Raw genomic sequence first — 72089 nt, 5'->3', positions numbered from 1 at the left:
GAACATACTCCCCCCGTTGAGGTCACTCAACATCAAACTAACGGATCATTCTCTAAGGGATGTATTCATTTTCATCGATAGGTAGTACTGATATTTTGTTCACGGCACGTCGATATGTAGCTCCTCCTGTCAACACGTCTCTAGCTCGAACCAATCCATCCTGGCCAGGGTAGACTGCGGTTACTCGACCCAACTTCCAATTCAGCGGTGGAAGATTTCGATCGTGTAGTAGAACCACCATGCCCTTCCGAATATTGGGCATAGCGCGTGTATTCTTCTTTCTAGGTTGCAGAGTATTAAGGTAATCTCGACTCTATGCACGCCAAAAATGCTCACGCATGAGCTGAAGATGTTGCCAACGAGACAAACGGGTGACTTTGACGTTTTCCAAAGAAGGCTCAGCCATAGCGGTTAAGGGTCGTCCAATCAAATAGTGGGCTGGGGTGATTACCATCGGGTCTGCAGCATCGTTCGATACCGTAAACAGTGGGCGGGAGTTCAACACGGCTTCTATTTCTATTAGCACTGTACTCAGCTCTTCGTAAGATAACTTGATGTTGCCGACATTGCGTTTCAGATGAGTTTTGGCAGATTTAACAGCAGCCTCCCAGAGGCCGCCGAACTCTGGAGCATCTGGCAGTATAATATACCACTCGATTTCTCTGGCACTACAAAATTGCTCGATGGCATCGACCGATTGCTGATTTTGAAACTGCTCAAAGAGCTTCTTGAGTTCGTGATTAGCTCCTCGAAAGTTTGTCGCATTATCGGAGTTGAGCTGGTGGACCATTCCACGTCGACCGATGAAACGCATAAGGGAGGCCAGAAACGCATCGGTGCTTAAGTCGGATACAGCCTCTAAATGTACAGCTTTAGTTGTCATGCATACGAACACGCATACATAAGTTTTGGTAACCACTGGACGCCGTGACCCTTGTTTTATAAGAATTGGAACGGCGTAGTCCAACCCTGTGATTGCAAAAGGAGGCGACGGTGTAACTCTGGAGGCTGGTAAATTTCCCATTAACTGGTTGTTGTTGGTTGGGTTTAGTCGGAAACATCTCACACATTTCCGTGTTACGGCTCGAATGGTAGAACGGGCGTGGGTAAGCCAATAACGTTGTCTCATAGCGTTTACCAAGTCAGTTTGCCCAATATGCAGATGCTCCTCATGCATCTGTTTTATCAGCAAACGCACAACAGGATCCTTGTTGGGTAAGATGATTGGATGGCGATTCTCGAATGGAAGTTGTGATTTATCTAAACGACCACCTACACGCAGTAGCCGATTAGAATAGATTGGACGAAGGTTTGCGAGATTCTTGTACAGTTCGTTGTGAATCATTCGCTGGATCTCATCCGCCAAATGAATGTGTTGGATTGCTCGGATGATCGCTTCGGTAGAACGACGCAATTCTCCAACAGATAAATGACGGCATTTTCTACGTTGGTTCAAGGGTGTACGGCAGTTTTCAATGAAGCGTAGTACGTATCCCATAATGAGCTGAATCTTCCTAAAACGACTAAACTTGTAAAAGAATGCAAGAGGCTCAGTACTTACAACCACAGTCGAGATTACATCCTTCAATTCAGGTAATTCGTCATCAGGGATTAGGTTTAGCCGCAATACTTCGAACTCTACTCAGTGCATACTCTCAGGACCATTCCACCATAGGCTGTTACCTTCCAGAGCCTCGGGCATTTGTCCTCGAAAGACGACATCTGCTGGGTTGAACTGGGAAAGAATGTATTTCCATCTGCAGTTACAGTACCTATACCTAAAGTCGCGTTTTCACGTTAGAACTTACTACAGTATATCGCACCAGGATTGAATACTTGAATTGATCCTTGACACTTGCCACTCTTGTGCAGTAGCTTCGTCGACGGGATCATCCCAATCTATCTTCAGTTTCCATAATCGTTGGGTAAGTAGCTTTGCCAAAACAATGACAGGGGATACCAGACCCAGTGGATCGAAGAATTTGGCTATCTCCGAATACATACCGCGTTTTGTAACGCGTTGAAGGTTCGTTGTTGAGGAAATCTCCGGACGGTAAGAGATGATCAGGGTGTCTGCGGTTGGATCCCAACATACTCCCAGCACTTTCATGGACTCCTCTTTCTTCCATTTTCACCAACCTTTCACGGTCCTCCTCTTGTATTTGCTCGAGGAATTCTGGTGAATTTGAGCACCATTTTCGAATAGGGAAGCCTCCTTGCCCTAGAAGTTGCTTTAGTTGACGTTGCGCGACAATCGCATCGTCCACTGAGTCCGCACCCGACAGTACATCGTTCATGTAGGTTTCTTCCTGGACGATTCTCGATGCAATTGGGAACGCGCCACCATCTTCTACTACTAATTGTACTAAACACCTTGTTGCTAAAAATGGTGCAGACGCCGTACCGTAGGTAACGGTACTCAGTTCTAAAACTCGTAACGGTTTCGATGGGTGATCTCTCCAAAAGATTCGCAGGAATCGCTGATCTTCTTTCGTGTGAAATATCTGGCGATACATCTTAGATACGTCTCCAGAAAAGGCTATCTTGTATTTACGGAAACGCAGCATAATGAAATGCAGGTCGTTTTGTACTACGGGATCTACCTGTAGCACGTCGTTCAGGGAAAACTCGGATGGATGTGTCTTTGCGCTAGCATCAAATACCACTCGACATTTAGTACTTGAGCTGGACGGTCGCAACACTGCGTGGTGTGGCAGGTAATAAACCAGTTGGTTTGGTGAATCTAGGGTTTCGTTGATTTCATTGCAATGTTCTAGTACTTCATACTCGTGAATGAATTCCTTATACTGTTCCTGCAGCTCTGGGTTTCGGGCAAAACGTCTCTCCAGCATAAGGAATCGCTTTAGCGCAACTGCTCGGCAATTGTTTAATTGTTCAACGGTGTCCTTAAATGGCAATTGGACAATGAATCTACCAGTCTCGTCACGTCTGTACGACGATAGGAAATGTTCTTCACAAGCCAACTCTTCTTTTGCTAGCTTAGGAACCTCGGGAACCTCCTCAATCTTCCAGAACTGTTGCATCATTCGTTCCAAAGTTTCGATTCGTGGTTAGATTGTAGCGAGGAATGGTTAGATACTTGCGGCTCGGTGATTATTCCAGAAACGATCCAACCAAAATGAGTATTACGCAGCACTGGACGGCTGTTAATCATTACGTTAATCATTCCAGACTTAAAAATGTTGAAAAATAGTTCAGCACCAATCAGCAAATCAATCTTGTCCGGCAGGTAAAAGTTGGGATCTTCTAAGATAATACCATGCGGAATCTTCCAGTGATCGATGTTTATCGGAGATGATGGAATTGTACCTGTGACCTTCGGCGTTTCCAGACACTCCAAGTTGACTTTGAAGCTAGAAACTCTCGATTTAATCCTCAATTGTACCTTCTCTCGAGCCAGAGTACGCAAGGCATTGATACCTGAGATCCGCACATTCGCTGGTGATTTTGTTACTCCAAGGCGGTTGGTGAATTCTTCAGACACAAAAGTCACCTGTGAACCACTGTCCAACAGAACTCGACACTGATGAGGACGATTCTTGAAGTCGAACAATTGTACAACAGCTGTTTGAAGCAGAACCGTTTTAGATGACCGAACAACATTTGAAGAGTATGTGGTGGAAACCGGGTTGGTAATATCACGGTTTATCGTCAGTCTTGACGTTGTCTCAGACGTCGAAGCTGGAGTGGGTGGTAATCTATGAGCGGCTTCTGCTGGTTGAGGCACTAAGGAACTGGAATTTGGGTAAAGTGCGTTTTCGTCGTGGATGATAGTATGGTGTCGTCGTTGGCACTTACGACAATTCACTGTTGATAGACATTCTCGAGCACGATGACCCTTTCGCAGACAATTAAAACAAACTCCAGCGGTTCGAATTCGTTCAATTTTCTGAAATGTTGTCAGATTATTGAGTTCAGTGCAATAGTGATTGCGATGCGAACCACTGCAAATTTCACATAACTGCGGAGTTGTAGTGGCCGCTGCATGGCTTTTCTGTGATAGCTTCCCTTGCGTGGTGTTCTGTGGCGCACGAGGGTTAGGCTGTGGCTTACCATTAGTTGTAACCGGAAATGCTGTTTCACAATACTCCAAGATTCCACACCGAGTTTTTAAGAACTCTATGTGTTACGGCCAACTGAAATTTGAACTGACATTAGACGTGACAGTTGTGTTTTGTTAGCTGGGTATTTGGGAACGGTCAATAGGAGAGTGTAGGAGAGTTCAGTGCGAAATAGACAGAGCAAGGAAGCGGCAGCTAGGCTCCAGGAACTGGACTAATTTTTGAATTTATCATAACATTTTTCCTCTTTTCTGTTATCACCTGTTTATACATATTAGTGGCAAAATAAATTACAAGAATTTCCTAATCCATGGTGCAACACTATGGTTTGTTTATACTTGGGTAATACGGTTTTCTTCTGTGAGGCTTCCCAAGCTTTACGGGTAGATTTGTCGAGTGCTGACACTAACAAACGCCCAATCATGAGGTCTGAAATTCCTAGAAGCTCTTGTCCTTGATATTTCAAACTCTCCACATGACGTGACGTTTCTTGGACTAAGTTGCGTAACTCGATGTGAGTTTCTGATGTCATCTTCTTCAGGGAGAATAAACCACGAATATGGTTTCCGATGATGATTCGTTTGTTCTCATATCTCCCGGTTAATATGTTCCATGCCTGCTCGTAGTTGCCCTCGTTAATCCCTTTTGCATCTAATATTCCAGTCGCTTCTGCGATGTGTGCCTCATCCAAATGATACAGCTTTACGGCCTCACTGTCTCCAGAATTGGCCATCAAATCTTGGAAAATCGCTTTGAACTTAGGCCATGCTGTATAAGTGCCGTCGAAGGTCGGGATCGGAACCTTCAACGGTTTTTGCTGGATTAATATCTGTGGTTGCATGGGTGGTTTCTCTTCCTTCGTGGCTATTGTTAATTTCAATTCGTCAATCTTCGTTAGTGTTGCGTTGTTTAGTTCTTCGAAATCAATGTATTACTTTTCTTGCTCTTCCATCGCATCGTCACTAGTTATTCCGATTATATTCATATGGAGACGATTGTAGTCATTTTCAATCGACGTTGCGGTTTTCTCAAACACGTTGAATTGGGACAGAGTAACATGCTGTGTCTCTGTAAGCGTTCTGTGCAAGCGCAAAAGTTTGCTTTTGACACGAATTGACCGATCGATGCGCACCGATTGATGACCGATTGATGAATTGTTGACGAATTGCCTTTGACAGCTCTTCTGGTTTGGTAGCCATTTTGTCCTTATTTGCGTTTTTCTGCGAACGCGTTTCTGGTCCCCTGCAAAAACGACACTTCTCAAATGCTCACAAACCAGGCACACCGCACTCACACGATGAAACTTGTAGCGCAAGATGCACACAGCTAACAGTTACTGGAACGTGTCCTTTTGCGAGATTTCTAGGAACAAGAATCGATCTGCGCACAAACACAAGTCACTCACACACGCACGGATTACGGGAACCTCAATCACACTTATACTCGATTGCAGTATGAGTCTGATGATTTCTGGGAACACTAACGTTCTTTGTACACACACTCTCAAACGATCGGCGGTAGTCGCGATCACACAAATCACGACCACATGCAGCAACACACAAACACACGAGTAGTAGATGGCAAATTGGTTCTTTTTCAAATGATTTGGGCACAACGCGCACAGACGCTGGTTCGCGGGAAATGTTCTTATAGTATACGTGTGCTCACACAACCCACGCGGACTATGGTTATCGGGATATTAAGTGGTCTGAGCGGTCACGTACACACACACGCACAGACACTCTTGTGTGCGAACCGTTCTTAGCATAAAACACGTGGTTTCATACAACGCACAGGGAACATTCGCAGGAAACTATCCTTTTTAGTGACACGAACGGTCACACAACGCACGCGGGTGGTGGTTGTTGGGAACTTCTTTTCACTTATGACCCGGGCGGTCATATAACACTAGTGAAAAGTCATACAACGCACTCGGTCGGTGATTGTGAGGGAACACTTTTCTTGCGGCGCTGGTGATCACACAACGCACGCGAGCGGTGGTTGTTGGATCACTTTTTAAGGACACGGACGGTCACACAACGCACATGGACTGATATTATGAGGAGACACTTCTAGTGACGCGGGCGGTCACACAACGCACACGGGCGGTGGTTGTTGCGGAAACTAATTTCTTCGATTGACGCTGGTGGTCACACACTGACAAACGCACGCGGGCGGTGTACTTTTCGAAGAACCATTTATTTTAACTTTAAATTTAACAATTTCAAGTTATGTCCGTTCCCTTTGGCGTTCACTCTACTTCTCCTCTCAATTCGTTCTCGCACCTCGCTCTCTCAACTCGCTCGCTCACATCCTTCTCTCACATCCTTCTAGCACACCGTATAGGGATGTGTAAATGACGAAATCTCATTTGGGTTCTTTTCGTTCCGGATGGCTACAATCTCCAAATGTAATTGTTCCTTTTTTATAACTTAATTCAGCTTTGTTTTCTGTCATAAACTGTGTTCCTATGAGTCCGTTAAAAAATTAGTGAAATATTATTTCGAAATATATTCGATAAAATTCGTAATTTCCATTAAATTACCATTAAATTTGTTTAAATTTATAATTTCCACATGTCGAATTTGTTTGGAATTCGTCAAAATACCTGGTTCGATAAGGTTTTTGTTCGCTACTTACATACGGAAGTTAATCGTATTTTTTCCTACGGTTTAAGGTTTTGTGTTTGTGTTCTTTACCTGTTAAAAATTTACTTCATTGGTTTCGGTTTCATGGTTGTTTTCATCCGGTTCTGATTCTGACTCGGATGATTCTATTTCGTTGCTGAAGGTGTTGAGCAGAGAAAAAGGTAAAAATATTCTCGAGCGTTGTAACACTTTTCTTATCACTACACTACATTCGTGATCGTGTAGGTGATCGGTCTCGAATCCTCGTGTTAATTCGATGCTAGAGTGCGGGGGATCCTCTACTCCTCGGCGGACGGTAATCCTTTTGTGCTCTGGATGCTTTTCGCGGGATGTCTTGGACGATATGTGTTAGTTTTCACCTCTCCACTTTTAGCAACTAAGCATTTCACTTAACTCACCGGATGGCAGCGCCAATTTTAAGTACGACGCCACGTTCGAGTATAAAAAAAACATGTCTTTATTGATCCGAAGCTACCTCTGAAATAAAACTCCTAATTGGTCTTGGCCGGCTGGCTGGCTGGCTTGCTGGCTTGTTGATTAGCTGCTGACGCTTCGTGCTCGTGCTGGTTAGCTGCTGACGCTGACGTGTACACGCGCCGAGTCGTATTGCTGTTGCCATGCGCATTGGCATATGAACGTGGCCATGTGGTGGTTTCTCATGGCACGTAACTATATACAAAAGCAAGTTCTGGCGTTACCCCGGCCATGGCTATCGCCATCATTATCTGAAAACTATTTGGACTTATATTCAATCCTAAAGACATTCTAGTAAACTGGAAGTGTCCAGAAGGGGTTGAGAATGCTGTAAACATGCGTGAGTTTTTGCGAGTGTATCTGATGAAAGCCTGACATTAAGTCTAAAGTACTAAAGTACTTGGCACTTCCTAATTGCCAAGCATAGTGCCAGTATAGTGTCAATCCGTGGAATTGGAAATTTGTCTGGTTGGATTTTCTTATTCAGTTGTCGAAAATCTACGACCTACGAAATCGAAATCGACGAAAATCTATGATCTAATCTCCATTTTTTATTATCGTCATCCGATTTCTTTGGTACCAAAAGGATCGGTGAGTTGTATGATGGTACAGAATATTCTATTATGTCATTTTGTAACAACTTTTGGACTTGATTGTTTATCTCTTCGGTTTGAGAATGAATCTGTTTGTAATTAGGTATATAGGATGGAATATTATCTTTTAGTGTTGTGTCCTGACTGTAAAAATTATTTCCAAAATTATTTGCTTTACCTGTTAATCTTGTTCGTAGAAATCTTACTAGCATCTGTTCTTGTTCGGTTGGTATAGAATCTTTCACTAGCTGTGCTGAATCATTAATATTATTTAATTTGTCAGCTTCTCCATTGTATACTTGTACCAGTGCCGTAGCTGTTTTCATATCCCAAGAAGTGGCTGATCTAACGGTGGGCGGAGTAGGCGGCCGCCTAGGGCCCCACCGTGCAAGGGGCCCCGGAAAAAAACTGTTCTGCAGAACAAACCGAAAATGTAACATCGGACTGTGAAAATAATTATGTTGCAGAAGGTAAGAACTTATATATTAGGAAAACAGATTATTTTCTACCTTTCTTCGCTGTGAATCTGAATTACACCCACAAATAATCATTTGTTTGAAACAGATGAAGTATGCAGAAGCGGTGGTGTTCCGATTAATGTGTAGCCAATGTATGTTTCAGGGTTTTGTAGGCTAGCATATAATTATTTGGTACGGATATAAGCACTGTGTAACATGGAATTAGTTTAACTTCAAATTCGCGGTATAATCACTGAACGCATCCGGGAGGGCAGTTCTTACTCGTGGGCAGTTGATCACAGACTGGCTGATGTGTGTGTGCAGAACTGCTTTGCACAGGAACGTGTGTGTGCTGTTTTACTGAATACAATCCCGTGCATTGTCTTCAGCGCAACTGCTTTCGCTGACGACTTGCAGGATGGGGAACTGAATTCAAGGAATTGCTGCTCGGATGGCTATTGATGCGCTGGTGAATTTCCTTCGAAGACGCTGTGTTGTTGCTGTTGACTCTGATGCCGTGTGTGGTAGTTGTTGTGGTAGTGTTTGTGGTCGGTTCGCCATAGTACTCTCCCCTATGTTTTTAAGAACCGGACTGGGATTCTCACGTGACGTCCTGATGATGTTGTGGTACGAGTTGTACGAGGTTCCGATGATGGATAAGGATGAATTTGTTGTTGTTCATTATGTACAAATGCTGCTTTTAGACGGTCGATAGAGATGGATGACTTTTTACCGTTGATGTCTATTATGAAGTATTTCTTTTTTCGCCTTATGACGCGGTAGGGTCCGTCGTAGGATGGAGTGGTTTAATTGCTCCAGTTCGAATAAAGACATGTGTGCAGGATTCCAATGTTTTCTGAACAAACGGTCGCTGTGTGGAATGATGACAGGTGGAAGTTGGTTTTAGCTTTGCCATTGTTTTTTTCAGGTTTTCAACGAAATCTGTTGTAGGCTTGGTGCTGGAGTTTTCGTTGGTGGCAAAGAATTCCCTTGGTAGTCTAAGCGATGTACCGTAGGTTAGTTCAGCTACCGATGCTCCTATGTCTTCTTTACATGAAGTGCGCATTCCGAGTAGCACGATCATAATGCTGATTTCCAACTGGAGGTGTTGTGGCATTTCAAAGCGGTTTTTAGCTGACGATGCATGCGTTCTACATGTCCATTGGCTTGAGGATGCTAAGGTGTAGTACGCAAATGGTTAATGCCGAGAAGATTAAGTAGCTCTCTGAAGAGTTCGGATTCGAACTGTCTGCCTAAGTCGGTTGTTACATTGCTTGGTACGCCAAATCTGGCGATCCAACCGTTGATAAATGCTTTCGCTACTGTTTCGGCAGTGATGTTTGGAATTGGCATAACCTCGGGCCATCGGGTGAATTTGTCTATTATGGTGAGACAATATTGATTCCCTTCAGATGGTGGCATAGGTCCAATAATAGGCCTGATTATCACATACAAATTGACAAGACAAGTAGTCAAAAATGGAAGATTCGAATTATGACAGCCGTTTGTGTTGTCTGTTGGAAAAACAAAATTTAACGAAACACAAACTCACAAACCCACTGTCAAGAATTTGTATTCTTTAACACAAACGGAGACTCGTATTTGTCAAACTGTTTTCCGTCACCTATTCGCAACGGAAAGGCGCCAAACTCACTCGGTCCTGTGCGTTTCCAGTTCGTTTTCTTGTGCAGTTCCAACCAAAATGTGAGTATTTTACTTCAGAATGGATCTGAAGGAAGTAATGAAGTGTTTTTATACAATATATATGTTTTTATATATATAAATATATAACTGTACTGGTTGCTAGTGCGAAACGGCAGTTGGTGTTTTAAAACTTAGCTGTGAATGTTGTGGCCGCATGGCCATGTACATCCAATCCTATTCCAACAGCAACAGCAGTCAACCAACATCAGCGGAATGCATCTTGCAATTGCTTTGCGAGATCGGAACAGTATAGTTCAATGAACCCTTATGTACATACAATTTTACAGGGACAACAAAGAAATACGTACATCCAGGATGCAATACCATAAAATGGTAGAACTTTTGGAGGGTGTTCCGGACATCGCTAGGGCCATGTTCAAGGGAGACCAAACTAAATTCTGGGAAGATATGGCCGAGCATCTTAATGCTCTTGGACCGCCGATTAGATCGGGCGCAACGTGGAAACGGGTAAGCTTAACAGTGCAAAAAAAAAATATTATATTTTGCTTTTAACATTCTTTTTCTGTTTTAAAGGTATGGTTCGACTATAAGTGCGCGGTAAAAAAGAAGCTGCGTGCAAATAAAGCGTCGTTGTTGGCGACAGGTGGCGGCAAATTCCAAGAGAAACCGCTAAACGACGTAGAAGAGAGAGTAGCCAACCTTACCAATCTCAATGCAACTGTAGAAGGCAACTCGGCCCGTTCATTTGGCATAATACCAGCCCCCAGCATCGACCAAGCCTTCGATAACAGTAGCGAGCAACAACAAACGAACACCGAGGAACAACCCGAGGAGCAGATCGCGACAGTGCCCCAAGCTAAAAAAAGACGCATCAAGCGTAAAAATACGGAAGAAGTGCTGCGTCAAAATCAGGAGCTACTTAACCTGATAAAAATCCAAATAGAGGTGCAGAAAGAATCAACGGTAGCATTGAAAGAAGCTACTATAGCTTCTAAGGCTCAAATTGAGGCACAACAACAATCAACGGCAGCATTAAAAGAAGCGACTAAAGCTTTTAACGCGGCGCTAGCAAACAGGGACTAACATATATGCACATGAATTAGTCCATAGATGTATTATACATTAGTGATTTAGAATTATGATTTCATGAATATCTTATTAATTGAACTGAAAAACTGAATTGAACTGAACTGTGAATTACGCAACTATTGTGATATCGATAATAAAATATCCAGATACTCTAAAGAATACTTATTGTTTTTGTTCAATTTACTCACTAGGTCCATCTAAGTTATGCGCAATGCACATGTTGTGTAAAGCACAACACACGTTTGTGATTTGAGCTGCTTTTATCGGTGTGTAGTGCAGCTGTCGAGCACCTAACAAGCATCGAAATCTGTTTTTCAGTAAGCCGATTATACGCTCCACTATTTCCCTGCCCATTGCATGATTTTTATTGAAGGCAGCCTCTGGTGTGTCTGGAGCCGGGTTACGTTTTGGTGTAACTAACCATGGCTTTGATGGGTAAGCAGCATCGACTATAAAGTAAATATACGATATAAACATTGTCAAATACGGTGGTATTGCTGTTGTATTTTACCTAATACTTTAAACCCATCTTCTCCACGGTGATGTTTTTCAGCGAAAAAGTCATCTATTCCGCACACACTCCAAACATGCGAGTCGTGATTGGCTCCGGCGTATTTGGCATTGACGTACCGAATTTTCATCAGATGGTCGCAAATCTTCAAATCAAAATGCACAAAAATGTCACTGAAGTATGAATAAGAAGGGTCAAAACGTTTGCTTTACTTACAATCGTCACGTTTAAGCTGTAAAAGCCCTTACGGTTGAAATGTTGATCCCTACTGTCCACTGGTGCAATAATTTTGATGTGTGTACCATCGACACACATCACAACACCAGGGATGCCACTTTTGGAGAAAAAGTATCGTCTTACATCTTGCTGCTCGTTTGGTTCCATTTGCAAAGAAATATATTTGGGAGCCAAAGTTTCTTCCAAAATTGTCAAACATTTAGCAAATGCAACGGAGAATGTTGGCTGAGCAATAGCTAAATTAAAATCTTTTCCAGTTCCATTTTGGTAGCTACCCTCTGCTAGAAACCGCAGCGTAGCAGCCAACATTTCCTTTGGGGTAAGCCCTTTTGCCCTTACCGGCGGAAACTTTGGCTCAATCTCATTGAGAATATCGAGGAAGATCTCCTTCGACACACGAAAATTCTTCTTAAATCTGAAAAGAATAACCACGAGAACATATCAAAAATGTTTTCCACTAAAACTTCACAGGCTAAACTCACGCTTGACTGGAAAGTTCCAAAGGGTCGAAAATACTACGAAGGAATCGGCGTTGTTTCGCCAGATCTTCCGTTCTTTCATCGTCACTACTATCATCGTCGCTTACATAGTACGAGAAAATCATATTGATTATCTTAAAATCAGCTACAAGACAAAACAACTCCACAACAATCACAGTTGTTTACACTTTTGGTTTTGTTTTTGTTGGTTTCATCACTTTGACAGATTGATTTTGAAGTTTTAACGAAAAAAATAACTCAACGAATCTTGCCTGTCACAAGAATGATTTCATAATGCAAATTTTTTTTCCGTTTGTGTTGATAAGCTTGTCTTGAGACTTTTCCGTTTGTAAGAGATAATCAAGCCTAATATCCATGTGGATGTGTGCGAATCTGTTGTCTGGCACGGTTATGTGTTCGATCGGTGTTCTGTTATGACGAATTATCTTCGATTTTTGGCATGGAATACAGTGCATTACAACATGTTTGCAATCACGCCGTATCGCTGGCCACACGTATGAGTCGGATACGAGTTTTGTTGTCGATCGAATGCCAGGATGAGATGTGCCATGGAACTTTGATATGATCTGCTTGCGAAACTCTTTTGGAATAAAAGGTCTGATCTTCTGGGTGGATATGTCGCAGAAGATTGGTGTCGATGTTAGATGTGTTTGAAATGTTTTCAAGCAAAGCGAGGTGTTCGGGTCTGACAAAAGATGTTGTAATTCCGGATCTGTTCGTTGTTTTACTGCTAGGTCTTCGAAATCTATTGGCTCACTTTCGATGGATTCTAAACGACTTAACATGTCTGCTACTTGATTCTTTGCTCCGGATATGTGTCTGATGTCCGTGGTGTATTCACTGATGAAGCTTAAGTGACGTTGCTGAGTTGGACTTGCACGTTCGGGGCGAGTACAGTTGCATTAGCTAAATCTTGCTTGCATTGGCGGAAAGCTTTCGTTGTGGCTTCGTCCCATGTCAATGGAGCGTTGTCATTGCGAACATTACCTAGCATCATGTTTTGGAGAATTTGTTGATTTTTCGCTGCGTGCGGTATGACACGACGATAAAAAGTTTACGGTTCCCAGAAATCGTTTTAACTGCTTGGCTGTTGTCGGTTGTGGGAAGTTTAATATGGCTTCTACCTTGCTTTTTGAGGGTTTGATTCCTTCCGCAGTAATCAGATGCCCGAGAAAAAATACTTTGTTGAGTCCGATTTGGCATTTGCCTGTGTTGATGGCTAGTTCATTTTCCCTTAACCGTTGAAAAACCTGACGAAGATGTTCCTTGTGTTGTTCAATGCTGCTAGATGCGATGCACAAATCGTCTACGTACGGGAAAACAAAGTCTAGATCGCCTAAAATGTCGTGAAGATGTCGCTGAAGTGTCTGGCCTGCATTTCGGAGTCCGAACGTCATGAATTTAAATTCGAACAATCCGAATGGTGTGGTGATGGCGGTTTTTGAAATATCCTCATGTGCGACTGGAATCTGGTGATAAGCGCGTTGCAAATCGATGCAGGAGAATATAGTCTTGTTGTGGAGAATGTTTGAAAAATCCTGAATAAGAGGAATTGGGTACCGGTCGGGTACTGTTATAGCGTTTAAATTCCTGTAATCACCGCAGGGACGAAATGTTCCATCAGCCTTCTTGACCAGGTGTAGAGGACTTCAAAATTCAAATTCAGCTTTCGCTGCTTCCAGCTTGTCAATGGGTAAGCGACGTGGACGACAGAAAACGGGTTAGCCAGTAGTGATAATTTGGTAAACTGTTTTTGCTTTTGTCTGTTTGCGATTTATGTTAAGCATGGTAATGTCTTTGTACTCACTTAATATTTCCGCAAATGGAAATGTTGAATCATACGATTTGATGACTGGCTCGGAAACGCTGCTGATGTTTGTTATTTCCAATCGTGTGGTGTTATCGATGATTTTGTTTCGTCGTATATCTACCAACAGGTCGTGATGACTTAAAAAATCTGCACCGACGATTGGTGATTTTACATCTGTTATGGTGAATAACCAGGTGAATGGACGACGCAAGCCTATGTTGAGTGTTAGACGTTTAGTGCCAAATGTAGCTATTTTAGTTCCGTTTGCTGCGAAAAGGTGTTCTGATGAAGGATTATCGCGTTCTTTTAGTGTTGGCGGAATAACGGAAACGTCAGCTCCTGTGTCGATCAAGAAGTTTTGATGTGAAACTTGTTCCAGAATATGAATACGGTTAATCTGTGTAAGTTTAGTGCAGGTAGACTGCGCACCACTTAGTACTTTTGAAACCGGAGTGAAATGACATACTTTGTTTGGACTATGTTGATTTTCACATTTTTGGGCAGAATTACTATAGCGTCGATGGTAATAGCAGATGGATGGACCACGCTGTTTGGACTGGTTGCGATTACGATGGTTGAGTCTCTCCGGATGACTATCACGATGATTGGATCGACGCCGATGCTGTTCGCGCAGGATATGGTCGAATTTCTTGTTTAATGCGGCGATTTGCGATTCCAACGATGTTTGTCGTTCAGTGGATGGGGTAGCTTGGAATTCCGGATAGATTATCTTTAACAACTGTAGCTGCGGGGAAGCACCTAGGCTTTTCGATTCACTTTCCGGATTCATTTTTACACTACGCGATTGTGTTTGTCGGGCGCGGGACGCGGTACGCGATACACGGGTTTGAGCTTGGCGCGCAGTACACGAAGTTTTTTACGTGAAACACTAATATGGTACTCAGGATCACCACTATTGAACTTTGGTTCACAAATATTGTTTGTTGGGGATCACAACAATTGTGCGTCAGTTATCATTGACACAGTTTGTCAGGGGTCACCAAAGTTGTGCGTTGGATCACGTCGGGGTCACCATTGTAGCCAATGTATGTTTCAGGGTTTTGTAGGCTAGCATATATTTATTTGGTACGGATATTAGCACTGTGTAACATGGAATTAAAGTAACTTTATATTCGCGGTATAATCACTGAACGCATCCGGGAGAGCAGTCCTTACTCGTGGGCAGTTGATCACAGACTGGCTGATGTGTGTGTGCAGAACTGCTTTGCACAGGAACGTGTGTGTGTGTGCTGTATTACTGAATACAATCCCGCGCATTGTCTTCAGCGCAACTGCTTTCGCTGACGCCTTGCAGGATAGGGAACTGAATTCAAGGAATTGCTGCTCGGATGGCTATTGATGCGCTGGTGAATTTCCTTCGAAGACGCTGTGTTGTTGCTGTTGACTCTGATGCCGTGTGTGGTAGTTGTTGTGGTAGTGTTTGTAGTCGGTTCGCCACAAATGAATCGTCGGAAGATTATTTCGACAGCCCGGACGAAGCATCGGCTCTTGACGAAGAAAACGAATGGCCAATTCAAGAAAAAGACAATTTCGAAGAGATAATTTCTTCAGGCGGTGTGTCTAAGTTTCAGAACATGACTTTAAAAGAAGCTTTACAATATTGGGCGCTCACAACATACCAACCCCGGTCAACAATAAACATGATCTTAGAAATTTTTCATGAGCTTACAATATACAAAAATGTATCGAAGGATACGCGAACAGTATTGCAGACGACAAGAACATCTATGAATATCATGAATATTGACGGCGGCCACTATTTCTACAATGGAGTAAAACATTGCCTGGTAAATTGTCTTGCGTAAGCTTTACTTACTTTGAAATGTTTACTTACTTAATGAAATACAAATTATATTAAACACACTTCAACCCTGATTCAAGGCATGTACAAGTTCCAGACAATATTAATATTAATGTTTTAATAGATGGATTGCCATTGTTTAAAGGATCGTCTTCTTCATTTTGGCCGATTTTAATTAACGTTCAAGAGCTTTCGGATCTACCCCCTATGATTGTGGCTATTTTCCATGGTATAACAAAACCTCCTCAGCTCGAGCAATATCTTCGACCATTGATTGAGGAGATGAATGATGTTATGGATATTGGTATCCAAATTAACAACAGAGTAGTTCATGTAAGATTCGGCACATTTATAAGTGATTCACCGGCAAGGGCTTACAATAAAGGTAAATTATTCTGTGTTTCTTATGAAGTATGAAGAAAAATCGATTTTCAAACGTTTTTCATTTTTTAGGCGTCATGAATTACAACGCAAAACATGGCTGTTTGAAATGTTGTACTGTCGGAGAATATATTATTCTGTGCAGTAACAATACTGTCATTGGTCATTTGCTGACCAATTATTGTACAAATTTGTTACTCAATTCAATTCAGTGTATGGAATGGATTATGTAGCCAGCAACATTCACAATTTGCTGCACGTTTATAACGATGTTCGTAAATTTGGCCCTTTGTATTCAATATCATCTTATCCCTTCGAAAATGAAATGCAACATACAAAAAAGTTGCAGAGAAGCGGATACAAAAGTTTAGAACAAGTGGCGAAGCAATTCTTTGAATTCGAAAACGCACACATTGTACAGCTTCGCGCTGAACGTAGTAGTGAGCCATATTTACAAGAAACACAAACTGGAGTAAGAGTTATACTTCCTGATTATATGTTCCGAAAAGGTATTCGTGGTGGATGGTTTCTCACCAAAAATTTGGAAGAAATGCAGTATATTATGGCATGCGGCTAGTGTTGGCTAAGTGCTGGTGTGCGCACAGCACAGCACAGTGCGTGAAGTGTGCGAACAGTGCTCGCCTCAATCACTGTACGGACAGTGTTCATCACCAGCACTGTGCGCATAGTGCTCGCCTCAAGCACTGTGAGCACAGTGCTCGTTTTAAGCACTGTGGAGCGCTGTTCGTAACATGACTATCAGGCCACTAGTTTTTTGAGAATAACTCAAAAAGTTTAAGAAAAAAAAAACACGTTGTTCTACAAAGTTGTTCGGAATAAAAAAACGCATACATACATTATTTGCTTAATTTTATGCATGGTACATTCCGTACCATGACTATTAGGCCATTCGCACCATACACTATAGTACACTAACACTGCAATATATCTAACAATAATTCTAACAATCCCAACTACAAATTAGTACCGTCATAAAATGCGGTAAACAAAATTAATCCATTCGTTTCTTTTTTTTTTTTTTTTTCGTTAGAACGGCCTGGCCGTATCGACTTATTTTACCACGTAGCCGGATAGTCAGTCCTTGTTACGGGGGATTGGCCCGGATGGGATTTTGGTCCAGTCCGTTCGTGTGAAGACCGGCGCTGCTACCATCATGCCACCGGGCCGCCCCTCCATTCGTCCATTCGTTTCTTACTATCGAAACAATTATGGATAAGTTTTGGAGCAAAGTCAAAAAGTTATCCATAGTTGACACGACTCCCCACGTGTTGTAGTGCGTGAAAAGACGCACTTTTTTATTACGAACAACTTTGTACAAAACCATGTTCGTCTATCTCTTAAACTTTTTGAGTTATTCTCAAAAAACTGGTGGCCTGATAGTCATGGTAAGCTGCGGGGCCACGAGCGTTGAGACTGCGTCTCAAACCTCCTCAGTCACTCATTTTCCTCAAAAATTCACTCAAAACCAAATTCTCCGTTGCCTCTTGAGGTTTCCCTCAATTTCAGTTCAGTGACGACCCTACTGGATTTGACGTTCACAACATACAGTGTGTGACGAGTAAAATGTTTTGCATGTATTTTTATTTTTTTGTTTCTACTGTATTTTTGTTTCAATTTTATGGAAAATAGGGTCAAAAAAATTGTGGTTTGTTAATTAAAAACCAAATCATCATTTTCTTAATTACAAGAGATTAATCGATAAATGATATTGCAGTTGAAAAGTATAAATTCAATTATAAAACATGTTCACAACTTTTGTCACACATTGTTCCAAAAAGTACGTTGCGGGCACATAAAAACATCATACCGTACGCCAAAACACTGTGCTTGTACAACCATAATTACGCATAAAACACTTTCAGAATGTAGTTACATTCATAATAGTACGCAAAAAGTGTACTTGTATAAAAAAATAAACCATTATTCTTTCGCCATACCATCGGCAGATACAACAGGTTTTGTTTACATTTTGAGCTGCTGACTGGCCGAATCTGTCAAAAAAGTCTCAAAAATTTTTGAGACTTTTGTAGATGAGCCAGGTTTCCCTCAAAACTCAAGTCACTCAATGTTTAGAGTTTTGAGGGAATCCTCATCGCACGTGGCCCCGTGGCTGTACGGAACAGCACTCCACAGTGCTTAAAGCGAGAACTCTGCTTAAAGCGAGCACTGTGCTCACAGTGCTTGAGGGGATCACTAGCACTGTGCGCACAGTGCTGGTGATGAGCACTGTCCGCACAGTGCTTGAGGCGAGCACTGTGCACACAGTGCGCACAGCACACCTTGGTGTGAGCGCGTGTGCGCACAGCACACTGAATTTTGCTACTTTACCCAACATGCGGCTACTTTTACAACATGCGGCTCAGGTTCCTCTTTCAAAATTAAACGGAAATCCTTTAAAGAAACGACAAATTATTTTGACAACGATTTTCCTTCTACCGGTATTAACATTTGTAAGGCTGATTTAACAACACTGGACTTAGAAACTAAAGAATACTGTCCAAATGAAATAAAATGTAAATACGTAGCATTAAGCCTACAGGGACAGGGACAAATGCTATTTGTTCCTCTTTTACATACTTTAACATAAGACAATCGTTACAACGACAACCTAATAAGATTTAATTACGCTTACAGCATATAAGTAATGAGCAACAGACAAAATTCATATTTGCAGGCTAATTGATTAGTTAATTTCTTTCGCAACGTTTCCATAAATAAATAACCTTTTAAGAATGATAAATTTTGATTCATAAACGGGATAAATGAGACTTAATATGGCACGTAGACTTTCGAGCGCCTTTTAAATTTTGTGCTCTTTTGGAAGCATACCGTAGTTTCTTCTTTATAAAATCTTTTGTTATTGGGGTAGATCACGGTCTAAGCCAGTTTTTTTTGTATGCGTTTTGACGTTTCCAGGCTTATCCGCTTACAGCTCGCCATACAAATGGCAAACCAAGTTAAGCCTAGGAAAGAAGGATTAGATTGGTTTCTCAATGAAAGTACCCAAGTACCCAAAACCCAAACTCGACAAATGTCGAAACAAAGAATTTTGCAAGCTGGTTTGAGCCAGGTTAGGCCAAGTTTCCCGTGTGCGAAAAAGGTAAACAATTTTTTTTTAACGAAAACAACTAAAAAAAGATTATTTTAATAATCAGACTTGTATATTATTTCATTGCATTGAAATTAAAATCAAATTGCTAAACTTAAATCGATTTTTCTCAAATTTTAGTTTCACAAAAATGATCCCTTGTGTCATTCTTTATGTCAAAATGCTATGTCCTTTACGAATCTGTACAGAATGATACAGCCCGGTACCTGGATTATTTGACAGATACAGGCTTAAAGCTTAAGCTTTCTAACTTTTGGGATGATCTACCCCATTGTTAGTTGCGACCTATAGTGCGAAGGTACTTCGGTCGCGTACGTTTATCGCGAAAACGGATCCCTTTCTCGAGACTCAAAAGATTGTAACTTTCGAGGGTTACTTCAGAGAAGACCAAAACGCAGTGCGTCTCGGGCAAACATCCGTTCTCGAACCCTTGTTGGTTACAACCAATTTTCAACCAAGACTAAACGCTTTAGACAGGCGGAGGTTTCTTTCAACGGATTACTTCGGAGAAGACCAAGTGCAACTTGCATCGGGCAAACATCCGTTCTCGAATCCTGTCAAGATCTCTACCAAATCAAAGACGAAGTCGATCGTTCTGTGTCCGGTATAAAAAGGATGATTTATTCTAAAATTTCGTTTCTTATATACTAGTTTAATAACAATGTATTGATGAATGTAGTATTGTAATTTTCAAACGTGTTGGTGAAGTCGATCGCGACCTTTCTTCCCTACGATATTCTCATGTTGGTCCTAAACAAATAATTAGCCTAAAGTCAAGTGCTATTTCGTTGATAAACGATCAAGGATTCAATGTTTACTTAAACATGTGTTAGGCATACATATCCTGGCCGCTCAACAATTTGTTTAGACTGAACGAGCCTCTTTTTATGGATGATCCTGAAAACGTTCGTCAACCAATTTTATGGCTGCATTGCATTCGTGTGCATTATTGGTTCGGTTTATTACGTTGCTCTTGCCTTTGCGTTATTTTTCCCATTACCTTATCCTCGTACGCTTGTTTCCGTTCTCATGAATTGCGGCTTTCGATGTTCATATGTTTATTTAGGCAAACGATAACGATCCCTTCACAGATTACAAGTTAAACGCATCGTTTTCTAATCAAAATGAGTTTCGTAACATAAATTTCGTCTCGTTCTCAACAGTTATTATTTCGTTATTCATATGACTACTATCACCATTATTACCAGCTAGGGTAATTAAATTAATAATGTTAATCAAGTTTATAAGGGGTATTTTATCCCCTTTTGCGTATGCCCATATACATTTAGCAAAACATGATACATTAAATAAATTATCTAATACATCATGCATTCTATTCGTCTAATCCAAGGATACGGTATGAGACGCAAGCCATCTTAACATATTATTTTTATACTCTAAATCCTCGCCTAACTTCGATTCAAAATCGTCAAGTTCTTGCTTATTTTCTAAAAGTGTAAATTCGAAAGGAGGCAAATTTTAAGAATTTGCATCATTTTTCAAAACATCACACGTCGTTCGTAGGAGAGTGACTTGTTTTTTAAGACTATTAATTTCATTCTGCATTTTGTGCATAGCTTCATTCATTTTATTTATCTGCCGCTGTAAAGAATTATTAGTTTGGTGAGGTCCAACCGGTTCTGCGGATTCTCCATGATCTATTCCGATTTGCAACATTGGCTTCGTTTGTGCCGTGCCGATTGGCACTCGCGGACGGCTTGGTTGCTGACTAGCGAATGATTGCGGAGGTGTGGGTGAATGTAAAGTTGGCGATTGCAGGGAAACATATTCTGCTGCTTGCCCGTGTTCCCATCCTTTTGGTACAACGGTGATGATGTTATGTGGACGCCTTGGTGTTGATTTTCGTTGTTTGGCAGTGGATGATATTTGCGGAAGCGTGGCTTTTTGTTGCTGACTATTTGTTGATCTTTTAGGAAGCGTTGTTTTTTGTTGCTGGAGATGTGATGATCCTTGCGGAAGCGTAATTGTATTTAAAACAGGTCTTTCAGCTTGTCCTTGTTCCCATCCTTTTTGTAAATTAATCAATACGTTACGTGAACGATTTGGTTCCGGTTTTTTGTTGATGTCTAGCGGACGATATTTGCGGAAGCGTGGCTTTTTGTTGCTGACAAACGAATGGTATTTTCGGATGCGTAGCATTTTGTCCACCAACCAACATGCGTTTGCTGTTGGATTTATGAACCGGTTCTAGCGACGTTCGCTTCATGTGTTAAACCACCTGGAAACAGTTATAAAAGGAGAATAGTATCAATTACCAAACAATTAAAGCTATGCCCCTAAGCGTAGGACATGGATTCTCTACCTCTGACGACCACGGATCGAATACAACTAAGGTAAGATATAAATAGCATGAAAATAATTGTATCTTTCTCTTTCACTCTTCCACAGGTGTACACACACGACACAAGACACACGACACAACACAGCAATATTTATCTTATTGGGCATTATTTATCTTATTATATTTATTTTTGCTATGAACCTAGAAAAATAATTACACCCTGGAAATGGTCCTTCAATAACCTTGGGAATGGCTTTTGACAGGTACGAATTGTACTTTTAGATCTTCTTGTCCGTACGCTTAATCGTACACCTTGTAATTGTTCCAATCGGTGTACTTTTAGCGTTTTTTTGCCGCCAGAGCATAATAGTAGAGACATATCCAGCCACTGACTCCGATTCCGAGTTACGCAGTGAAGCAAAGCGGAAGATCGGACGGAAGAAAGGTGTACCAGCACCCAAAAAACTCACTAGCGAGGAAAATACGGCTTCCACGTCCATTGTCGACCTTCCACGACCCTCAAGTCCAAGCATCAGCATCGCTGAATAAGGGCTTAACGGGACCGCGTGCTTACCCCGCTTCTTGGCAGGGTAAGCCAATAGTCTTTTTCATGCTATGCCATGGCAATTGAATGTAAGATCGATCGCCACAGGTACTCCAAAAGTACGAGTTTTGGTAGTACAAAAATTGTTTAAAGCAGTGGTGTCCGAGGAAAGTGGAAAAACCTTCGTCCAAACAACCTCCCTCCGGATTACGTTTGAGGGAACGGTACTTCCACAGTCACTCGTTTGCGAGGGTCTAAGAGTTCCTATCCACCGGCCATACATCCCAAGAGTGGTCACCTGTTATAAGTGCAGTCGGATAGGCCACTCCGAGGCGTTTTGCACTGGCAAAACAAGCTGCGGTAAATGTAGGTCGCAGCACTCCATCGAGGAATGCAAAACCTTGACCCCTAAATGTTCGCATTGTCGGGACGAGTGGCACGAGGTGCCCTGTATACAAAAAACTAAAAAAAGAGCAATCAAAAACAATTGCCGAGCGGGCACGCGGCACGTTTAGCGAGGCTCTTAGGAGTGCTCAGAGTACGTTTTCAGTGCTGGCCGATGGTGCGACAAATGTACTAAATTAAAGGCTGTTACTTGACGTAGAGGAACGTCGTAGTCGTTTTGGCTCCCCTGATCCGTTTTTGTCCATGTGCCGTGAGTTCAACGCTGTTTCTGATCGTTTCGAACCTGACTTGCCGCGTCTCTTATTCTTAAATTGTATTCGTTCTGTGCGGCCAACTACGTGTTAACTGTATATGTATTTTTAAGCTTCATAGGGGCCATATGAGGCCCATTGAATGAATGAAATAAATTAACAAATTAAATCCAACTGCCTCAGAGCGAGTGGTTATAAGACCAAGAAAAGGTACGAGATTGTCTTACAAAAGGGCACAAAGGAAGGTCTTAACAAAAAAGGGAAATCCTGTGGCACAACCTGTCCTGTCGCGACGAGAAAAAGACACCATACTCCATATCCACTCGTCCTAGTCGTGGCGCTGATCCTTCTATCCAATCCTTCCAAACACCCCGGCAGCAGACCAAGAGGAAGCGATCCCCTCGAACCGAGGCTACTGCGAGCACGCTTGGTTTCACTACTGAACCCAAGAGCTTCCCGAAGGCTCACACCCCTTCCTTGACCGCAATCCTAGAGTCCCTTCTTTTATCCTTGAATCTCCCTATCCCGCTATAAATGATCGCTACTTGGGCTCTCCCGTACCTAAAGGGGATGATTAAACAGTGGCTGCACAATGGCCATACTTGTGTATGATGGTCCGGCTTGATGACTAAATTAAAATGGCTACCATCATACAATGGAACTGCAGAAGTTTGATTGGAAAAATAGATTCTTTTAAAGCCATAATTGGCGAATATAATTGTAACGTCTTCGCCTTCTATGAAACTTGGATATCGCCCGATACTAAATTAACCTTCCCGGGATATAATTTAATCCGTGAAGATCGAATCAACCGAGGAGGAGGGGTGTTGATTGGTATTAGAAGAAGTCACACCTTCTCAAGACTAGTAACCCCCAGACAAGATGCAATTGAAACAGTCGCAATAAAGGTAGAGATAGGCGTTCTTCATGTGACTATTACCTCTATCTATATCACCCCGTACAAGTTCTGCCCTTACTTCGTTCCTTCGCAAAATTTCTCTCAACAAGTGTCTGGTAGTGACCCTAGGATGGATTCACCTTTCACCATGATGGAGTTTTCCCTTGCTCTCTTGTCTAGTAACAATTCTACCCCAGGTTTGGATCAGGCGAAAAGTAAATTGCTTAAGAACCTACCTGACGTGGGAAAGAAACGATTGTTGGAGTTAATTAACCAACTGTGGGAGTTCAACATCGTCCCGCCAGACTGTAGAGAGGTGAAGGTTGCCACCATTCTGAAGCCTGGTAAACCGGTGTGATATCACGTATTAAAAAGTTAAACTAAAAAGAGTCAGTTTAGCTTTTCTACTTGAATTCGTTTATATTTCACGTTTTACTAGCGCAGCGTTTTTCCTTAGTATTTTTCTCGGGCAGCGTTTCCCCTTAGTACGATAAAATCAATCTGACCTTAGCTTTATCCTAAACCGCTATTTATATCAATTCCTTAACCATCTAATCCTAGCTTACCTTATTTACTTCCTATGTAGCTTCTAATGTTAATTTATCCTATCCTTATCTTTAACTATTTATTTATCCTATTCTAACCTATGCTGCTTTTCTTCTACCAATCACAACTGCTTCGTTCCAAGTATATATTACCATAGTTCTGCTATAATAATTCTATAATCCTAACTTTCGTAATTCTACTATAATTCTACTATAATATACCTATATTTTATTTTAATACAGTATTATGATTGCCTAATGTGCAGGCGTCACACCGGCATCAAGATACGAATCGTACCGTCCTATTTCGTTACTTTCGTGTCTGAGAAAACTCTTTGAAAAGATAATTCTTTTTCGTTTAGAAGAATGGCTTGAACCAAAAAGCCTTCTTTCAGCTACCCAATTTGGTTTTCGCAAAGCAAAGGGTACAAACGACTGCCTAGCGCTTCTTACAACAGAAATTGAACTTGGTCGTGCTCGCAAGCTAAACATGGGTTGCATCTTCCTGACTATACAGGGGGCTTTTGATTCAGTTTCTTCTTGGAAACTGTGTCAAATGCTAGAAAATGTGGGGTTCATTCCGAAGATGACACATCAATATCCGACAATTTTCGATACCTGATACCGATAGGTGTTTGGTTCAATTCTAGACTGAAATGGAACACACACATCGCCCATCTGGTACAAAAGTGATCCAAAAGAATCAACTTTTTGAGGACAATCACAGGTTTTTGGTAGGGCGCACACCTATCAGATGTCCTGCGATTGTACCAGACTACGGTATTATTTATTTTGGAGTATGGAAGCATATGCTTACATTGGGCACCCAAAACATTGATGTTACAACTAGAAAAAATACAGTAACGATGTCTTAGACTCGTACTAGGGAGCACTAATAGAGGCAGGTTCAAAGAGCAAAATCTTTGATTATTTAATGATTTTGTTTCCCTATAAGTACACCCTAGAGCCTCACAAGCAAAAAACCATGCTGCCCATCCTGAGGCCTACAGTTCTTCTGTTTGTACAGATTTCTCGTTGCGAGAGGAAGCCAAGACCATACCTAATGATCTTCGTCCGAAGGTCGTTCCGGGCATTTTTAGGAACAAGTATGGCCATTTAGACCCTTCAAAACAGTTCTACACTGATGGATCGTCTCCTGGGGAGGGTACGGGGTTCGGTGTTTTTGGCATAACAACGCCAAACTGCCGAGTTGGCCGCAATATTTTAGGCGCATTCCAATTTCTCCAGAGGCCCCTTGTGTTTCAATTCGAGGGCCCCACAAGCCTACGAAGAAGGTTTAAACGGCGCTCGTCAGTCCCATTTCTAGGATACTTTATGCACTTTTCCTACTAAACAGTTGTTTCCAGGGCCCCTTGCACGGCGGGGCCCTAGGCGGTCGCTTACTCCGCCCACCGTTAGATCCGCCACTGGGTATATGTTGATTATATACCGCTTTTGCAGAAAAAAATGGTCTTATCCTTTGATTCCTTTCCTTAAATTTATTTCCATTCCATTTCCAATTGATCCATTGAATGTTAAATGTTGTCCTACGTCATATTCGTATTGTACCACATATATACCGACAACAACGTGACCCCTCTGGAACACGGCGGCATCTCCGAACATCCACGGAGGCAGAGTAAAAAAAAAACAATAAACACGCACAACCCCAACAATAGACCTGCAACAACATCAATAGTGTCCACCATGAACAACATCAACAACAACAACAATTTCATTGTAGTGATCGCCACTTTGCTCTTTGTTTATTTAGAAAGATTTAAAGTTAAAGTGGCTCGAATACTCGTTGAACCGACGCGTCAATTTATTGAAAGGTACGTTCGCACCGTATGCGTGCCTTGTGTGCCTAGTTTCATGTAGCCTAATGTGTTGTCGAGACGTCGAGCGTGGGACTGAGAAACGAGATTTTTCAAATAACGATAGCGCATCAATTGTCCCTAGTATTAAGCCTGCTATAAATGAGGTCTGAGCCAACGATGTAATGAATTAGGCACAACACTAGTAAGGACACCGCATAGAACGGGTAATTGCAAACCTTCGGGGTTGCACCTATTCTGGCCATGTATTTATTCCACATATAATTGGGGTATTATTGCACGGAACAATATATTGACGGTTAGACAAAAAGGGTGAGATGCACCTTAGCAAACTATCTTCAAACTCAAGTTTGTTCAGTTATGAAATTGGAAGTTTATGTGGTATGCCATCGAAAGCTACTCGAAAATTTAAATAAATTGTGTCGATACGCTTATTAGCAACAACGTACATATATAGCAAGAATACAAAACACATACACATTTTGGTATGAAACCTTGTTGGTGTTGAGATAAGTAGGAGCTTACGCAAGGTTATGCTGAGGAGTGAACACAGGTATCAAACACTTTAGCACACACACTTAAGATATAAATTTCTCCATCTTCCAGGCATTTACCAAGAACCACCATTTATTTCTTTATCGAATTCCAAGTAAAGATCCTAATTAATAGGACAATGTTTTTTCTAATTTGTCGTCTTACTTCCTAATTAATTCCTGTTTTAAGATCCTAATTCTAAGAACGAATTGTTTTCTAATTTGTCGTCTTACTTCAATACAGATCTATAAGTGACATTTAAATTAAATATGTTTAAATTTGAACACTTCCAGTTTGGAGACGAAATAAATCGTTAATTAATTTTTCTCATTTTTACATTTTTTTAGCATATTCCTTTTTCGGTAGCTAGTTGCGTTAATTCATTTATTCACCGTTCATTCAAACTTGATTTCACAATACTAGTGTTCAAAAGTTATTGAAATGTTCGACTTCTGCGATTCTTAAAAGATCCGTTAGAATTATGATTAGATGTTTATGAGATATAGCCGATAATCTAAAAAAACTCTTAGCTTAATAACCCACATGTCTTCAGCAGCGTTTATCTCCAGTATTTTGTGTTCTTTAAACGGATGATATTTATTTACACTAAAATTACAACAATTTATTTGGTGAAACGTTAAGCTGCGGGGCCACGAGCGTTGAGACTGCGTCTCAAACCTCCTCAGTCACTCATTAACCTCAAAAAGTCACTCAAAACCAAAGTCTCCGTTGCCTTTTGAGGTTTCCCTCAATTTCAGTTCAGTGACAACCCTACTGGATTTGACGTTGACAACACACAGTATGTGACGAGTAAAATGTTTTTCATGTATTTTTATTTTTTTGTTTCTACTGTATTTTTGTTTCAATTTTATGAAAAATATGGTCAAAAAAATTGTGGTTTGTTAATTAAAAACTAAATCATCATTTTCTTAATTACAGGAGCTTAATCCATCAATCATATTGCAGTTGAAAAGTATAAATTCAATTATAAAACATGTGCACAACTTTTGTCACACATTGTTCCAAAAAGTACGTTGCGGGCACATAAAAACATCATACCGTACGCCAAAACACTGTGCTTGTACAACCATAATTACGCATAAAACACTTTCAGAATGTAGTTACATTCATAATAGTACGCAAAAAGTGTACTTGTATAAAAAAATAAACCATTATTCTTTCGCCATACCATCGGCAGATACAACAGGTTTTGTTTACATTTTGAGCTGCTGACTGGCCGAATCTGTCAAAAAAGTCTCAAAAATTTTTGAGACTTTTGTAGATGAGCCAGGTTTCCCTCAAAACTCAAGTCACTCAATGTTTAGAGTTTTGAGGGAATCCTCATCGCTCGTGGCCCCGTGGCTTTACAACGTTAAGCCGCACACGAACTAAATGCCGCCTTTACTTCGGTCGAGAATGGGAGCCTTCCCGCGTTGATTTGTTGAAGATGATCATCGAATGCCAGCTGTGACTGGCACATTAGCCGGTGATACACAAGCTCCTGATTAGTGATGGCAAATGATCCCAAAGTTGGGATCGTGGCCGGAATCATGCTCCAAGTCAGTTTTTTTGTATGTGTTTTGACGTTTCTAGGCTTATCCGCTTACATCTCGCTATACAAATGACAAGCCAATGACAAGCATAGGAAAGAAGAATTAGATTATTTTCGACAAATGTCAAAACAAAAAAATTTGCTAGCTGGTTTGAACCAGGTTAGGCCATGTTCCCCGTGAGCGCAAAATTTGAACAATACTTTTGTACTAAAATAACTGCAAGGGCTATTTTAATAATGAGAGTAGTATTTTGTTTCAAATGAATTGAATTAAAAGATAAATTCCTAAATTTTAGTCAATTTTTCTCAAATTGTAATTTCGCAATAATGATCCCTTGTGCCATTCTTTGTGTCCAAATGCTATGTCCTTTACGAATATGTACATAACGATACAGCCCGGTACTTGCATTATTTGACAGATACAGACTAAAATCTTAAGCTTTCTAATTTATGGTATGATCTGCCCCATTTACAGAACATTGCACCATCATTGCTACTTGTGATACACATTATAAAATATATATATATTCGCGTGCGCGAAGCTTGGCGAATAGCTTAGAATGCATTTGTTGCGGTGGCGACATTACACTAGGACAAGGGGTCACTATTCAGATCAGATCAGTGATCAGTGATCCCGGGTTATTTGATCCTATATTATAGGATTGGTTCAGTTTTTTCAAACCTGGATCGGATCGGATCAACCGATCCACCTCCACCTTCTCATCACTACTTCTCACACAATGTCAAGCTAATATTTAAAGATTCCTAAATTTCTTCATAACTGTCTTCTTCTTCACTTATATTCACACCACTTATATTATCAATTAAAGAATCAATTAGCTGGCCATTACCACTTGCAATAAAATTTGAAAGAAATTTACTTACTTCATCTAGATATTGTGACAATGTTGATGTTTGCAAGTGTTTTTCCAGTGAAAGGTCCCTTAATGGCTTCCTAGCATGAGCGTACCGATGGTAGCAACAAAAATAAAAATGCAAAGAAACCTGCCTGACCGAGGCCTTCCACCGATCACCTCCAAGGAGGTTCCAAACTTCCCGTGAGTTGTTCCTTGTTGGGTACGTAAGCAACCGAACACACACGTGCGCTCTCCGCGAGAAGTCTCTCGTCCGTTTAGCAGTACGAGTGTCCAAGGATAAAAAAGAAGGACGATCTGGAGATCGTCATCTCGTCTCCGATCAGGATGCGGGAGTCAGGTTTTAACAGCGGAGAGATAACGTGGTGGTGATATGACACTGTACATTATTTTAATAAATTATAAGTATTTGTTTAAGGGGCGGCCCGGTGGCATGATGGTAGCAGCGCCGGTCTTCACACGAACGGACTGGACCAAAATCCCATCCGGGCCAATCCCCCGTAGGACTGACTTTCCGGCTACGTGGTAAAATAAGTCGATACGGGCAGGCCGTTCTTAAGAAAAAAAAGTATTTGTTTTACGTAAAACTATTTACGTTGAATCGTCTCATTTCAACTACTGGTGATACTTGGTGATATTATGCACCAATATAAAACTACAGCAATAGGTTCCCCATCTAGTTTCACATCCAACGGACCATTAATTTTTCGTCGTGTCAAGACAAGCATTTTAGTTTTGGCCATGTTTAGTTTTAGTATCTTGCGAGATCCTCATTCAATTAATTAGTAATTTATTTATTTATTTATTTCTCCCATGATGACGGCGTTTGCCGTATTATCAACAAAGTGTTGAGTTTACACAAATCTTTCAAATTTTACAAGGCATTTCTCGGTTGGATTGGTTGTTGGTGTATGGTGGATGTTGGTTTTGTGTCATTTTGGGTTTTGTACTATTGTTGTTTTTCGTTTTGTTTGTCCTATTGTTTTGTGTGATGGTCTAGGTCCGGTGATGTTATTGTAGTTATTGTTGTGGTTATGGAGCTATTGCTTGTGGTGTGGCTCATGTGCTATGGCGTCGGTCTTTACGGGAACAACCTCCTGTGTTCGACATTTTCCGACGGGACGGGACATTATTCGACGGGCCATGACGTGACTGAAACAAAACAAACAAATGTACACAGACTGAACGATACAAAACACCTTGTCTAGTCTGCCTCCCTTTTGCGGCTTTGGTGTTGTCCTCAAAGGCGACTGTTTCCTCAACGGTTTAAAAATGGCACTGCAAAAAACATTAATTCACAAGGACAACGACAACGAATAACAAAGGATGGGGAGCGAAAGGATACACGGGAAAATAAGGATGGAATTCATAGGATAAGACCGTTGTCCCTGGCGAAGCTAAAGATCAGCCTCATGTATTTCATGTCCACTAAGGCACTAAGGCTATCTGTAAATATGAAGTACTGATCCGGGGGACTCGCTGCTATTAGCAATAGTGCGTAAAAAAATGCGGCAAGCTCCGCCGTGAACACGGAACATGGCTGCCTCAGTTTGAAGAAGTCTTCGGTGTTCTGACTATACACACCAAAGCCAATGCCCTCCTCAGAGGATGATCCATCAGTGTAATACTGGTTCATTTTTTCAATATGGCCGTACCTGTTCACAAAAATGCCCACAAAAATTCCCAAAAATGCCCAAATTCACAAAAAAGCACGGTTTACTGCTTGTGGGGCGCTAGGATTGACTAGTAGAGCAACAAAATCGTTATAAATTTTAATGATTTTGCTCTTAGAACTTGTCTCTACAAGCGCTTTAAAATTGTCTATGATCAAGGGATTTGATACTGAAGAACGAACTAGAAGGCGAACCGACAGCATTTCAAAACGTAATCTCAGCGGCATCACTCCGGCCATCACTTCTAGGGACATGTTGTGAGTAGATTTCATGCTGCCTAGTGCGATTCTAAGACTACGATACTGTAATCTCTCCAACATAAGGAGCTGCGTATTAGATGCCCAATGGAAGCATATGCTTCCATATTCCAATACGGAGAGTACCGTAGTCTTATACAGACGCAGGACATCTGATGGGTGTGCGCCCCACCAAAACCCTGTGACTGTCCTTAGAAAGTTGATTCTTTTTGAACATTTTTTGATCAGCTGGGTGATATGCATGCTCCAGTTTAGCCTGGAATTGAACCAAACACCAAGGTATCGAAAATTCTCGATGATTGATAACTTTTTCCCATATAAAAAGACATCAATGTTAGGTTCATATAGTCCTTTCTCCCTGTTTTTTTCGGTGTCGCTAAAAAGAGAAAAGACTACCATTTCTGTTTTCGTTGGAGAGAACTTGATATCAAGGTTATCCAGAGTGGTTTGTAAAGTTTGTTGTATTTCGACGGCGTCCCTGCTATCGACTGAAATAACGCTGTCGTCTGCCAATTGTCTAATACTGCAGTTGGGTGCTAGACAAGAATCTATTTCACTCACATAAAAATTATATAGCAGGGGGCTCAGACAGGACCCTTGTGCAAGTCCATGGTAGCTGGTTCGTTTCAATTGAACGTGACCATTGTTAAAATTCATAGCTTTTTCCGACAAAAGATTGAATAAGAAATTATTCATTTTAGGTCCCAGCCCGGCGGTTTGCAGTTTTTGGCTCAGTTTGTGCGGAGAAACTGAGTCAAACGCCCCCTGTATATCTAGAAAAATAGACCCCATGTTTTGCTTGCAAACACGAGCAAGTTCAATTTCTGTTACCAGAAGCGCTAAACAGTCATTGGTTCCCTTAGCTTTACGGAAACCAAACTGGGTACTTGAGAGAAGGTTGTTGGATTCCAACCATTCTTCTAGTCGGAAAAGAATCATTCTTTCTAGGAGTTTCCTCAGACACGACAACAGAGATATCGGACGATATGAGTCGTGTCTTGATGGTGGTTTGCCAGGCTTCAAAATAGTGACAACTTTCACTTCTCTCCATTCATGCGGGACGATGTTGAGTTCCAACATATTGTTAAAGATTCTCAACAGTCGTTTCTTGCCCATGTCTGATAGGTTTTGAAGCAGTTTGCTACTAACCTGATCCAGACCTGGGGTCGAATTTTTGCACGAAAGAAGAGCCACCATGGTGAATGGTAAGTCCAAAATTGGGTTACTACCAGGCGCATCTTGAGTGAAGTTTTGCGCTGGAATGAAATCGGAGCAAAACTTGTGAGCAAACTCGTTAAGCCATTCGCCGGAAAAAACATTCATTCTCGTTTATGTTGATGCTGTTTCGTATCCTTCTAGCCATTTTCCAAAGCGAATTTAGCGACGAAAGACGAAATCTGCGCCAATATCCCTTTTTTTTCGCCTTCAAAAGGTTTTTGCACAACCTCTCTGTAGCTTATGCGAAATTTCTTTCGAAAGCTTCTCAAGACAGGCGCAGTTCACGCCGACTTGAGTACTAAAGGCCTGAAACGTCCTCGCAGGGTACTCTTGACATACTGTTTTATTGAATAAAAATAACTATCTTAAATACTAAATTATTGATGACTTAACAATAATTGACCTTAAATTACACACATCGCCTGTTGCTAACGTCTTGTCGTCGCGGTACCTATATTGCCGTCGACGCAAAACCGTGGCGCAGGTTTGTGGTGCGAGTGTGTTGATCGCCGCTGCACCGGCATTCGGGCTGCGATTCGGCGTTGTCGCAGCACCCATAATGTCGATGGTGCAAAAGCAAAAGTCTGTGGCACACTTGGGCGTGAACCACGACCCACCGCTGCACCCAAAATGCCGATGCAGCTCTTGCGTTTCGCACCACGTGGTGTGTGGCGTAGCTAACGCCGGTGACCCTAACGGCGACACTCTCCATGCCTTTATATTTATCATATAAAGGCCTGGAAACTATGTCCCTGAAGGCTTCAAATGCCTCCCGCTTTTTATTAAAAGCCGCTTGGCAATCCTTGTCCCACCAAGGAGTGGGGTTTTTTTTTTAATATCCTTGCTTGGTGGGTGGCACCACCACCTTGTTTGAGCTTCAAGGGCGCACTTGTTTATCACTGAAACAAGATTTTCATACTCCTTCACAGGAGGCAAATTATCATCTAAAAGAGAAAGCGAAGCGGCTACTAATTCGCCGTATCTTGTCCAGTCAATGTTCCTCGTCAAGTCACGTTTGACGGGAATCACATTAACTGGACATCCTCCCTTGATATAGGAAAATTCTATCGGCAAGTGGGGGATTCCGATAGGGTCCTGGATGACCTTCCATAAAAAATCTAGGGCCATAGCTGATGAACATAGAGACAGATCCAGTGCACTTGCTCTACTTTTAGGCGTCGACATCCTAGTTGCCTCTCCTGAGTTTAGGATTGAAAACGCATACCTGTCGCAGAACTCTCGAATGATGGGAGCGCTAATATCATCCTTATCACTCCCCCATTCGATTCCATGGGAGTTAAAATCTCCCAGGATCAAGAGCGGTCCAGGCAAGTCCGTTGCGAAATTTCCAAGATCCTCTTTGAACTTTTCAATTTTTTCTTTTTCATTATTGGCTATCGGGGGGATATAAACAGATGCAATTGTCACGTGTCGATCTCCCAGTTTAGCCTTTATTGCGACAGTTTCAATGGATTGTTGTCTTGGGGTTGGTATTCTGGAGAAGTTGTGACTCTTTCCTATACCAATCAATACCCCCCCACCCCTAGAGATTCGATCTTCACGGATTATGTTATATCCCGGGAAGGTAAGCGTAATGTCTTCCGATAGCCAGGTTTCACAGAGAGCGAACACATCACAATTGTGTTCGCCCACTGATGCTTTAAAAGAATCTAATTTTCCCAACAAACTTCTGCAGTTCCATTGTATGATGCTAGCCATTGGAAGACTAGTCGTCCAGCCGGACCATCATACTCAAGCACGGCCATTGTGCCAGCCACTGTTTGATCATCCCCTTTAGGTAAGGAAGGGCCCAAGTAGCGATCAGTTGCAAAGGTTGCGGGAGGTTTAAGGTCATGAGGAGAGACTCCAGGATTTCGGAAAGGGATGGGGTGGGGGTTCTCAGGAAGTTTCTTGGCTCTTTTGAGAAAGCCAGGCTTTCCAAAGGAACCTCGGACCGAGCGGATCGCTTTGTCTTGGGTTTCCTGGGATGAGGATCAGGGGTGGAAGGAGCAGCGTCCCGTGCTGGATTGACGGGAAGAGGGATTTCGTTTCTACCAAGACGCTGTGTTGCCAAGGGTTTCCTTTTTGACTTTAAGACCTTCCGTTGCACTTTTTTGTAAAGTACTCTCCGGTTCTTTACTGGTCTCATGGCCACCTGTCCTAGAGCAGCCGGGAATGATGCATCGTTTGCATCCTCGTTGGTCAATGCCACAAAAGGATTAGCGCTCGCACCTTTGAGGGCATCGCTGTACGAGCCGCGTGCCCTTTCGGCTATCGTCTTCCTTTGCTCCTTTTGTAGTTTCCGGTACACGGGGCACTGTGCAACCTCTTGCCACTCGTCTCGGCAATGCGAGCATTTCTGAGACGGCGCTTTGCACTCCTCAGTTGCGTGCGCTGCTCTGCACTTTCCACAACACGTTTTGTGTGAACAAAACGCTTCGGCATGACCAATGCGACAACACTTAGAACAGGTGGTCACCTTTGGCACGTATGGCCGGTCAATGGGTATCTGGAGGCCTTCAATAACGAGTGCCTGCGGAAGTACCGTACCCTCAAACGTAATTCGGATCGAGGAAGTAGGGACAAAAGTTTTGGTATCTTTTGCTGAAGCGTCCAGCTTATACAGCTTTTTAGCTTCCAGCACTTTAACTTTGGGCGTGTCAGGGGAGGAAAACACTCCCTGGCCCATTTTAACAATATCTTCCTCGGAGTAATCGAAATCCTCGATTACGCCGGAAACTTCAACCAGACTACCGGGGATATAAACCCGATAGTGCTCCGTATAATCTGGATCAGCCGCAATAACGTTGGATTGAGCCCGGTCTTTGGCGGTTACCCTGATCCTGTTTGAGCGCATCCTAAACGCATCGGTAACACCCGGATACTTTTGAAAGATCGATCCCGCGATCGATCGAACGTCGAGCTGTTTGTCTCGCGGCATGAAATACACGAGAGGCTTACCTTCCCAGGAGGAAGGGTAAGCACGTGCTCTATGTTGTGCTGATTGGGTAGCCTCTATTTTGTTTGTTTGTTCATCCTTCGAAGTTGAAGGACGAACTTCCAATGCCCCTTTTTTAGTGGCAGGTGCAGCTTTAGGGCGTCCCGGCTTACGCTTCACACAGGGTTCAATCTCCTTTTCGGAGTCAGTATTTTCTTGCTCCACCGCCATGGTAGAGCAGAAGGTAACGGTCAAGGGGAGAACGGGGAAACAAACTTACCGTAACAAACGATAGACAGATACACACACGCACTACACAAAGCTCGACAAACCTCGATCGCTTGCTACGCTTGCTTATCGCTGTTGATCGATATCACTCATAGCACAATTGTCTACCGAACGAAGATCGGGGACAGACGGAGACACCGATTAGCACGCTACAGCCAAAACGAGTAGACACGCTGAGTACGCAATCGCACTTCGGGTTGATGACCATTCGCCGCCGTATGCAAAATATCCGTAGGTACGCTTTCAAACGAAATACGACCTCTCGCTACGGAAGCTGGAGGCAGGCTGTACTAATTAGTAATAATATGTTCATTTTCTCCCGAGATGAAAATAACAGTTTCATCTGCGAAAAGATGAATGTCCGACTTTTTTCAAATTGTCTTTATATCATTTACATAGTGTATAAATAGTATAGGACCCACCAAACTCTCTTGAGAAACTCTTTTATCATTTTTAATTGGTGCAGAGGTCACCTTATTAAAAATAACGTCCTTTGGCTCCTGTTCGTTAAGGAACTTTCAAACCATCTTGATTCATTTCCTTGAATCCCAAATTTTTTTAGCGTTTTTATTAAGAGTGATCTTCTAATAGTCTCAAATGCTCTGTTCTAGTCTTAAAAGACTGCCAGAGTCACCATATTACTATCCATGTTTGTTTTCCATTTTATTACCACAAGGTTCAATGCAGTTTCACATGAGTGATTTTGTCGATATTCCGATTGCTCAGAAATCAACAAACTATTTTCATTCAAATGATCTAATTGATCTCTAACTTCAATTTCGAGAATTTTTTTTTTAATACGTTCAGTTTGTTGATTGGGCGAAACTCTTCTTCTTAGATTGTACCTAAAACTTTTGGGATGGGTACCACAATTGATTCTTTTCAAAATTCGGGGAATATTCCGTGGCCCAATGATTTATTTGTTATACCTTACAATTCAGTTTTAATAACATTATAAACATTTTGTATACGTGAATCATTTTTTAACTAAAACCAAATTTGTTTGAGCTTAGCCGAGTCCAGTGGCGGATCTAACGGTGGGCGGAGTAGGCTGCCGCCTAGGGCCCCACCGTGCAAGCGGCCCCGGAAAAACTATCCCGGAGACAGTTGGGGGCCCCATCCAACCCTGCTTTTAGCTTCTCAGGGGCCTCGAAGATACCTCCCTACCTACCGGTCAGGTTTTTTTTTTAATTTGTCAGATCATGTCAGCCCCCCCTCCCCCAGAATATTTTTTTTGTAATACGGGGACTAAACTTTCATTCATTCGCCACCCTAGGAACGTTTTCTTTCTCAAATCTACATCGAAAAACACCGGTGTCAAATGCACCGTTGGTTTACGATATGTGACCATTTTTTCGTCTGGATTGGTAGAGAAGTTGGCCACAGTTGCGTACTCCTTGTTGTTGGCAACTGTTGCTATGCTTCCGTTGAACGTATTTTCCAACCGTACCAGCTCTACTGGCACGAGTGTCGGCAACTTCAGCTCTTTGAACAGCATAGTCCCGCAAAGACCCGGGTAAAAAAGTGTCGTCCTCGACACATCGGGATTGCAACGTACAGCATGTTGGGGTTTGATGTCCTTTAAGTGGTTTTCCTAATATAATTAGCCACACGCGGCCGGATTAGGGATTCGCGTATCGAAGGCCAAAGAGGAAGCACATTGAATTGTAATCAGTTATCTTTTAATAAATATTCCCCACTATTCTTCTCTTACATACATTTAATTCATACAATAATAAGTCGTGGTGTCCCTTTTATTAAACCAGTTCTGTTTTAGAGCCTTGCGCGGCTCATCCAACTGACATTGGCGTAACTGTCAGTTGGGCAAGGTTGTGTGGTTCGGGTATGACATTACATTATCTTACATATAATATAATTATACCACCTATAACTTCTCCGGGGGGTGTAGCTCAGACGTCCTCGTTCGATTTAAGTTTATAATAAGAGGGTTTTTTTGTTTTCAAAACGTTATAATATGTACAATAAAAAACACTCTTAAACTATCTAACTGCACCTATCAACAAAATTCACTCACGAAACACCAAAAAAAACTACAAACTACAAAAAAAATTAACACTTCATTACACTATGACTCCAGCTTATTTCAACATCTTAATTTTACTTTCATGCCTTTTAACACCTCTGGAATTTTCAAAAGTTATAACTGCAACGTGTTGAATAATTACTTTTGTTGCTCTTGGTTGCATTTTTGTTCGAATATTGGGTTTAACAAACACTGCTTGGTTTTCGTCCATTTCTGGTGGAGCACTTTTTGAATTATTATTTTTGGTTTGGTGGTCGGCCGCTTTTTGCATGTTATGAAACACCTCAGAAATTAATATACGTGCTTTTCTAGAAATTTGTTCCGAATCTCTGTTATTCATGTTGTTGAACAATAATTCGTTTGGTGCCCAGACAACCTCACTACGACCACAGAGTCTGATTAGGGTCGTAGAATTTTCATTTGTTCTACACTACGACTTTGTGGTCGTAAAAGCAAATTGGTTCGAAATTATGCTATTTTATATCATGCCGACAGAGAATAAATAAGAATAAACACTGCAACTTTTCAAATGACTGGAAAACTTTCAAGATATAACTGTTTCGGTCTGAAAAGTTTTTACAAATTTCGTCTAGTTGGCGAAGGCTCGAAATTCAACGAAGAATGCTTTGTCAAGTTTCGCATTGTCATTTGACATTTCAACGCGTGATTCAGTTCCTATGAATAGATAGTGATTTCATATTCTATTATTTCTATTCAATAGGATTAATTTGGATTTAGTTTGTGGTTTGTGCGATTTATGTTGTTGTTACGTTTATTACTGCGACAGGTGTTTTGAGTGTGAGCGGGGTGATGCGAGCACTAAAACTCGTCCTGTTTCCTCGGTGGTTGGATAGAAAAGAGAGCGATCGCTTGACGCAGCGCACGCACATTTCCTTAACCGGATGCGTGTCCTGACGTTTTACCATCCAACCCACGTTTACAGGCGTAGGTGCAAGCGTTAGCGCCAACACACCCCCTCCCGTGAACTCGCTTATCAATGAATACAATTTTAATATATAACGCAGTTCACTTATACTAACTCGCCTACGCCACCTTTAAGCTATTTAATCTTCTAATTTCTAACTATTCAATTCAATATTTCGATTTTCATTTTGGGTTCATGTTCAATGTTCAATTTCATTTAGTGCTTAGGAGCGTATATCAATCTTCGCTAATTTGGATATTGCTCTCCTATATGTTCCTTCCTTCGTATAAACTAGTGCCTGGCGTATTCTACCATCATATCCTTGGCAAACATCCACCACTTTCCCTCGTAACCACTTGTTCTTTCTTTTTTCATCTACAATGAACACTAGATCACCTTTTTTAACCGGTTCCGTTTCTTCGAACCATTTTGTACGACGTGTGATTACGGGAAGATATTCTATTATCCACCTTCGCCAAAACATACTAATTTTCTTCTGAGACAGTTCATAACTTTCCATCATTTTTGATGCGGATGTAATGTAATCTATTGGTGGTTGCTTTGCTCCCGACGAGGATCCGAGCAAAAAATGGTTTGGGGTTAAAGCCTCTGCCTCTTCTGAGTCTATAGGAAGATAAGTCAACGGTCTCGAGTTAACTAAAAATTCTGCTTCAACTATAAGGGTGCTTAAACCTTCATCACTAAGTTTTCTTAGATCATCAAAGGCTACACTCTTCATTGCTACTTTGACTGATCTGACCATTCTTTCCCAGGCCCCACCCATGTGTGGTGTTCCTGGTGGAATACAATGCCATTGTGTATTAGTGTTCGTGAAGGTTTGACACAAATCACCGTTTATATTAATTAGCTCTTGTTGCAAAATAGCCTTAGCGCCCTGAAAGTTAGTGCCATTGTCACTATAAATTTCCAAAGGTGCGCCTCTCCTGCCAATAAATCTCCTAACGCATGCAATGCAAGATTCTGTGGTCAAGCTATGCACAACCTCTAGATGGATAGCTCTTACCGTGAGGCACGTAAATAGAGCCACCCATCGTTTTGCATTGCTTCTACCGATTTTTACTAAGATAGGTCCGAAATAATCCAGACCTATGTAGGTAAACGGTCTATGTGAAACTGCTAGACGAGCCGGTGGCAAAGGTGCCATCCTAGGCGTATGTGGAATTGCCTTACGGATCTTACAATACTGGCAATTTCCAATCACTTTTTTCACTTCTGTCCTCATCCTAGAGATATGGAATTTTTGACGAAGTTCATTTACTATAGTTTCCTGATGAGCATGTTTCATATTTTGATGATACTTTAGAATCAGTAGTTCAACTGCTTTATGGTTGCGAGGTAGTATGATTGGATGTTTCACATCGAATGCTAAATCATCCATCATCTCGATCCTACCCTCACAACGTAAAATTCCCTTTTCATCCATAAAGGGGGATAACTGCCACAGTGTACTATCTTTGGGAATACATCTTAGATTTTCCGTGCTGGACTTAAGAATCAAAACTTCTTTAGGATAGATTTCCTTCTGAACGATTTTCCAAATAGTTTCCTCAGCTAACGCTAATTCCTCTCTAGTTAAATGCGAGTGTTCGTTTTCGCGCTTGTGTAATCTAGCATGACTAATGAACCGATGAATCCAACCAAAGGTTCGATGAAGTCTCTTAAAATTACTAAACCTTTCAAATTCAATTATCTTTGAAGGTTCGCTTGGCACATGTAAATGTTGTTGATTTTTAAGTTCTTCTACGGAAACTAAGGTATTCGTCTTTAGCTGTGGCCACTCATTTTCAGGATCGTACAAGAAATCAGGCCCCTGAAACCATCTGGATTCGAAATTCATATTCGGTTCTTTGACGGATTTTGTGCCGTCGTCAGCAACATTTTCCTTCGAAGGTACATAGCGCCATTCAGTTGGATTGGTCGTACTGAGTATTTCACCCACACGACAGGCTACAAAAGCACTATATTTTCTATGATCCGCAAAAATCCATGAAAGAACCGTATTGGAGTCACTCCAGAAATATCGCTTCGTTATAGGTATGGTATGATGAGTTTGTACGAACTCGGCTAGCCTTGTTCCAAGCACAGCTCCCAACAACTCTAACCTTGGTATTGATAAGGTTTTCAAAGGTGCTACCTTCGCTTTCGCGGAAACTAATGTGCATTGCACCTTTCCCTTCTCTTCCACGCGGAGATATATTGCACTACAATATGCTTCTTCGCCAGCATCAACGAACACGTGCATCTGTAGAGAATTATACAATTGGCTAGATGCACCTATAAAATAACACCTAGGTATTCTTAATATATATAATTTATCAAATAGTTTTGTCCACCTTTTCCACGTAGAGTAATGTTCTTCACCTATTTCATCATCCCATTCAAGTTTTTTGCGCCAAATATTTTGCATTAATATCTTTCCCTGTATTGTATAATGGCTAATCATGCCCAATGGATCGAAAATACTCATAAGACATTTCAATACTTGTCTTTTGGTTGGCTTACTCTTGAGGTTAATGAAATTCTTAATATCATCACTAATTGCTGTTGAAAAGGCAAGAGTGTCACTGCAGGGTAGCCATAACATTCCTAATACTCTTTCACTCCACTGATCTCCATGCACGCCTAAAGTTTTCCCATCAACTCGATTCAATTCCTTTAAATGAGATAATATTTCATCATTATTGGAAATCCAATTCCTCATCTCAAACCCTCCTTGCGCGTGTATGTACTTAACTTCTAGGGCAACCCTTTTGGCTTCGTCAACAGTTTCAAAACTGCCTACGAAATCATCTACGAAATGTTCTTTGACTATCGCTTCGTAAGCTCTTGGAGATTCCTTTTCGTATGTTTGCGCATTCAGATCTTTCACATACCTAGCCGACGCTGGAGAGCAAGTTGAACCAAAGGTTGCTACATCCATTATATAAATGTCGGGTTCCTTTTCCGGATCTGACTGCCATAGGAATCGTTGAGCATTTTTATCCTCTGCTCTGATTCGGATTTGGTGGAACATTTCTCGAATGTCACCACTAACAGCATACAAATACTGTCTGAACCTAAAATATATAGATGGTAAGATTGTGACGATCAGTTCTTCAGGCCCCTTCATAAGCATACTATTTAACGATACTTCACCTACTGTTGCAGCCGCATCCCATACAATCCGAACCTTGTTCGGCTTCTTAGGGTTGGTTACGACGCCTATCGGGAGGTACCATACTTTTCTCTGATCGACAGAGGTCAGTTCCTCTTTACTGGCTACGTGCGCATATTGTTTTTTCACATAATCTTGCAGTTGGTTAGTTATGTTTTCTCTAATGTTAGGATTTTTCAAAAGTTTCCTTTCCAACTGTTTATGCCGTTTGTACGCCATGCCGTAGCTGTCAGGAAATACAACTTCATCGTATTTCCATAATAAACCTGTTTCATATCTTCCTCCTACTTTCCTAGTTGTTTCATGGAGAATTTTGCGACTTCTTTCTTCTTCTTTCGTTGCAGGCAGTGGCACTGGTTTAGTTCCCAAATCTTCACCTGCAAAATACGTTCTTAATTGTGTACTGATATTGGTATCGAATGTTCCATGTACATGAAAACTAGGATAATCTTCAGTTGCGAAAGCTTTACCACCATAAACACACCATCCTAATCGTGTTTTTGTCGCTATTGGTTGCAAATCCTCGCCTTCTCTTATTTTCAATGGCGCGGCAATTTTAAGATGGTCTATACCTATCAACATTTTTGGTACTTGTTCGTAATAGGGTTCGATAGGTATTCCTTCAAAATGTTTAAACTTTGCCAAAAATTGTTTGCTTAAGGTTTGTTCAAACAAGCTAAGATTTTCTACTGTTCTCACATTGTTTAAGGTATAGCGTTTAGATTTGTTTTTACCAGAAATTTCCATTGAAACTATTTCAGAATTTTCCTCAACACGTGTAACGTCACCGGTCCATTTTAAGTAAAGTGGTTCTCTAGTACCTGTTATTCCTAAAGTGGTTGCGATGGATTGGTCGATGAGTGTCAATGATGAACCTTCATCTATGAATGCATACGTCTGTACCCGTTTGTCTTTGTTGTGCAATGTAATAGGAATCATTCTAAAAAGTAATTGTATAGGATCCACATGATAAGCATTATGAACGGCTGTACTGACAGCGTTAGTAATTGGGGGAGCGTGTAGTAGAGGATGGTGATCCCTCAAGCAACTTTCTAACCTACATTTTATAGGAAATTTGCACGGTCTTCTGCCATGTGGTTTTAAACATTTTCTGCACAAACCTATTTGCCTTACCACATCCCATTTTCTAGATAGCTCCAATGTTTCAAATTCTTTACATTTCCTTAACTCATGCCCGTTCTTTTTACATATTGCACAATGTAATATTTTCGCCTGATTTTCCGCATCATGTAGTTGTACGCGACCATGCACCCTTTTGGTTTCAACATTCGAATGTACTACATCCGTACGAGTTTTCAAACTACTAGCAGCAGCGACAAGATTCTGAATAAAACGATTAAATTCCCTTATCGATACTTCTCTACCCGTTTCCACTGTGTAACATTGGCTTGACAATGCCCAATCTAGTTGTAAATGACCTGGTAATCTATCAACCAACTCTTCTAGAAGTATAGGATTACCGCAATGGCTTTCCATTTCTGCTGCTGTTAGATAATCACACGCATTTCCGACAGCTACTCCAAAATTCATTAGGGTTTCAATTCTATCCGTTCTTATTGGGGGTGTCGCTTTGATTTTGTTCAATAATACATTTACTACTACCTTTGGTCTTCCAAAATGAAATTTAAGTATCTCTATTGCACGTGGTACCGATGCAGGCAATATTAATTGACCTTTCACTATTTCTAATGCTTTGCCTTTCAAACATCGCGTTAGTCGGATTAGATTCTCTTCATTATTATAACCGCACACTATGTTACTTCGTCTGTAGCTACTTATAAAGAATGGCCAATCGTCCGGCGCTCCGGAAAAGGACGGTAAATCACGAGGCATTGTCTTTCTTGCTTCTTTCTGTTCACTCGTAGGCTCTGCTTCACGTGATCTTACCTGATCATCCTTGCTAGCGGTTGGTACACGATCTAACGTCAGATCGCACACCATACCGCGGTCTAACGCCGATGGGACACTCGTTGTTTCAGCTGCCGTTGCTCGGTTTGCAGAATATGCGACACGTTCCGCCGATCTGCCCATGGTTGTATCGGTTGCCGGATTCATCGTCATCGTAGCGCCTAGTACCAAGTCGGTTGTAAGGTCAAACACCTTGCCGCGTTCAAACGCCGTGCTGGACAGCTTCGGTTCTCCCGAGGATACGGCTATCGCTGCCGAATTTGATGCGTCTCCGATGCTTATCGATGTATTACGGATTGCCTTTGTATGTGTTGCAATCGCTGCCGATATCATTGTAGACGGCTTGTCTGATGATAGTTGCGTATCATCTCGTTGTTCGCCTTCCACGTGCTCGTTCTCCAGTTGCAACATTTCGAGCTCGATCTCGAGGAGCTTTTTTTTAGTCGCCAGCTCCTCTCTTCTCCTTATCCGTTCATCTGCAGTGCGTTGCTCTGCTGTTGTGAGCTGCCCATACTTTGGGCGCACATGTTCGTTATCGCTGCTGTCAGACAGAGAAAGCGATATCGCCGAACCGTATTTGCCCGCGTGGGGCTCCACTTCCTTCCTCTGTGGTTCATCAATCGCCAGGTTAGCATGAGGCGTCGAGATTCCACTACTTTCGTGATGATCGATCGCCAAGTTAGCAGGAGGCGACGAAATTTCACTATGCTCACTTTCCATTCCATTTAGTTTCACACGAGATTTACACGAGAAACGTTACGGAGTTTTAGCTTTGTTACGTTTATTACTGCGACAGGTGTTTTGAGTGTGAGCGGGGTGATGCGAGCACTAAAACTCGTCCTGTCTCCTCGGTGGTTGGATAGAAAAGAGAGCGATCGCTTGACGCAGCGCACGCACATTTCCTTAACCGGATGCGTGTCCTGACGTTTTACCATCCAACCCACGTTTACAGGCGTAGGTGCAAGCGTTAGCGCCAACAGTTGTACTTGTGATTAGATGCCAACCTTATAAATTAAAGGAAAGTGAAATGTCTACCGAAAATTACGCGCATTGCTTAAAAAAAAGTGGTGTTTTGTATCGACGTAAGCGACGAGCTGAGAAAAGAAGAGATAAGTCACAGTACCGCAGAGCCACCACTTAACCAAACTAATGATGGTTTGTATTATTGTCTATTTTTAGTCTATTGGTTAAAATTTAATTGTAATTCGCTTTTGGTTAAGGTGTAGCGAAGCCAGGTTGTAACATAGCAGTAGAGCTTGATGGCGATGCATCGTTCATCGGTGAGGAGGAAGATAACGCTGATCCTAGTGTTTCCGATAGCTCTAGCGATGATGAATCTGAGAGTGACGAAGGAGTCATTGATTTCAAATCAATGAATATTACAGATTTCTTGAGGTATTTCGCTATAGCAACCAATCAAAAGCACTCGGCCATGAACATGTTGCTCTCAATTTTGATTACAAAAACCAATTTCGTGCTTCTAAAAGATGCTAGAGCGCTTTTAAACACCAATAGAGATCGTCCGGAACTAAGTACTCTCGGAAACGGTACTTTCTGGACCCGTGGTATTAAAAGGAGCCTCATGGACAATTTACGGTAAGGAGTATGACATTATCTTTTAGTTTATTTGTTTGTTTTGTTTGTTTGCATTGTTTTAGTAACTTATTGGTTTTCGTATTTTTAGGTTTACTACTGTGACAGAAACAATATCATTGAATATTTATATTGATGGCCTTCCGTTGCACAAAAGTAGTAACATGCAAATTTGGCCCATCGTGATAAATATTCAAGAAATGCCTCTGATCGCACCTATTACAACAGCGTTGTATTGTGAGCGCACAAAACCAACAAATACTCAACAAATCATGGATTTATTGGTAAAAGAGCTGAACAAATTAATGGACGAATGGTTTGAATTAAATAATTGCCGAGTGCAAGTAAAAATACGCGCAATAATAGCAGATTCTCCAGCAAGAGCATTTTTGAAAGGTAATTCTTTAAAATTTGATGTTAATTTTCATAGGTGATTTCAATGTTTATGGTCTAATATTAATAATTTTCTTGATCAATTGCACATCACACAATTAGCTACAACTCGTTACATATCAATTCATATCAACTTTTTAATAAACACAAACACAAAATGCGAGCATTTCTGAGACGGCGCTTTGCACTCCTCAGTTGCGTGCGCTGCTCTGCACTTTCCACAACACGTTTTGTGTGAACAAAACGCTTCGGCATGACCAATGCGACAACACTTAGAACAGGTGGTCACCTTTGGCACGTATGGCCGGTCAATGGGTATCTGGAGGCCTTCAATAACGAGTGCCTGCGGAAGTACCGTACCCTCAAACGTAATTCGGATCGAGGAAGTAGGGACAAAAGTTTTGGTATCTTTTGCTGAAGCGTCCAGCTTATACAGCTTTTTAGCTTCCAGCACTTTAACTTTGGGCGTGTCAGGGGAGGAAAACACTCCCTGGCCCATTTTAACAATATCTTCCTCGGAGTAATCGAAATCCTCGATTACGCCGGAAACTTCAACCAGACTACCGGGGATATAAACCCGATAGTGCTCCGTATAATCTGGATCAGCCGCAATAACGTTGGATTGAGCCCGGTCTTTGGCGGTTACCCTGATCCTGTTTGAGCGCATCCTAAACACATCGGTAACACCCGGATACTTTTGAAAGATCGATCCCGCGATCGATCGAACGTCGAGCTGTTTGTCTCGCGGCATGAAATACACGAGAGGCTTACCTTCCCAGGAGGAAGGGTAAGCACGTGCTCTATGTTGTGCTGATTGGGTAGCCTCTATTTTGTTTGTTTGTTCATCCTTCGAAGTTGAAGGACGAACTTCCAATGCCCCTTTTTTATCTCCTTTTCGGAGTCAGTATTTTCTTGCTCCACCGCCATGGTAGAGCAGAAGGTAACGGTCAAGGGGAGAACGGGGAAACAAACTTACCGTAACAAACGATAGACAGATACACACACGCACTACACAAAGCTCGACAAACCTCGATCGCTTGCTACGCTTGCTTATCGCTGTTGATCGATATCACTCATAGCACAATTGTCTACCGAACGAAGATCGGGGACAGACGGAGACACCGATTAGCACGCTACAGCCAAAACGAGTAGACACGCTGAGTACGCAATCGCACTTCGGGTTGATGACCATTCGCCGCCGTATGCAAAATATCCGTAGGTACGCTTTCAAACGAAATACGACCTCTCGCTACGGAAGCTGGAGGCAGGCTGTACTAATTAGTAATAATATGTTCATTTTCTCCCGAGATGAAAATAACAGTTTCATCTGCGAAAAGATGAATGTCCGACTTTTTTCAAATTGTCTTTATATCATTTACATAGTGTATAAATAGTATAGGACCCACCAAACTCTCTTGAGAAACTCTTTTATCATTTTTAATTGGTGCAGAGGTCACCTTATTAAAAATAACGTCCTTTGGCTCCTGTTCGTTAAGGAACTTTCAAACCATCTTGATTCATTTCCTTGAATCCCAAATTTTTTTAGCGTTTTTATTAAGAGTGATCTTCTAATAGTCTCAAATGCTCTGTTCTAGTCTTAAAAGACTGCCAGAGTCACCATATTACTATCCATGTTTGTTTTCCATTTTATTACCACAAGGTTCAATGCAGTTTCACATGAGTGATTTTGTCGATATTCCGATTGCTCAGAAATCAACAAACTATTTTCATTCAAATGATCTAATTGATCTCTAACTTCAATTTCGAGAATTTTTTTTTTAATACGTTCAGTTTGTTGATTGGGCGAAACTCTTCTTCTTAGATTGTACCTAAAACTTTTGGGATGGGTACCACAATTGATTCTTTTCAAAATTCGGGGAATATTCCGTGGCCCAATGATTTATTTGTTATACCTTACAATTCAGTTTTAATAACATTATAAACATTTTGTATACGTGAATCATTTTTTAACTAAAACCAAATTTGTTTGAGCTTAGCCGAGTCCAGTGGCGGATCTAACGGTGGGCGGAGTAGGCTGCCGCCTAGGGCCCCACCGTGCAAGCGGCCCCGGAAAAACTATCCCGGAGACAGTTGGGGGCCCCATCCAACCCTGCTTTTAGCTTCTCAGGGGCCTCGAAGATACCTCCCTACCTACCGGTCAGGTTTTTTTTTTTAATTTGTCAGATCATGTCAGCCCCCCCTCCCCCAGAATATTTTTTTTGTAATACGGGGACTAAACTTTCATTCATTCGCCACCCTAGGAACGTTTTCTTTCTCAAATCTACATCGAAAAACACCGGTGTCAAATGCACCGTTGGTTTACGATATGTGACCATTTTTTCGTCTGGATTGGTAGAGAAGTTGGCCACAGTTGCGTACTCCTTGTTGTTGGCAACTGTTGCTATGCTTCCGTTGAACGTATTTTCCAACCGTACCAGCTCTACTGGCACGAGTGTCGGCAACTTCAGCTCTTTGAACAGCATAGTCCCGCAAAGACCCGGGTAAAAAAGTGTCGTCCTCGACACATCGGGATTGCAACGTACAGCATGTTGGGGTTTGATGTCCTTTAAGTGGTTTTCCTAATATAATTAGCCACACGCGGCCGGATTAGGGATTCGCGTATCGAAGCCCAAAGAGGAAGCACATTGAATTGTAATCAGTTATCTTTTAATAAATATTCCCCACTATTCTTCTCTTACATACATTTAATTCATACAATAATAAGTCGTGGGGTCCCTTTTATTAAACCAGTTCTGTTTTAGAGCCTTGCGCGGCTCATCCAACTGACATTGGCGTAACTGTCAGTTGGGCAAGGTTGTGTGGTTCGGGTATGACATTACATTATCTTACATATAATATAATTATACCACCTATAACTTCTCCGGGGGGTGTAGCTCAGACGTCCTCGTTCGATTTAAGTTTATAATAAGAGGGTTTTTTTGTTTTCAAAACGTTATAATATGTACAATAAAAAACACTCTTAAACTATCTAACTGCACCTATCAACAAAATTCACTCACGAAACACCAAAAAAAACTACAAACTACAAAAAAATTAACACTTCATTACACTATGACTCCAGCTTATTTTAACATCTCAATTTTACTTTCATGCCTTTTAACACCTCTGGAATTTTCAAAAGTTATAACTGCAACGTGTTGAATAATTACTTTTGTTGCTCTTGGTTGCATTTTTGTTCGAATATTGGGTTTAACAAACACTGCTTGGTTTTCGTCCATTTCTGGTGGAGCACTTTTTGAATTATTATTTTTGGTTTGGTGGTCGGCCGCTTTTTGCATGTTATGAAACACCTCAGAAATTAATATACGTGCTTTTCTAGAAATTTGTTCCGAATCTCTGTTATTCATGTTGTTGAACAATAATTCGTTTGGTGCCCAGACAACCTCACTACGACCACAGAGTCTGATTAGGGTCGTAGAATTTTCATTTGTTCTACACTACGACTTTGTGGTCGTAAAAGCAAATTGGTTCGAAATTATGCTATTTTATATCATGCCGACAGAGAATAAATAAGAATAAACACTGAAACTTTTCAAATGACTGGAAAACTTTCAAGATATAACTGTTTCGGTCTGAAAAGTTTTTACAAATTTCGTCTAGTTGGCGAAGGCTCGAAATTCAACGAAGAATGCTTTGTCAAGTTTCGCATTGTCATTTGACATTTCAACGCGTGATTCAGTTCCTATGAATAGATAGTGATTTCATATTCTATTATTTCTATTCAATAGGATTAATTTGGATTTAGTTTGTGGTTTGTGCGATTTATGTTGTACTTGTGATTAGATGCCAACCTTATGAATTAAAGGAAAGTGAAATGTCTACCGAAAATTACGCGCATTGCTTAAAAAAAAGTGGTGTTTTGTATCGACGTAAGCGACTCTTGGACGAGCTGAGAAAAGAAGAGATAAGTCACAGTACCGCAGAGCCACCACTTAACCAAACTAATGATGGTTTGTATTATTGTCTATTTTTAGTCTATTGGTTAAAATTTAATTGTAATTCGCTTTTGGTTAAGGTGTAGCGAAGCCAGGTTGTAACATAGCAGTAGAGCTTGATGGCGATGCATCGTTCATCGGTGAGGAGGAAGATAACGCTGATCCTAGTGTTTCCGATAGCTCTAGCGATGATGAATCTGAGAGTGACGAAGGAGTCATTGATTTCAAATCAATGAATATTACAGATTTCTTGAGGTATTTCGCTATAGCAACCAATCAAAAGCACTCGGCCATGAACATGTTGCTCTCAATTTTGATTACAAAAACCAATTTCGTGCTTCTAAAAGATGCTAGAGCGCTTTTAAACACCAATAGAGATCGTCCGGAACTAAGTACTCTCGGAAACGGTACTTTCTGGACCCGTGGTATTAAAAGGAGCCTCATGGACAATTTACGGTAAGGAGTATGACATTATCTTTTAGTTTATTTGTTTGTTTTGTTTGTTTGCATTGTTTTAGTAACTTATTGGTTTTCGTATTTTTAGGTTTACTACTGTGACAGAAACAATATCATTGAATATTTATATTGAAGGCCTTCCGTTGCACAAAAGTAGTAACATGCAATTTTGGCCCATCATGATAAATATTCAAGAAATGCCTCTGATCGCACCTATTACAACAGCGTTGTATTGTGAGCGCACAAAACCAACAAATACTCAACAAATCATGGATTTATTGGTAAAAGAGCTGAACAAATTAATGGACGAAGGGCTTGAACTAAATAATTGCCGAGTGCAAGTAAAAATACGCGCAATAATAGCAGATTCTCCAGCAAGAGCATTTTTGAAAGGTAATTCTTTAAAGTTTGATGTTAATTTTCATAGGTGATTTCAATGTTTATGGTCTAATATTAATAATTTTCTTGATCAATTGCACATCACACAATTAGCTACAACTCGTTACATATCAATTCATATCAACTTTTTCATAAACACATTAACATTTACAGTTTACAATCATCGAGAATCATCACCTTACCTTTTTTTTTTCAACCAAAAGGAAAACAAATGAGTTGTCAATCAACTCGTGAATGTTTTGTAATATTTATTAGTTTTAGCTGATCTGGTCTTAATTAACGTATCCCTTTCTATGAAAAAAAAAAAATTTGAAAGGAATGTGCATTTTTGGACTTAAACAATTATGACGAACATTTTTCGCTGAATCATTGAAAAAATCCAAATGTCTTTGAATACAATGTTGCTACGCCGTAATCCAAACCAGACTGCTTTAATCGATACACATGATATAAATGCACAAAATCAATGCGCCATTGAGAACAGACCAAGAATTTCGTCGCAACGCATATGGGAAACACCACAGCGAAGTGTCACCTCTTTTACCTTTAAATAATTTTAATATTGTTGAAGATGTCTTAGTTGGAGATATTCTTCATATATTAGATCTTGGATTAACACGTAGATCACTTTTTGGTTGTAGCGATGGAACATTAGGTCTACAAACTAAATGGTCAACTAACTAAAGATGAGAATAATCACTCTTTTCAATGATTTGAATCGGAGTCAAAGAGTGGGTTTAAAGATTTGAAACCTTTACTCACTCTTTTGAGATTCATTAAAAAATATTACACTGCATTTATGTTTTTACCACTCTTTTGCGTTTATACTCACTCTTACTCTCTGTGCCGACTAGAAACTCACTCAGGAGTGAGTAAAACTGTTTTATCACTCTTTGGATTTGGATTTGGATAATCACTCTGTAAGAGTGAGTAAAAGAGTATTATCACTCTTTGGATTATAATCACTCTGTAAGAGTGAGTAAAAGAGTATTATCACTCTTTTGGGATTGTAAGCACCGAGGATGAGTGAGAAAACGTGTTTTATCCCTCTCTTTTGATTTTATTCATCGCCCGCCAGGGGACTTCGGGTTAGTGAGAGTGAGTAAAAATGCATTGTCCCTCTTGTTGGATTGTAAACATTGAGTAAAAAAGGAAGAGAGTAAAATTGAGTGACAATGTTTCATCGTTCGTTTTGGATTGAGATCGATGAATAGGAGTGAGTAAAAGTGTTTGATCACTCCTTTTGGATTGAAATAAATCTGTAGGTGTGATTAATTATTATATATTTTTAATATATAATTTGTTTTAATATCAACATATTTGGTGTACATTTATTTTTTCGCTGGATTTGCTAATAATATCCATCAAGATGGTTAAAATAAAATGTCATACAAATTGTTTTTTACCGAGGACTGTTAAGTGTTTACAAGTTTGCATTCCTCGTTAAATTCATAACGAATCATTTATTAGTTCAAATAAAGCATAAACAGAGATCTCTTGTAATCCATATAACATATTCGTGTACAATAATTCGTATATGCCTTAATTATAATTTTGATATAAACAGTATTTGAAGATTTAACGCCTGGCCGTTCCTACACTAATTAAAAAATACAGAAATAAACAATTAAAATAAAGAATCACTTCTATATCTTAAGTGCCATAGTTTTGCTAAAGAAACAGAATTTCTTGCAGTCTTTTGGGAGCTAACCTGTTGCGTTTTTCGGTGTATATTTGGCCCGCCTTTGAAAATATACGTTTACATGGAACCGAAGACGCTTGTATGCAGAAAATTGATTCTACTATTAGGTGTAGTTTTGGATAATTGGACGCTTCTCTTTTCCACCAAAGAATAGGATCGTTTTCGAATGCTAGTCGTGGTGCTCTTAAATATCTTTCCAGTTCTGCAACTGCGGTATCTGTAGCATCATACCGTTCTTCGCTTTCGTCAATGGTTTTAAGAAAGTCGCAGAATATGGAATCCGAACCTACAGTACTCCTTGCTGTAGAAGCAGATGTTGTTTCAGGGTACAAAGTTAGCAGTTCGGTTAGTAAATCATCGTATGCAGCTTGAAATACTTTTGGTTCGTTTTGAAGTGCATGTTTTTTCATGCGTGGGTCAAGAATCATTGCTTTTGTTATCAGTCTGTCACTTTTCATATGCTCGAACCGTGATTGTAAACCCTTAATTAGATGTGCCACCAGAAGTTTCACTTCCTCTTCTAAATTTTCTGTACGCGTCTGATATTCTTTAGCTTGTTTTAGTAACACTCTCATAAGCAACCCCATCTTGGATAAGGTTACTGACTTTTCTGCTGATACGTGTTTTGTAGCTTCTTCAAAGAATTTGAGTATCCCTATGGATTGTTCCAAGATTACCCAATCCTTGCCTACCAAATCGAATTTTATGTTGAATGTGTCTTTGCAAACACCGAGAGCTACTTTGTTCATTAAAAATCGTTCTATCATAACGTAAGTGGAGTTCCACCGTGTGGCCACATCTTGCTTCAATTTTAGTTCAGGCATTTTAAAGCTGCTCTGAACCTCGGCTAGTTTTCGCGTTGCAGCTGGACTTTTTTTGAAATACTTCACAATCCGTTTAGCTTCATCCACAGTTTGCTTGATTGTGTCATTAATTGCACTTTGTACAATTAAATTTACCGTATGTGCAAAACAAGGAATATGGTTTATTTTGAGCCCGTTAACTGCTGTCTTCATATTGGCTGCATTATCAGTTGTAATTGAAATTATTTTTTCATTTAATTTGAATTTCTTCAAGATATCGTCTATCCACTGACCAATTTCAGACCCTGTATGCTTGGCGGAGAACTCGGAACACTCTAGCAAATATGAAGATAGCTCAAAACTTTCATTTATAAAGTGTGCAGTAAGTGCGTAAAAGCTAGTGTTGTTTATGTTACTCCAGCCGTCTGCTGTTAGCGAAACAGATTTTGAAACACTCAGCTTTGCTGTCACTGTATCCAAAACTTCTTTATATACGCTAGGGAGCAATGCATGCGTAACAGTTTTTCGGCTAGGCAGGGTATACTGTTTGTTTAAGGCGCTTAAAAAATCTCTAAAATATTTGCTATCCACTAACGAAAAAGGACAGCTGTCCTTGCACAGTGCGAATAGTAGTAATTTGTCCAGATTTCTTTTGCTTTCATTAGATATAGGGCGGTTTGGTACAGCGTTTGGAACAGCGCTGGCTGTTTCTGCTAAAGGTTGAATAGTTTGCGAGGTAGTACCTTCGTCCGTATTGGCTGGTGGCGAGTCAACTGCATTTGACCGATTACGAGGTACTGATGGATGAAGATTTTGCAGATGTCGAGTTAAGTTGGATGTAGATCGGTTTTTTATATGTAATTCCCTATGGCAGTATCGGCATTTAGCTATTGTTCCGTCTGTTATGCTGGTGAAATGATTCCACACTTGACTGCTACTACCGATTCGAGGCATTTTTTTGTCAAAAATAGCAACAACCTGGAAAGAACAACGGTATTATTATAAAATTGAGTCGAACGCATCCAATTAAAACATTTACGTAATACACCACTATATTTTTAACCTTTATTCGTAAGTTAGGGTTTTTTAAAGTCGATAAATTATGCGAAACTTGTAAAGCGTGTGATTTGATCAAAACCTCTACTAATATAATGTTGCACGAAAAAATAAAATATAAATATTTTTTTTATTAACGGAGTATATATAAGTTCGCTTTTCTGATTTTGGTAGAACTAACTTTTGGTTCGCAAGAACATCAATTTCAACTTTTGCATTGGTCTATCTATTAACAGAGCAACAAATTAAATCAAATTAAATTTTCATTCAATTAAGAAGGCAATCATTTGTCGCTGATGATCTTAATTCGTTAAATTAAATTTGAATTCGAAAAACAGTTAATTCAAAATTTTCAAATTCGATATTCAATTATGCGAGGTTCCAACTCAACTATGACGATTATAAACTCATCACGGGTTCTGCCAAAAAAATTTAGCGCCAGAAGAACATGCGCCATTGGATGTGAAGATAGGAATTGACGAATTATTGGAGTGTGGTTTTAATTTGAGGAAACTATTATATTGTTTTAACAAACTCGTGTTGTGTGTCTTTAAAAGCAGGTAAATGTGAAGAAAAAATCTTGTTCTCTGTGTTTTTTTATAATTTAAAACTCTATTTTTTTTAAATTATGTCTTCCGGAACATACATTGCGAAAACCATTCAATGGTACCTGTCTGTTAAAATACATTTGTGTTGAGGCCTTTTTATTTTACCACAATTTCGTTCCGTGGGTGCGATGAACTAACGGAATAATGTTCTAAGAATTCAAAACACGCTGTTTTCTGTTGCTCTGTTAATAGATAGACCAATGCAAAAGTTGAAATTGATGTTCTTGCGAACCAAAAGTTAGTTCTACCAAAATCAGAAAAGCGAACTTATATATACTCCGTTAATAAAAAAAATATTTATATTTTATTTTTTCGTGCAACATTATATTAGTAGAGGTTTTGATCAAATCACACGCTTTACAAGTTTCGCATAATTTATCGACTTTAAAAAACCTTAACTTACGAATAAAGGTTAAAAATATAGTGGTGTATTACGTAAATGTTTTAATTGGATGCGTTCGACTCAATTTTATAATAATACCGTTGTTCTTTCCAGGTTGTTGCTATTTTTGACAAAAAAATGCCTCGAATCGGTAGTAGCAGTCAAGTGTGGAATCATTTCACCAGCATAACAGACTGAACAATAGCTAAATGCCGATACTGCCATAGGGAATTACATATAAAAAACCGATCTACATCCAACTTAACTCGACATCTGCAAAATCTTCATCCATCAGTACCTCGTAATCGGTCAAATGCAGTTGACTCGCCACCAGCCAATACGGACGAAGGTACTACCTCGCAAACTATTCAACCTTTAGCAGAAACAGCCAGCGCTGTTCCAAACGCTGTACCAAACCGCCCTATATCTAATGAAAGCAAAAGAAATCTGGACAAATTACTACTATTCGCACTGCGCAAGGACAGCTGTCCTTTTTCGTTAGTGGATAGCAAATATTTTAGAGATTTTTTAAGCGCCTTAAACAAACAGTATACCCTGCCTAGCCGAAAAACTGTTACGCATGCATTGCTCCCTAGCGTATATAAAGAAGTTTTGGATACAGTGACAGCAAAGCTGAGTGTTTCAAAATCTGTTTCGCTAACAGCAGACGGCTGGAGTAACATAAACAACACTAGCTTTTACGCACTTACTGCACACTTTATAAATGAAAGTTTTGAGCTATCTTCATATTTGCTAGAGTGTTCCGAGTTCTCCGCCAAGCATACAGGGTCTGAAATTGGTCAGTGGATAGACGATATCTTGAAGAAATTCAAATTAAATGAAAAAATAATTTCAATTACAACTGATAATGCAGCCAATATGAAGACAGCAGTTAACGGGCTCAAAATAAACCATATTCCTTGTTTTGCACATACGCTAAATTTAATTGTACAAAGTGCAATTAATGACACAATCAAGCAAACTGTGGATGAAACTAAACGGATTGTGAAGTATTTCAAAAAAAGTCCAGCTGCAACGCGAAAACTAGCCGAGGTTCAGAGCAGCTTTAAAATGCCTGAACTAAAATTGAAGCAAGATGTGGCCACACGGTGGAACTCCACTTACGTTATGATAGAACGATTTTTAATGAACAAAGTAGCTCTCGGTGTTTGCAAAGACACATTCAACATAAAATTCGATTTGGTAGGCAAGGATTGGGTAATCTTGGAACAATCCATAGGGATACTCAAATTCTTTGAAGAAGCTACAAAACACGTATCAGCAGAAAAGTCAGTAACCTTATCCAAGATGGGGTTGCTTATGAGAGTGTTACTAAAACAAGCTAAAGAATATCAGACGCGTACAGAAAATTTAGAAGAGGAAGTGAAACTTCTGGTGGCACATCTAATTAAGGGTTTACAATCACGGTTCGAGCATATGAAAAGTGACAGACTGATAACAAAAGCAATGATTCTTGACCCACGCATGAAAAAACATGCACTTCAAAACGAACCAAAAGTATTTCAAGCTGCATACGATGATTTACTAACCGAACTGCTAACTTTGTACCCTGAAACAACATCTGCTTCTACAGCAAGGAGTACTGTAGGTTCGGATTCCATATTCTGCGACTTTCTTAAAACCATTGACGAAAGCGAAGAACGGTATGATGCTACAGATACCGCAGTTGCAGAACTGGAAAGATATTTAAGAGCACCACGACTAGCATTCGAAAACGATCCTATTCTTTGGTGGAAAAGAGAAGCGTCCAATTATCCAAAACTACACTTAATAGTAGAATCAATTTTCTGCATACAAGCGTCTTCGGTTCCATGTAAACGTATATTTTCAAAGGCGGGCCAAATATACACCGAAAAACGCAACAGGTTAGCTCCCAAAAGACTGCAAGAAATTCTGTTTCTTTAGCAAAACTATGGCACTTAAGATATAGAAGTGATTCTTTATTTTAATTGTTTATTTCTGTATTTTTTAATTAGTGTAGGAACGGCCAGGCGTTAAATCTTCAAATACTGTTTAAATCAAAATTATAATTAAGGCATATACGAATTATTGTACACGAATATGTTATATGGATTACAAGAGATCTCTGTTTATGCTTTATTTGAACTAATAAGTGATGTTGTTATGTAAAAAATATGATATTTAAAATCTTTTCATGGTTTATTATAAAGAAAGAAAACAATTGGTGCAATCGGTCATATAGGGGGACCGAGAGACAACAAGATTTTTTTTTCGATCACCTTGATACCGAAAACCGGAAATAAGAGCCGTATCCCAATTCGTTATGAATTTAACGAGGAATGCAAACTTGTAAACACTTAACAGTCCTCGGTAAAAAACAATTTGTATGACATTTTATTTTAACCATCTTGATGGATATTATTAGCAAATCCAGCGAAAAAATAAATGTACACCAAATATGTTGATATTAAAACAAATTATATATTAAAAATATATAATAATTAATCACACCTACAGATTTATTTCAATCCAAAAGGAGTGATCAAACACTTTTACTCACTCCTATTCATCGATCTCAATCCAAAACGAACAATGAAACATTGTCACTCAATTTTACTCTCTTCCTTTTTTACTCAATGTTTACAATCCAACAAGAGGGACAATGCATTTTTACTCACTCTCACTAACCCGAAGTCCCCTGGCGGGCGATGAATAAAATCAAAAGAGAGGGATAAAACACGTTTTCTCACTCATCCTCGGTGCTTACAATCCCAAAAGAGTGATAATACTCTTTTACTCACTCTTACAGAGTGATTATAATCCAAAGAGTGATAATACTCTTTTACTCACTCTTACAGAGTGATTATCCAAATCCAAATCCAAAGAGTGATAAAACAGTTTTACTCACTCCTGAGTGAGTTTCTAGTCGGCACAGAGAGTAAGAGTGAGTATAAACGCAAAAGAGTGGTTAAAGGAGTCATAAAAACTCTTCGTGCTGATTTATATTCATTCACTCTCTCGAAGGTTTCAAATCACTCACTCACTGTTACTCAGCTTGCACATCTCTACAACTAACCAAATTATAGAATGTAAAGATGGCGGCTGTCAAGGCCTATATACATAAGGTGGATAAGTGGATAAGGATATATACATAAGTGGTCAAGGTTTATAATTTTGAACCGTCTACAACTCGGCCAACCTGACAAATGAATTGGCCTCAATTCTCTTAATTTATATTACGGCCTGAATTCGTAACGGCAACGTGTTGCCTAGAGAGTTTTCGATATTTTGAAACGAGTGTGGCTGCACCCAGTGTTTTAATTTGTCTGATTCTAAGACTCCGTCGAATGGTAATTGGGTTACTTGATAATCGTCAATATCACGTACCACATAGCGATCATTTGGTAGGATTTTGTGGATAATATACGGTCCTCTGTATTTTGCTATTAGTTTTTTATTTGAATTAGGTGCCGTATCTATATTTTTTATGACTACGTAATCTCCTATGTTGTATACTGGTGCGGGATTATTTTTCTTAAGAAATTGTTGTTCGTTTGTTTTTTGAGATTTAACGATGTTTTCAGAAGCTTGACGACGTATGGTTTCAAAGTCTCTAGAATGGGTATCATTTTTCATTTCCAAAAATTCAGTCAGTTCATCGACTAAAGGACCACGTTGTTCGACTCCGAAAAGCATAACTGAAGGTGTAAATTTAGTTGACGCATGAACTGTATTATTCAGGGCATACTCTGTGTACGCGAAATTTGCTTTAAAAAAGGTGTTCACCGTTTGGCTTTCCGATTGCTACTGACTTTATTCATACGCATACATTGCCCTTTGCGGGTTGCTATAATTTTAACGTCTATGCCCTATGATTCATTCCTTAACATGTCGCCCCCCGTGGAAAGGTATCTTTCTACTCCTATTAACCTTCTTGAACTGGAAAAATATATATCTTTGATATCGCTCGGCGATATTCACCTTCCATTGTTCGCACCTCAACGACCCGTATATTGCCATCATCTCCTCTAAATATTTTTGTTATTCTTCCAATAGCCCATTTTAACGGTGGCAGATTATCCTCCTTCACTAACACCAACGTTCCAACATCAATGTTTTCTCTCTGTCGGGTCCACTTAGTTCGCGGATGGAGCCCGGATAAGTAATCCGTTTTCCACTGTTTCCAGATCCGACGTACATACTCTTGGATCTTCTGAAAACGGTCCAATCGATTGATGTTCATATTTTCATACGATGGTTCAGGTATGGATACCAAACTGCGATGAATTAAAAAATGACCCGGTGTAAGTACTTCTAAATCTTCAGGGTCTGTCGATAACTGCGTCAATGGTCGGGAATTCAAACATGCCTCGATTTGAATCAGCAATGTCTCTAGGTCTTCCTTCAAAAGGATGGTGTCCCCAATTGTACACTTCAGATGCTTCTTCATACTCTTGATGGCCGCCTCCCATATTCCTCCGAAGTTTGGTGAGCGTGGTGGAATGAATTTAAATTCAATTCCTTCGGTGAGACACTGAGTGGTTATGGCATCTTGAGCTTGTTGCGTTGTAAAGAGTTCATATAGTTCCTTTAAAACTCGAGCCGCTCCTCGAAAGTTTTTAGCATTGTCACATTCTATAAGTGCGGGTTTTCCTCGTCGTGCTACAAAGCGCTTAAGCGCTGCGATAAACGCCTGGGTAGATAAATCCGCTACTAGCTCAATATGAACTGCCTTGGTTACCAGACATATAAAGACTGCCACATAACATTTAACTGGTGCAGACTTTCGTGATGCGAAACGATACCACATTGGCCCACATAAATCGATTCCGGAATTTAGAAACGGATAGGAAGGGGTTACCCTTTCTGGCGGCAGGTCACCCATTAGCTGCTCCATACACGTGGGTTTGCTTCTATAGCATTTTACACAATTGTGCACTACTTTGCGAGCTAAGTTGCGCACTCTAAGTGGCCAGAACCGTTCACGTATTAAAGCGATAAGCAGCTGTGGACCTGCATGTAGAAATTGGCGATGATATGACTGCATTAGCAATAGGGTAAGTGGTTGTTTTGGGTCCAAAATTATTGGATGTTTTCTGGTTTCTGAAACTGGGGCATTTCGAAGTCTACCTCCGATACACAGAATACCATCCACTAATATCGGTGCCAGCGATTTCAGTTTCGAAGTTCCTTTTACTTGGCCATCTTTCAAACTCGCTATTTCTTCTCCGAATGTTTCAGATTGAGCCAATCTAACTAATACCTTTATGGCTTGTTGTAGTTCAACGAGTGTAAGGAATCCTTTTCGACGATGGCTTCGGTTCACCCTCTGACTGTTGTAACGGAAACGGAGAATGTATGCTAATAATCGTGCTAAGGCCGAATACGACGATCGCAGACTGAATATAGGACTGCTGTTCTTTGCCTGAGCAGTCAATACTACCACTCGTTCTTCTAATTGTTCTGCTGTGAAACTTTCATTTGGGACAGTAGTACGTGATGTCCATTGGATGTGCTCACTCAGCCATTTTGGGCCATGCCACCAGACCTCGTTTTTCTTCAAATCACAAGGTAACATGCCTCTAGATATAATATCCGCTGGATTCTCTTCTCCTGACACATGTAACCGCTGAATCTTGTCAGTGATATGTTGAATCTCAGAAACCCTGTTTGCAATGAAGGGTTTCCATCGGGAAGGATTACCAGCGATCCAGTACAGGACAATTGTCGAATCTACCCAGAATACACAATTCATTTCGCGTTTTATGCTTAACTTGACCTTTTGCCACAGATGACTTAACAGTAAGGCAGCAGACAGCTCTAGTCTTGGTAACGTTACTCTTCTTTGTTTCTTGCCATTTTCGATAGGTGCAACCTTTGATTTTGCACTTAGCAGCTCTACTGTGATTCTTCCGTCTGTCGAAATAGTGCGTATGTAAATACAAGCACCATATGCCTTTTCAGATGCGTCGCTGAAACCATGCACTTCTACGATATCTGCTTCGTTTGCAACTACTCGACGTGGAACCACAATTTCTTCTATATCTGCCATGCTTCGTTTAAACTGCATCCATTTATCTCGTAGCACCTCCTCCAATGGGTATCCCAATTAACCCTTCTTTCCCAAAGAACTTGCAAGAAACATTTGGCTATAACGATGACTGGTCCGATCAATCCCAAAGGATCGTATAAGCGAGCTGCATCTGATACAACAGTCCGTTTACTGATATGCTCTTCATTATTCCATTTTGGGATACAAAATGTAAGTATATCTTGTGCAGGTGTCCACTTTAGTCCAAGCATCTTAATAGATTTGTGGGGATCGATCACAAGCTCCGAACCCACTTCTTGAAGTTCGGGTGAAAGCGTTTTTAATATATGTGGTGAATTAGAAGCCCACTTTCTCAGATGAAATCCCGCAGAATGTAGCACTGTGGATAGTTCTCTGCATACACGCTTGGACAATTTGGTCTCGTTGGCAAGTGTTTGTAGGCATTTTGTGGCTAGGTATGGGGCTGACGCTGTTCCATATGTTACGGTCTTTAGTTGAAATTCCCTAATTCCACTTTCGTCATTTCCCCACAGAATGCGTTGGAGTGGGCGGTCTGCTTCTCTTATCCAAATCTGCCTATACATTTTCTCAATATCGGCTGTTAATGCGTATCTTGGGAAGCGAAAACGCATTATGATACTGAGCAGATCGTCTTGGATGACTGGGCCCACTAATAAAGCTTCATTTAACGAAACTCCTGAATCCGTACTACAGGATGCATCAAAAACAACCCTTAGTTTGGTCGTTAGGCTATCGGGCTTTATAACGCAATGGTGTGGCATATAATACATCTGTACATCGCGTATTGGTTCGTGACTAATTTCCTCCATGTGGCCTAGCTTTAGATATTCGTTTAGAAATTCCTCGTATTGGAGCTTTAGTTCAGGATTGGCTTGCAGACGACGATTCAGCGAGTGGAGTCGTCGTTTCGATATTTCGTATGATCTACCTATCTTTTTTATCTTATCCCCGTTTTTAGGCAACGCAACTATAAATCTTCCATCTGATCCGCGATTGGTTGTGCTTTCGAAAATCGCTTCACATTCTGATTCTTCAGAGGATAACATATTCGAAGTCTGACACGTTTCTATCTCCCAAAACTTGCAAAGTTGTTCGTCTAACGAATCCGCAACGTATGTTACATTTACAAGGCTTTGTTGTACGCAACTACTTTCTGTCGACGCCTTTCCGGATACTACCCAACCGAATAGCGTTTGCTGTAGCATCAAGCTACTATCCTCTGAATGCAGTCTCATTAACCCGTCCAACAGTATTTCGTTATATACCTCTCTGCCGAGAAGCATATCTATCGGGCCAACTTCTCCACATGTCGGGTCAGCCAGTTTAATGTTCTGTGGTAATTTCCAATGTTGCGTATCAACCTTAGCAGCTGGAAGGTCCCACATTATCTCCGACAGAACGTGCAACCTTAAAGGAAATTGAACATTAGTACACTGTGACTGAATTATTACGTTTACCGAATGTGATGAAGGCTGGCAGCTCCTGCCCACTGCTCCAATCGACAAGTCCTCCCGTTGCCTTTGAGCTCGTATTCCTGCACTACTCGCTCGGTAATCAGGTTGACTTGCGCACCGCCGTCCAATAATGCTCGTGCTATCATCTTATTGCCATTCGATGTGACGACTAATACCAGGAGGGTTGGCAGTAAAATCGTTGTTGAAGGCGCCGGTAGGCTCTCAGTCGGTGTGAACATAACGGCGTTAGAAGGTTCGCCGACATGTACCATCGAAGATCTAGTTGAGTCACTTGCAATTGCGATTTCAGGAACAATGGCTTCAGGAGCACGTTGCTGGTCAGTCGGTGACCTGTGCAGCATAGTGTGATGTTTAAGCTTGCACACCCGACACACACGTGACGACTAATACCAGGAGGGTTGGCAGTAAAATCGTTGTTGAAGGCGCCGGTAGGCTCTCAGTCGGTGTGAACATAACGGCGTTAGAAGGTTCGCCGACATGTACCATCGAAGATCTAGTTGGGTCACTTGCAATTGCGATTTCAGGAACAATGGCTTCAGGAGCACGTTGCTGGTCAGTCGGTGACCTGTGCAGCATAGTGTGATGTTTAAGCTTGCACACCCGACACACACTAGAAGTACAGTCTCTCACGCGATGATCTGACGCCAAGCAGTTTAAACAAAGCCCTTTCTCTTTCACCATGTCGAATCGTTGGTTCACTGTCAGGTTTCGAAACGTGTTGCACTTGAAGAAAGAATGGCTTTCTTGTTTGCAGAACATGCATTTTTTATCTAGAACATTAACTGATGCACACGCTTGCTTCATTTTGTTTCGGCCATGGTTTGTGTGTGCGTGTGGTAGAGGTTGCTCTTTAGTTTGGGGCATGCCTTGTAACACTATTAAGTGCTCCTTCAAAAACTGCACAAGTTCTTTATATTCGGCAACTTCTGCACTTCGATGATGCGTTTCCCATTCCTTTCGGGTGTTCGCATCCAATTTTTCGCATAACATGTGTGCTAGAAGCATACTCCAGCCATTTGTAATAATCCCAATCTTTTCCACCATTTTGATGGTCCGTTCGAAACTGTCTATCAAAATGGTGAGTGCCTCGAAGCTTTCGCTTTTTGACGGTGCAATGGCGAACAATTCGTTCAGATAGCGAAGCACTAACACCTTTTTGTTTTCGTAACGATCTTTTAACAGCTCTCAAGCCACACTATAATTCGCCGCGGTAGTTTCTACTGCGTCGATCAGCTGCGCTGCTTCCTTAGTCACCACGCGCTTTAGATACATTAACTTGTCTACATCAGACAATTTCGGATGCCCGTCGATCATACTAACGAACGAATCCCGAAACGTTGGCCACGTTTCCCAGGCACCATTGAAACTGGGCATCGGAATCTCAGGTAAACGCCCCTTGGATCGGGAGTTTGACACTCCTGGCTGCTGCGTTTCTGTGTTGGACGCACACAAATCTGCTCCACTTCTCTTTATAAGTATCGATACTTCGCAGCGACGCCGGTCAAACTCCTCATACCGCTTCTCTTCTGCTTCCCACTGCGCAGCATCCACAGTCTCGAGCAACGACGCGTGCTTTGTATCGAACGCGGACACTATCACACTTAATCGTTCCGTCCATTCCTCTACATATGAAGAATCCGTATCTCTAGCGGCTTGGATAGCGTTCTTTAGAGAATCTAATCTACGCATTAAATGTGCTTGACCCCGTTGGATCACATTCGATACCGAGTCGTTTGGGCTCGATGTAGCTTGCACTCCAGAGAATTCCGACATTTCTGGGTTCGACATTTTTATTTTCAACAAAGAACGGTTAAAACTACCAGTTTACGTAACTATCCGGTTTTACGGATATCCGGTTCGAAGGACCAAATTTTTATGTACGCGAAATTTGCTTTAAAAAAGGTGTTCACCGTTTGGCTTTCCGATTGCTACTGACTTTATTCATACGCATACATTGCCCTTTGCGGGTTGCTATAATTTTAACGTCTATGCCCTATGATTCATTCCTTAACACTCTGCTTTGGTTAATTGAAAGCTCCAATTTCCGTGGTCTATAGAGTTGGAAAGTTTACTTAAAATTGGTCGTAAAACCCTATTAACTCGCTCATTTGCTGCCCATTTGCTTGTGGTGAACTAGTAGCACTTAGAACATGACAAATTCCTCGTTCATTTAAAAACTTTTCAAATAGTGCAGATGTGAAACGCGTGTCTCGATCACTAATAACACGACTAGGTCGACTATAATAAGCCATATATTGTGAAAGTGCATTGCAAACTTCTTGTGCTTTTGTGGAAACTGTTGGGTATAATTTTTCAAATTTAGTGAATGCATCAATTCAACTTCAATCAACTTCAATTCAATCAATTCAATCAACTACTAATACATATTTTTTCTTTGACTGAATGCAAGGTAGGGGGCCTAAGTGGTTAATGTGTATTGTATCAAATGGAGTTGCTATTTTGATGATACTATGGAGATTATTGTTTCTTACAGGTGAAGTATAAATGATACATTTAAGGATATTTTTAATGAAATTTTTCATTTGATCACAACACTTCCCAGTTCCTAAGTGTCCTATTTTCTCATGGGTATATCGAATTACATTATCTTTATTTCTCTAGGCACATAAAGCTGCAGTTTATTTGAAGGTGACTGTCGGTAAACTAAGCCATCTTGAAAAACATAGCCTTTCACAGGTCTAGTCTCCAATTCGTTTTTTAGTGCTTCTATGTCTGGGTCCCGGGATTGCGTTATTTGTAGTTGGCTATCAATATCTATTTCTTTTACTATATTCACAGAAAATGAACGACTTAGAGCATCCACATGGCTCATTGCAGTTCCCGGACGATGTTGCATAGTGTAATTATAATTTTCAACGAAAAGAGACCAACGTGCTATTTTTGCGGAAGCATTACGGTTTTTCAAAGTTTCTACGAGATAATTGCAATCAGTGATTATTTTTATTGGAATACCATGAACATAACTGTGGAATCGTTTGAGAGCATATATGACAGATAATGTTTCTAGTTCTGTAACGCGCGCGGCCATCATCAAGAAAATTGACAGTAGGCGAACTGTCAGAAGAGGGGAAATGTCGCGACACGAGGAAAAACACCGAAGAAGCGCGGCAGAGCAGTGGTAAAGAAGTATCGGAGAAGGAACGACTGAAGAATTTTATCCCTGCGCTACGCGATGTGAATTAATAAAGAAAACGAATTGAAATAATTTGGTTTTTAATTATCCAACGTGTATGTGAAGATCAAAATATCAGACTGAAACCTCCGAATTACCACATTATAAAATTCTTCATGGTAACACAAAATCATCAACGAACTAAAGAATTCGTCAGTGAATAATAGAATAGTTCGGTGCATGTTCCTTTCCACGAAAGGTTAAGCTACGTACAATCGAAAAACCGTGTGTGTGAGGATTGAGAGTGTGAACTTCTGTGTGCGGTTTTCGCGAAAAAAGGCGAGAGACAAGTGTTAGTCATTCGGGGAAAGTATACTGTATCCAAAGCGAGAGGCAACGGCCAGGACTATTCCTGATGAAACACGCAAAAACACACAACGAAATCGTTTGAGAACGTTCCCCAAGCGTGAAGCAAGGGAAAGGATTCATAGTATTCACACACACACACACACACACACACACACACACCATACGCGAGCGTTGGGGCAAAGGTTTGAGAGGAGAGAAGAGTGATCGTTCGTGGAAGGACAAAATTGGCGGAACAGGATTATTGTTGTTGGATCATGAAAAAGTGAGAACACGAGTTTGGTGAAGTTCAACGAACGGTCTTCTAAGGCGTGAAGCAACAGATAAGAACATTCGTGAACGATAACCTTAAACACGTGCGCGAAATAACATTTGTGAGTTCTGTGTAAGCTCATTTCTCAGCGCGGACCAAGCCAATAATCGCCAGTAAAATGAGCGAAAAGAGTGTCCAGAGAGGAACACGGCGTGTTACGCGTAGCGAGTGTAAACGAAAAGAAGATGAAGCGCTAACTTTGTCTGTACCACCGGCGTTGTTCGATACAACAATGGATTCTGCGCTAACGTCCGAAACAAAAGTGCCCAAAGCTAAGCCAGATTCTAAACATGCAGAAGGATCGCAAATTACGCGAGCTAGTAGCAATAGGAAACTGTTGTTACAGCAGATCAAGGAAGAAGAAGAGCTCATCGAAAGGAAATTGGCTTTAGTTAAACGACGGAACGAACTCATGGCTCAAGGTTCTGAAACAGCGTCCAGTAGTGGCAGCAGTATGTACCAGCAGGAAAGGATAGAAGAATGGTTAATCAACGCCGAAACAACAGCTGAAAACCAAGAAGCAGTGGATGCAGTTCCACTGAAAAGAGAGCCGTTAACGGCACCACAACCATCACACAAACCGACAAAGGCACAATGGGCAGCACGACAGTCAAAGCTTTCTGACTTACCCAAATTCGAAGGAAGTCAAACCGCATGGGCATCGTTCATTTCCAATTTCAACCGCACTACCGAAATGTGTGGATACAACAATGATGAGAACTTGACACGATTGAACAAATGCTTGGAAGGCAAAGCTCGAGAAACAGTCGAATGTCTTCTTATGCACCCGGAAAATGTTCCCATGATAATCGACACCCTACGACTAAAATTCGGACAACCTGTACGTATTATTCACGAGCTAACCCGTAAAATTTTCTCTCTTCCATGCATTCAAGAAGGAAAATTCGAAGAAGTTGTAGACCTAGCAGTAAAGGTGAGAAACTACTGTGCTACTGTGGAAGTATGTAATCTTAAAGGTTACCAGTACAACGAAACGTTGCTCCACAAGATAGCTAATAAACTCCCTCCTACGCTACAACTACGATGGGCGGAGTTCTCGCTGGAACAAGACGAGGTGACGTTACAGACATTTAGTAGCTGGATAGGACATATCGCGAAAGCGGCCTCCACGATTACACCATTACCAGCCAATAACGCGCGTCCTAGCAAAGAACGAAAGGGTCTGAAAGGATCATTTGTGAACATCCATGCTGAACAGTCACCTCAAGCATCATCAGCAGTTAAGGCAACTAATACATGTGTGGTTTGCAAAGAGTCATGTGTATCCGTTGACCGATGCAAGCGTTTTGCTGAGTTGAGTGGTGAAGGCAGATGGGCGGTGGTAAAGGAAAAACAGCTCTGTCGGAAATGCCTGCGTCAGCACAAAGGTTTCTGCAAGAAACTAGCGCCATGCGGTGTTGAAGGAAGCATCTTTAAACACCACCCACTTCTACACCGGTCGAAACCGCAGATCCAGAATACAGAAGAACGTCAATGCAGCATTCATCATAATAATGAAAGCGATATTCTTTTTAGGGTAATTCCCGTCCGAGTGTACGGACGAAACGTATCTGTCGACACTTACGCCTTTATGGATGACGGATCCGAAATCACCCTGATGGACGAGTCACTAGCGAACGAGCTGCAGTTAGAAGGTCCTCACAAATCATTATGTCTAAAATGGACGAACCACATACGTCATCACGAAGAAGCCTCCAAAACCGTAAGCATTACACTATCTGGAACAGGTAATGAAATACACTCCTTACAGGGTATTCAAACAGTGAAAGGGCTGGATCTTCCTAAGCAGACTTTAGATATGAATAGTTTAATCAAGAAGTATCCTTACCTGGCCCATACACCAGCCCAATCGTATTGTGATGCCGTACCACGCATCCTAATAGGTTTGGATAATGCAAGATTGAGCTCAGTACAGAAGAGTCGTGAAGGAGGAAGAAACCAACCAGTTGCTGGAAAACCAGACTTGGGTGGACAATTTATGGTTACAGTGGCAAGGAACGAGAATCTAATTATTCGACGCACAATTACTCTCTTCAAATCAGAAAATGCGAATGCAACTGCGATGACACCTTGCACAACGCATTGAAAGAGTATTTTGCCTTAGACAGTATGGGAATAGTCAAGTCTTCCCAGACCCTCTTATCAAGAGAAGACGAACGTTCGCTACAAATACTCTCGCAACAATCTCGATTGATTAACAAGCGGTACGAATGTGGTCTTTTATGGAAATACGATAATGTGCGACTGCCTGATAGTAAATTAATGGCTATTAATAGATGGAAGTGCTTGGAGCGCAAAATGACAAAAGATAAGGACCTCGCTACAGCGATGGAGACTAAGATCCGGGAGTACTTGGATAAACAGTACATACGAAAGCTTACGCCAGCAGAGATGAATGAACATCATAAGCGAGTTTGGTATTTACCCATGTTTCCAATTACCAACCCTAATAAACCTGGCAAGTTTAGAATCGTGTGGGATGCAGCCGCTAAGGCTCATGGAATATCCCTCAACTCTGTCTTATTAAAAGGCCCAGATCAGCTTACGTCCCTTCCTTCGGTACTAATGAAATTTCGGCAGTATAGCATCGGCATAACTGGTGATATCCGCGAGATGTTTCACCAGATTCGTATCGCTAAGGAGGATCAGCAATGTCAGCGATTCCTGTGGAGGCCAGATATATCTTCGGAAGCGCCTGCCGAATACGTTATGTGTATCATGACATTCGGAGCAGCCTGCTCCCCTAGTACGGCACAGTTTATAAAAAACCTTAATGCTAGGCGTTTCGAGAATCAGTACCCAGATGCCACGAAGGTTATATTAGAGCAACACTATGTTGATGACATGCTAACCAGCGTCGAAAGCGAAGAAGAGGCGATAATACTGGCAAAAGAGGTAAAATACATTCACAGCGAAGGCGGATTCGAAATTCGAAACTGGTTGTCCAATTCGAAGACCGTCTTAAATGAACTGAACGGCGATATAAACACAAAAAAAAGCATGAATGTTGGCCTACCGTTTCCAACAGAAAAGGTACTCGGAATGTATTGGTGTACCCAATCAGACACCTTTACCTATAAATTGTCGCCGAGATATGATCACGAAATTCTGAATGGTGAACGAGCTCCAACGAAAAGAGAAGTTCTACGCATGCTGATGATGGTGTATGATCCGTTAGGACTCATTTCGCATGTACTTATGTACTTAAAGGTACTTATTCAGGATATATGGCGTACCAATATTGGCTGGGACGATTCAATCGATGGGTCACTCTTAGACAAATGGCAGACCTGGCTCAAAGTATTACCGTCGCTTGAGAGAGTACAGATTCCACGTTGCTACAGGATGCTGACTTCAATAAGTCCAGAGAACATCGTGCAAATGCATACCTTTGTAGATGCTAGTGAAAACGGATTTGCTGCAGCGGTGTATCTGCGGTTCGACGAAAAGAGAAAAATAGAATGTTCTTTGGTCAGTGCAAAGACTCGTGTTGCACCGCTGAAATATTTATCAATACCGAGGGCTGAATTGCAATCAGGAGTTCTAGGTGTCCGATTAGCGAACAACGTCACAGCATCACTATCGATCAAGATTACTGAACGGTATTTCTGGACAGATTCACGCGACCTTCTTTGCTGGATTCAATCAGACCATCGACGATACTCGTCGTACGTTGCCTGCCGTATTGGAGAAATCCTGGAGAACACTAATGTATCAGAATGGAGATGGGTTCCAACGAAAGATAACGTTGCCGATGACGGGACGAAATGGGTTCGACTGCCGGATGTATCCAAAACAGGCCGATGGTTCCGAGGTGCATCATTTCTCTATAAGTCGAAATCCGAATGGCCTAAAATGCAGTTCAGAAAAGAAACTACGACAGAAGAGCTTCGTCCACACGCTATTCTTCATTGCCGAATGTCGAACCCACTTGTAGAGATCAAAAAATTCTCTAGATGGTTGATGATTTCCAGCAGTCTTCATCGACTTGCACCATTTCTAGACGAGAATGGAGTTATGAAAGCTCGCGGAAGAATTGACGTCCAAAGGTTCACCGATTTGCATGTTAAGAATGTAGTGATACTTCCTTCGCAACACTACATAACTCAGCTAATTGTTCGACATATCCATCACAGTTTGCTTCATCGAAACCACGAAACAGCAATCAACCAGATACGACTGCAGTACTACATACCGGGCATAAGAAAACTTTACAGAAAGATGCGTGGAAACTGCCAACGGTGCAAAAATGAAGCATGCCAGCCGAATCCACCCATGATGGGTGATTTACCTGATGCTCGCTTAGCGGCATTTAACCGTCCATTCTCATACGTAGGCGTCGACTATTTTGGCCCCATGACGGTGTCAGTGGGTCGTCGAAGTGAGAAGAGATGGGGTGTCATCCTAACTTGCCTCACGACGCGCGCCGTACATCTGGAGCTAGTGAATTCACTTACGACGAGTTCATGTATCATGGCCCTACGGTGTTTCATGGCCAGACGAGGAGTCCCGCACGAGATATATAGCGACAACGGTACAAACTTTCGTGGAGCTTCTAGAGAACTGATAGAGGCCCTAAAAAACGTCGATAATAGCAAACTGGTGGAGGAAATAGTATCCCCCAGAACAGCATGGAAGTTCATACCTCCCGCATCCCCACATATGGGAGGTGCTTGGGAACGTTTGGTGAGATCGGTGAAGGAAAATCTATCTGGAAAACGTTTGCCAAGACTTCCTACGGAAGAAGTTCTTCGCAACGCACTGGTTGAGATCGAAAATGCTCTTAATTCTAGACCGTTGACCCATATACCCATAGATGACGAATCTGCCGCAGTGCTGACTCCAAATCACTTCCTGCTTGGATCATCGAACGGACTTAAACCAGTGTCTATCCTTGATGACAGTGCTGCAGCACTCAGAAGAGGATGGGAGCTATCACAAACTATGGCAAACATCTTCTGGCGACACTGGATGACAGCTTATCTTCCCACGATTACCCGTAGGACTAAATGGTTTAGTCCCGTCAAGCCAATCAACGTGGATGACATCGTCGTTATCGTGGACCCCAACGCTGCGCGAAACTCATGGCCAAAAGGAAGAGTCATAGCAGTCACCAGATCGAAGGATGGACAAGTCCGTAAAGCAACCGTGCAGACTGCTCTGGGAATATACGAGAGGCCAGCGGTCAAGTTAGCAGTACTGGATGTCCGCGTTAGCGAGTACGCAGCAGGCCAGCAGCTCCGCACTCGGGGGGGAGTGTAACGCGCGCGGCCATCATCAAGAAAATTGACAGTAGGCGAACTGTCAGAAGAGGGGAAATGTCGCGACACGAGGAAAAACACCGAAGAAGCGCGGCAGAGCAGTGGTAAAGAAGTATCGGAGAAGGAACGACTGAAGAATTTTATCCCTGCGCTACGCGATGTGAATTAATAAAGAAAACGAATTGAAATAATTTGGTTTTTAATTATCCAACGTGTATGTGAAGATCAAAATATCAGACTGAAACCTCCGAATTACCACAAGTTCATAACTATGTAGTTTGGACTCATCTTTAGATGTGGCTTTTGAAAAATAGGCAATGGGATGAAATTTGTTGTCTTCTTGCTTTTGCAATAATACGGATTCAAAGCCGATTGTGCTCGCATCACAGTGCAATTCTGTTTCACGAGTGAGGTCAAAAATATAAAGAACTGGAGACTCAATTAGTTTTTGTCGAAGGGTTTCAAATGCGATTGTACATTCTGAGTCAAAAATGAACGACTTATCTGATCGAAGTAAATTTGTAAG

At 41.1% G+C, this 72089-nt stretch overlaps 5 protein-coding genes across 5 annotated transcripts; 3 read left to right on the top strand and 2 right to left on the bottom strand.

The window, feature by feature from the left end:
* Positions 1-10265: 10265 nt before the first annotated feature.
* Positions 10266-11003, top strand: LOC128710852 (uncharacterized). The gene is made up of 2 exons (XM_053805710.1): positions 10266-10427; positions 10494-11003. The coding sequence occupies exons 1-2, from the start codon at positions 10275-10277 to the stop codon at positions 11001-11003; spliced, it is 663 nt and encodes a 220-aa protein (XP_053661685.1). The 5' UTR covers positions 10266-10274.
* A 186-nt stretch (positions 11004-11189) lies between these two features.
* On the bottom strand, positions 11190-12361 carry LOC128711955 (putative nuclease HARBI1). The gene is made up of 4 exons (XM_053806849.1): positions 12240-12361; positions 11737-12172; positions 11521-11665; positions 11190-11458 (listed from the first exon to the last, which is right to left on the bottom strand). Exons 1-4 carry the CDS (start codon positions 12359-12361, stop codon positions 11190-11192), a joined length of 972 nt encoding a protein of 323 aa, XP_053662824.1.
* A 32257-nt stretch (positions 12362-44618) lies between these two features.
* LOC128710841 (uncharacterized) lies at positions 44619-46192 on the top strand. The gene is made up of 4 exons (XM_053805699.1): positions 44619-44673; positions 44812-45187; positions 45276-45580; positions 46137-46192. Exons 1-4 carry the CDS (start codon positions 44619-44621, stop codon positions 46190-46192), a joined length of 792 nt encoding a protein of 263 aa, XP_053661674.1.
* A 310-nt stretch (positions 46193-46502) lies between these two features.
* On the top strand, positions 46503-62053 carry LOC128710830 (uncharacterized). Its single transcript, XM_053805688.1, has 5 exons — positions 46503-46517; positions 46657-46792; positions 49614-49989; positions 50078-50382; positions 61953-62053. Exons 1-5 carry the CDS (start codon positions 46503-46505, stop codon positions 62051-62053), a joined length of 933 nt encoding a protein of 310 aa, XP_053661663.1.
* A 1601-nt stretch (positions 62054-63654) lies between these two features.
* LOC128710820 (uncharacterized) lies at positions 63655-64257 on the bottom strand. The gene has a single exon (XM_053805676.1). It carries the CDS (start codon positions 64255-64257, stop codon positions 63655-63657), a length of 603 nt encoding a protein of 200 aa, XP_053661651.1.
* Between the last annotated feature and the right edge of the window lie 7832 nt (positions 64258-72089).

This window comes from Anopheles marshallii, chromosome X (assembly GCF_943734725.1).
Source record: "Anopheles marshallii chromosome X, idAnoMarsDA_429_01, whole genome shotgun sequence".
In the NCBI taxonomy this organism is placed as follows: domain Eukaryota; kingdom Metazoa; phylum Arthropoda; class Insecta; order Diptera; family Culicidae; genus Anopheles; species Anopheles marshallii.
The sequence above is the reverse complement of the archived record's forward strand: the minus strand, read 5'-3'. Positions and strand labels throughout refer to the sequence as shown.

Bases quoted from the DNA above. Each gene is read 5' to 3' on its own strand.
- LOC128710852 (XM_053805710.1), top strand. From the start codon at position 10,275: ATGCAATACCATAAAATGGTAGAACTTTTGGAGGGTGTTCCGGACATC. The intron at 10,428-10,493 runs GTAAGCTTAACA...TCTGTTTTAAAG, and splicing joins CGGGCGCAACGTGGAAACGG to GTATGGTTCGACTATAAGTG.
- LOC128711955 (XM_053806849.1), bottom strand. From the start codon at position 12,361: ATGATTTTCTCGTACTATGTAAGCGACGATGATAGTAGTGACGATGAA. The intron at 11,666-11,736 runs GTAAGTAAAGCA...TTTGATTTGAAG, and splicing joins ACAGCTTAAACGTGACGATT to ATTTGCGACCATCTGATGAA. The intron at 11,459-11,520 runs GTAAAATACAAC...TTTACTTTATAG, and splicing joins AGATGGGTTTAAAGTATTAG to TCGATGCTGCTTACCCATCA.
- LOC128710841 (XM_053805699.1), top strand. From the start codon at position 44,619: ATGTCTACCGAAAATTACGCGCATTGCTTAAAAAAAAGTGGTGTTTTG. The intron at 44,674-44,811 runs GTAAGCGACGAG...CTTTTGGTTAAG, and splicing joins AAGTGGTGTTTTGTATCGAC to GTGTAGCGAAGCCAGGTTGT. The intron at 45,188-45,275 runs GTAAGGAGTATG...TCGTATTTTTAG, and splicing joins AGCCTCATGGACAATTTACG to GTTTACTACTGTGACAGAAA.
- LOC128710830 (XM_053805688.1), top strand. The intron at 46,793-49,613 runs GTAGGTACGCTT...CTTTTGGTTAAG, and splicing joins CCGCCGTATGCAAAATATCC to GTGTAGCGAAGCCAGGTTGT. The intron at 49,990-50,077 runs GTAAGGAGTATG...TCGTATTTTTAG, and splicing joins AGCCTCATGGACAATTTACG to GTTTACTACTGTGACAGAAA.
- LOC128710820 (XM_053805676.1), bottom strand. From the start codon at position 64,257: ATGTCGAACCCAGAAATGTCGGAATTCTCTGGAGTGCAAGCTACATCG.